This window comes from Thunnus maccoyii, chromosome 9 (genome assembly GCF_910596095.1).
Source record: "Thunnus maccoyii chromosome 9, fThuMac1.1, whole genome shotgun sequence".
Lineage (NCBI taxonomy): Eukaryota > Metazoa > Chordata > Actinopteri > Scombriformes > Scombridae > Thunnus > Thunnus maccoyii.
In genome coordinates this window covers 29,855,676-29,916,623 of record NC_056541.1, presented here as the reverse complement: position 1 = coordinate 29,916,623, position 60,948 = coordinate 29,855,676, and the positions used below count along the sequence as shown (strand labels likewise).

The 60,948-nt window shown below is 39.7% G+C and overlaps 6 protein-coding genes and 1 non-coding gene across 11 annotated transcripts; 4 read left to right on the top strand and 3 right to left on the bottom strand.

Moving 5' to 3' along the window:
* Positions 1-2,111: 2,111 nt before the first annotated feature.
* On the bottom strand, positions 2,112-3,573 carry LOC121904217 (immediate early response 3-interacting protein 1). The gene is made up of 3 exons (XM_042421850.1): positions 3,412-3,573; positions 2,830-2,931; positions 2,112-2,489 (listed from the first exon to the last, which is right to left on the bottom strand). The coding sequence occupies exons 1-3, from the start codon at positions 3,500-3,502 to the stop codon at positions 2,434-2,436; spliced, it is 249 nt and encodes an 82-aa protein (XP_042277784.1). The 5' UTR covers positions 3,503-3,573; the 3' UTR covers positions 2,112-2,433.
* Positions 3,574-4,771: 1,198 nt separating this feature from the next.
* LOC121903535 (mothers against decapentaplegic homolog 2) lies at positions 4,772-16,886 on the bottom strand. Its single transcript, XM_042420673.1, has 11 exons — positions 16,692-16,886; positions 15,267-15,731; positions 11,704-11,793; positions 11,283-11,476; positions 10,178-10,312; positions 9,750-9,824; positions 9,010-9,063; positions 8,620-8,832; positions 8,285-8,422; positions 7,690-7,834; positions 4,772-7,064 (listed from the first exon to the last, which is right to left on the bottom strand). The coding sequence occupies exons 2-11, from the start codon at positions 15,500-15,502 to the stop codon at positions 6,941-6,943; spliced, it is 1,404 nt and encodes a 467-aa protein (XP_042276607.1). The 5' UTR covers positions 15,503-15,731; positions 16,692-16,886; the 3' UTR covers positions 4,772-6,940.
* A 437-nt stretch (positions 16,887-17,323) lies between these two features.
* lrp13 (low-density lipoprotein receptor related-protein 13) lies at positions 17,324-30,339 on the top strand. 3 transcript variants are annotated; one of them, XM_042420670.1, is made up of 21 exons: positions 17,324-17,434; positions 17,641-17,796; positions 19,922-20,137; positions 20,241-20,447; positions 21,063-21,278; positions 21,407-21,636; positions 22,143-22,272; positions 22,532-22,722; positions 23,034-23,220; positions 23,647-23,859; positions 24,082-24,265; positions 24,386-24,587; positions 24,994-25,158; positions 25,537-25,737; positions 26,582-27,131; positions 27,375-27,494; positions 27,759-27,866; positions 28,020-28,253; positions 28,375-28,753; positions 30,064-30,172; positions 30,272-30,339. In XM_042420670.1, exons 1-21 carry the CDS (start codon positions 17,377-17,379, stop codon positions 30,293-30,295), a joined length of 4,080 nt encoding a protein of 1,359 aa, XP_042276604.1. In that variant the 5' UTR covers positions 17,324-17,376; the 3' UTR covers positions 30,296-30,339. The 3 variants fall into 3 exon arrangements, with proteins under 3 accessions (XP_042276604.1, XP_042276605.1, XP_042276606.1); XM_042420671.1 differs by having other exon boundaries at positions 19,891-20,137; XM_042420672.1 differs by lacking the exon at positions 28,020-28,253.
* Positions 30,340-32,237: 1,898 nt separating this feature from the next.
* Positions 32,238-33,701, top strand: LOC121904656 (cell surface glycoprotein 1-like). Its single transcript, XM_042422495.1, has 3 exons — positions 32,238-32,357; positions 32,565-32,647; positions 32,747-33,701. The coding sequence occupies exons 2-3, from the start codon at positions 32,585-32,587 to the stop codon at positions 33,398-33,400; spliced, it is 717 nt and encodes a 238-aa protein (XP_042278429.1). The 5' UTR covers positions 32,238-32,357; positions 32,565-32,584; the 3' UTR covers positions 33,401-33,701.
* A 1,176-nt stretch (positions 33,702-34,877) lies between these two features.
* On the bottom strand, positions 34,878-39,593 carry rchy1 (ring finger and CHY zinc finger domain containing 1). Its single transcript, XM_042422494.1, has 11 exons — positions 39,462-39,593; positions 39,167-39,364; positions 37,875-37,994; positions 37,659-37,774; positions 36,959-37,037; positions 36,793-36,837; positions 36,609-36,667; positions 36,231-36,260; positions 35,928-36,048; positions 35,579-35,748; positions 34,878-35,293 (listed from the first exon to the last, which is right to left on the bottom strand). Exons 1-11 carry the CDS (start codon positions 39,567-39,569, stop codon positions 35,233-35,235), a joined length of 1,107 nt encoding a protein of 368 aa, XP_042278428.1. The 5' UTR covers positions 39,570-39,593; the 3' UTR covers positions 34,878-35,232.
* Positions 39,594-44,392: 4,799 nt separating this feature from the next.
* On the top strand, positions 44,393-44,463 carry trnag-ccc. The gene has a single exon. It is a non-coding gene; the product is annotated as a tRNA-Gly (tRNA).
* A 340-nt stretch (positions 44,464-44,803) lies between these two features.
* Positions 44,804-55,189, top strand: LOC121904139 (nucleolysin TIA-1-like). Of its 3 annotated transcripts, none has more exons than XM_042421692.1 (12): positions 44,804-45,060; positions 45,831-45,927; positions 46,205-46,303; positions 47,480-47,534; positions 47,853-47,940; positions 48,222-48,297; positions 48,474-48,582; positions 48,681-48,776; positions 49,609-49,693; positions 50,211-50,349; positions 52,053-52,201; positions 53,786-55,189. In XM_042421692.1, exons 1-12 carry the CDS (start codon positions 45,032-45,034, stop codon positions 53,922-53,924), a joined length of 1,161 nt encoding a protein of 386 aa, XP_042277626.1. In that variant the 5' UTR covers positions 44,804-45,031; the 3' UTR covers positions 53,925-55,189. The 3 variants fall into 3 exon arrangements, with proteins under 3 accessions (XP_042277626.1, XP_042277625.1, XP_042277627.1); XM_042421691.1 differs by having other exon boundaries at positions 44,805-45,060; positions 52,050-52,201; XM_042421693.1 differs by lacking the exon at positions 44,804-45,060 and adding an exon at positions 45,547-45,650 and having other exon boundaries at positions 52,050-52,201.
* Positions 55,190-60,948: the final 5,759 nt, after the last annotated feature.

The window sequence follows — 60,948 nt, the reverse complement described above, 5'->3', positions numbered from 1 at the left end:
ACCCCATACTTAGACAATGCTTGAGAGGAAGTAAAGCTATCAAGACACAAGAAATTTTCTGTTAGAAAAGTATGAGGTGAACCACTGGAGGGCAGTTCAAGAGATACCAACCCATGTTTTCAACCTTTGAATAATAATGCTGTGATCCATTATGTCAAACCCAGCACATCAAGCAGAACCAGCACTGAGCATTCACCTGCATCAGCCTTCATCAAGATGTCATTGACAACTCTTACAAGGCAATCTCCGTGCTGTGTTGCTGTTGGAAACCTGAAATTTCTCAAAAATATTATTACTCATCAAGACCTCCAACAATTGATTTGAGTCAATTTTATCTAGGATTTTTGATAGAAAGGGAAGCTTAAAAATTGGACGCTGGTTGCTATGGTTGGAGTGATCAGAACCAGGTTTTTTGAGAAGTAGCTGGACACTAGCGGTCTTAAAATAATCGGGAACACATCCAGAAAATAAAGAACTGTTGATGATAGAGCAGGCATGGGCTACAGTATCTAGAACCTCTAATAAAAATTTGGTAGGTATTTTGTCCAGTGGGCTTGATGATGGTGTCATATGTGCAATAGTTCCAGTTAATTATTAGATAGTTATTTCCTTAAAAACATATAAAGTATTCAGCTGAGGACAATACATGGCAGACACAGAAGTGGGGGTGTTAAATTTTGATGGAATGTCATCAATCTTGTCTATGAAAAAGGTTAAAAACCTTTGACAGTCTGCATTTGAAGTAATAGGCACACCAGGAGAACCAGTGGTCGATCAGTGGACTTAAATGGGCATCTAGGCTTGTGCTGGTTGGAAGTGATGAGCTCTGAAAAATATTTTGCTCTTGCATCTTTAATTGCACTGTTATAAGATTGTAATAAAAATTTTATAGCTCATAGTGTACCGAGAGCTTTGGTTTCTTCCACTGTCTCTCAACCTTCCTACATTCCCTTTTAATGCCACAGATTCTTTCAGTAATCCAAGATGATACAATAGATTATTTGGATTTAAATAAACATTTTAGAAGAGAAACCGTATCTTAAGCAATTGTGCACATATCATAGAAGCAGTTCACTAAGTCATTTGTGTTTGAGAGCAAATGTAAGGATTCACCAGACTTCACAAATAATGAGGAAAATTTTGAAGCACTAGTGTCATTAAAGATGCGTGAGCAAATTTCCAGCTTATGAAGATTCCTGTTCACACAGAGTTAAAAACAAGACAGAGATGATTAGAGATAAAAACATCACTTAAAACCAAAGATGATAAATCCAGATTCAAAGTAAAAACTAAGTCCAATGTATGGCCACATTTATGAGTGGGGCCTGGCACATGTTGAGTGAAATTAAAAGACTCCATAATGTTTAAAAATTCAGTAGCAAAGCCATCAGAAATATCATCAACGTGGATGTCAAAGTCACCAGCAATTGAAACTCTGTCATGATAAACTGAGGATAATAACTGACAGTGTGGGCAAAATCAGTATTGCTGGATTGTGGAGGACGATAAAGGACAAACAACAGGATCTATGCAATAAGATTTTAGGACAAGGGCCTCAAAGCTAGTGAGATTGTTGGAAGGTAACAGGCCACATTTAAAAAGATTTTTTAAATACAACACCTAGCCCACCACCCCGACCACGAGCCCTGGGAGAGCTGATAAAATCATAATCCTGGCGGGTATCATTCTAAAAACAAGCTATGCTCACCTGGTTACCAGGTCTCAGCAAGAAACATAAAGTCAAGATTTTCGGATAAAATAAAATCATTTTAAATAAATGTCTTATTTTAAAGTGGGCATATATTTAAAAGAGCTAATTTGACATCAGAAGTAATAGGCACGGCAGTTTTAGCAACTAGAGAAATAGGTTCCTCTTGGTTAGGTGAGTCTTTCTAAGTACCTGATTTTCAGGCAGGATGACCAAAATTAGGAATTTCAGGTTTCACCAGGTGAAAGTTTAAAAACTCTTTATTTTCAAGATTTTTTTTTTTTTTTTTTTTTTTACAATAAAACCACATATCCGAGAGTACATTTACATTTTCTTCAGAGTATGAATCACAAACATTTTACAGTTGCCACTCCATGACAGCAGTTATAGTTCAAGTGTAAAAACATTTGATTTGTATATTAATATTTTCATGAACAAGTAAATGAAGTGCAAACTATTCTGCATTTTATTGTACTATTCAAAAAGAACAGGGGAGTTAATCAGCTGCAGGTACTTATTTTGAATGACTTGAATGCTGTAGAGAAAAGGGCATTAAATCAAATAATATCCCATGTACTGATAAATGTGGCACATCACATGACAACATCATTCATCTTCAGGCTGACAGGAGACATTCTGTGTGTCAAAGGGGATCCTGAGGTGATGGATGGAGATGTTCTCCTGACAGCAGGCTGGTTTGTCCCATCTTCACTCACTGCTACTCTTCATCCAAACAGCAACAGCAGCACGATACAGACCGAATTCACTGCAATCAATGGCACTGCAGGGCAAGTAGACACACAGTAGACGACATGATCAGCATCAGCCATTAGACTTGTGAACAGCCACAGTACAAGAAAGGGTCAGTTTACCTCGTGTATAGACTGATAAATGCACTTTGCCTTTGTGGTGTTGGATATTGTTGGCCAGCTACAGACCGGCCTCTGCCATGAATCCTGTATTTAAACTCTTTCTAACACTGTCATATTTGTATTCTTTCTTTTTATTATGTGTGTTAATGAATTGTATTGTGTAGTATGTGTCACTCATCGTTTAAGAGTGAGTGAATGAGTGTGTGTGTGTGTGTGTGTGTGTGTGTGTGTGTGTGTGTGGACACATACCTCTCATCACTGTCCTCACAGAGCGAATAAGGTTCATCAGCTGCTCTTTGATACCTGGTTCATCACCAAACCCTCCGACACTTTGGTCCACTCCCCAGCCAACTAATGATCAGATAATGTAAATAAAAGAAACATAGATTATGCTTAGAATGAGTAGTTTTCTTTAAATTAGAAAGACACTTTTGAAATAGTCATGCTCATTTAGATTATTATTTGAAGAAACTGCAACACGTTTTCTGTCTATTTGTTGTTTTATCAGTATTTTCATTCCACAGTTTTGTACTTCAGTCTGTACTGTATCATTGTAGCGCCTCGGCTTTGCTAATAAAGTTTATTGAAGTAGGCTATTTAAACCAGTAGGCTATTAAACCAATATTCATCTGCTATATTAAAACGATACAGAAACTCTCTCTCAGCTGTCCATTGAAGGCAGGTACACCAACTTTAAGCTGCGTTACCTTTCACTGAACATTAAAATGTTTTTACATTTCCTCTGTTTGGTTGCTAGCTGGTTACCACTAGCTAATTTAATGACTAGTTGAAATGACACTTGACGGTGTATATTATTTTACAGCCACTTACTTTTACTTAGAAATCTTTCCTCGTGTAATACAGCCACCGCATTCACACACAGGATTGCCGCTTGAATGAGGGAGTACAAGGAAAAAGCCATGATGTCTCAACAAGCAGTTAGCTGTGAGTTAGCCGAAACTATTTAGGTCTGACGTAGCCTACGGTGGTGGAGGAAGGACAAACTTCATGAATGCTAAGCATGTTGATTTTTCGCGGTCGTACAGATCAGATACACATTTACCAGGGTGCATTTATCTTGAGTATGCTTAAATAAAAGTATCACCACAATGCAAAATTAGTCAAAAATTAAGTCCTGAATTAAAAGTGTATAAAGTACAATAACCATTATTATGGAAAAAGCATTATCTGTAAAATGACTTAAAGATCCCCTCTTGTTTTCATGTGCTTGGAATAATAAATGGTATAATAAAGTCCTAAAAAAAATCCAGAATCTATGAATACACAAATGCTGTTAATTTTAAGTTTAACTGTTGGACACAAGATGTCGCTTACTTCACTGTTAAGTCCAGTGTTTGTGCACTGGAGGCCTCAAGTTTCCACATCACACTGGCCCTCAATTGGCTCCAAACTAGTCATGATGTCACAAATCATGCTCACAGATACACCCCTTAACTCAGATGAGCAAGGTGAGCACAGAGAAATTTTCCCCCTTCAGCAGATGAATGTGAAAACAGCCTTTTAATGTCAGCCTCTGCACACACATCGTCCTACACAGTGAAGCTCAAACATCCAACTCTAGGAACAAGAAGAAAAACACATTTTTGACTAGAGGGGGACTTTAAAGCAGCATAAGTAAAATGATGCAAAATGATCTCATCCATAGTATTTAATTGTATTGTTGGATTATAATTGATGCAATAATGTTGGAGGCGTTTTAAATGTAGCTGGTCATGGGGAAGCTAATTTGATTAGTTATATACTGTTGGTAGTTTAATTAGTAAGAATTGCAATCTAGGAACTACAGCTGTCACATAAAGTGGAGTAAAAAGTTTTTCCTGTAAAATGTAGTGAGGTGGATATAAAGTATCATACAATAAACATACTCAAATACCTCAAATTTGTGCTGTAGTAGAGTACTTCGGTAGATGTAGTTACTTCCCACCACTGCTTAGCTACCATCAGTACCTGTGCTACTCCACAAATTAAAACATCTGTTTACAAAAGAGTTATGGTGCAAGTTCAGATAAGTTACAACAAATATACAGAAGTTCTTGTGTTTATCTGAGCAAATACTGTGCAGACTGAATCCATACAGTTTCCCTTATTTAATACAGAATTTGCTGCCAGTCTTCAGCTGTGCAAAAATGATCCACATCATCTACAATCAAAAAACACATCCCAGACAGAATCATGAGAATAAAAATCTTTATTAGTGTTTTATGAAGTCTGCATAATATGCCACACGCCTGAGAAGCTTATGGTCAGAAAAAAAAAAAAAAAAAGAACTGCTCTATCAATACCGCCCTCTACTGGTAAAACAACTGCGACATCTACTGTACTGACTGCTTTGCAAAAAGATTACTGTTAAATACACACATACTGTACTACTGTTATGTATATGTACGTCTGGTCCACGTCAGTTTTTGTAATGTATTTTTTCACATTCATATGTTGTAGGCCAAAGATAAAAACAATGTAACACTGGACCCTAACACATGGTTCATTTCCCCAAATCCAAACTTGACTAGGTGCACTTAAAGTACAATCACTAGTGCCAAAAGGTAAACACATTTACACCAAAAAGAAGGGAAATTCTGCCATTATTGTCATTATGTGGCTGTCACAGCATCAGCCACATAATGACAATAATGGCAGAGTTTAAGATAAAAAGTCTTGTTGTACATACTGTATTTTATAGACAGAACAAATACAATACACACATTAACACAGAATGTCCCAGTGTGCAGGCACATTTGCGCTTCTTTCCTCATGGAAGAACACTGGTCTCCTCCCATGTTTCTGTAACATTTGCAAAGCCAATTATATCTGGTTGACCTTAACCCGCTTGACTAAGCACCAAAAGGCTACAAGAGGTCATGTGGTTTATTCAAAAAAAGTGAAGAGATGAATGAACGGCCATTGCCAAGTTTTACATGCCTCTGGAATCATTAAAACCTTTACAAGAAAGTAGATTTGGGGTTTTAGGCAAATCAGTTATTTTGTGTACTTTAAATGCACCAGATTTCTTTGGAAAAACAATGAATAGAAACAGGCTACACATCATGTGGGGCAGTGATTTCTTTTTTTTACTTTTTTTTTCCTTTTTTTTTTTAAACCAAGACAAAGAGCTGCAATTGGAAATGAATTTCAACTGAACCTTTTGGGTAAAACGAAGGAATGATCCATGCCCTCCATGTCACTTTAGAAACAGCTGTGGTCTTGAAAATATTACTTTAATAAAAAGTGAACGACAGAAAATTTTAAGTATATTTATATATAAAAATACATGAGAATACAAAAAAGTAGCAAAACAATGGGGATATAGGCTAAAAACAGAATGAATTCATTGATACCTTCAATTTCTCCTGGTGAGACTTTTTAATGCTTCGCCTTGGAGAGCCCCAGGACTCCCAGTGTCGTGTCAAAGAGAGAAAAAAAGCTTTTGCTAACAGCTGATATTCTCTGGTCCCTGCCCAGTGCACCCTGCAAAAAGCCTGGCCAATGTCTCATTAGCTTCTGTACCAGGCTGTTCAGTGGGGATGCAAATCAACTAAACCCAGGACACTAAGAGTGCCATATAATGACAAAGAAATAAACTACAGCCTGACTTGAGTTTGCAGTTTGTTTAGGGATTTACTTTTTTTAAACTAACATTCCTATTTGTCCGTTAAGAAGTATGTCTTACAACGACACACATCAAGAGTTATAAAAGGGCCGTTCTGGCAAACAGTGAAGTCAATTCAATCAAATTTCATAAACACATTGTGGCGTTTCCCTCAGAAGAGAACGGCCACCAAGGCCATCATTTCTTCACTAAGCCAACTCCCCCTGACAAAAAGATGGGGCCAAGTTTCCCAGAGAAAAGTAAACTTAGGTTCAGAACAATGGTTGGGGTGGGCTGGAACAAAAATCATTTTAGCATTCAAGCTCGTGTTACTCATACAAGCAATCTTCAATACTGAGAAACTATTCACAGATATTTTTGGTATTTCCCCTACTTCCTGGACTAAAAACCAATATACATTTTATTTGTACCACAAATAGATCTAATATTAAGGATTTGGGGAAAAGCAATTTAACAAGGTGCATGACATAGATGGGTAACAAAGTGCCAATTTTTTTTTTTTACTGAAAAGTCTGTATGTGTGTGTTGTGAGTGCAACAGTGTAGGTGCATTTGTGTGAGTGTGTGTGTAAAGTTAAAAGAGGGATGTGGAACTGGGCCACAAATACTATGAAGAATGTTACAGAAAACTCATTCTGTGGGGTTTCCATTTTTTTCATGAAAGGACTTACAAGTTTAGAATTTAATGATCTTTGTAATGGGCTGCGTTTTTTGGGGGCGTTTCCTTAGCTGTTTAGGACATACTGGAGCAGCGTGCAGACGGGGAACCCATCTGGGTCAGAACCTTGTCCAGCCACTGCAGGGGACCGTTCAAATGCAGCTCGATCCAGCATGGAGTGCTTGTGACAGTCTGCCGCCTGTGAAACCAAAGACATACATTTTAATGTCTGAGCTGTGCTGACGCAGCCTTTTCACTCCTAACCACATGTGACTTGAGATATTTAATGCTGTGTTTTAGTATGAACAGTATGTATTACTGTTTCCAAGAAGAGGATGTTGTGGTTAATAGGTCTCCACTTGAAATGTATTGTGAAGGAAATGTGTGTGAAAACAAGTCTGACTCCCCTTCCCAAATGACAAGAAACATTCCTGGGTTGGATTTAACTATCTGAGTCAAGTGTGATGATGTCCTACATTGTCATTAATGACATAAGCTTCATGCTCCAAATGATAAAATAAATAAAACAAGTAAAAACTTAACAATGCAGCTACTGAGGAAGCATTGACCTAATTCATTCATTAAAATTTCATTTCTCAATATATCCTTTCTTTAGTGGTAATAAAGCCATTATATGACCAGTAAGTCCAGTCAAAAATCTTTAACTAAAAGTTTTCACATTAAACAATTATTTGGTGTATATTTGGTTAAAAATAGTCATAACTACAATGAAATTTTCCACGTTTGAAAATCTTTTTTTTCATTTCAACGTGCTACATATCCATTCATTTTTAAACAAGGCCAGTTTTGGTGGCAGTGCTCACCTGTACTCGGCTCCCCAGCCTTTGACAAAGCTCATGCGGATGGTGCACATCCTTGTGAGCTGGTAGACGGCCTCGAAGCCCTGGTTCACTGACTGAGCAAGCAGGGCTGCAAATTCCTGGTTGTTGAAGATTTTTAGATTACAACCTGAGGGGACAAAGACGTACGCCGGGCAGCAGTTAATGTGGGTTGTCCCAGTGGCTCATAGGGACCAAAAACAGAAAAAAATCTTTGGGCCGTAACACACCAAGGTGGCATTTGGCCTTTGTGTGCCAGTGACCAACTATTGTCCACTGATTTTGTGGCATATTCATCATTATTGCATCTAGTCTTAATTGGTTTGAACTGATCACAAAGACGCCAACTACAAGCTTTCCTGAGATATCTTTCAAGCATAATGGATGTAGATAATTGATACTGAAGCTACATTTTTGAGGTGTTTCAGGGTACATCTGCTGAGTGTGCACAGCCTCGTTCAGCACTGTTTTGATTTACCTGGAAAGAGCTACTAATAGTTCTTAAGGTCAACAGACAATTTTTTTTAAAATCCAGCTAATTCCACTGATTGCTACACATGTGACAACTTCAGCTCTTTACCTGGAGGAATTTTACACACTGTTGCTGGATGCCAGCCATACCGCTGATTGCAGTTTGGACTCTGGACAAAGATGGCGCTATCACTTAGGCACTCAGCAAATACTTCCCCTCCAATGTAGTAGAGTCTAACTCCTCTTCCTGTAAACACAGAGACATACACACATCAGAATCCATTTGCTCATCAAGTACAATAAACCTTTGTCTTAAAACAAGATTTGAGAGTATGCATGTCTATACTGGTGAAATTGTTTTGAAAGCTAATGCAAACTGGAGGAGGCTAACAGGTGGGTTACTGACAATTTATTACTGTGAAGCTACATGAAGCTGTGCCATACCTATGTGCCTCCGGGTCATCTCCACAGTGGCATTCCTGTTGACATTAGACAGCAGGCCCAGGCAGAAACGTTCAGAGTTTGATGGGTCTGTGAATCCGTCCACTGTCAGTGAGGGCTGAGAGGCATGGAACGTCTCCCCCACACGTTGGTTGAGCTCGTAGTAGGCTATTGAGCACCAAAAGGCCGGCTCTGAGTAAGTCACCGGCTGCAGGTCTACGGTAGAGGAAAGGCCAGTGAGATTCACCTCAAATACCCTCAATTTGATAAAACACTGTTTACATTCTGATAAAAAGATCTTACTAGGTGACAGACTATGATGTACTAATTGTCGTTTGCTCTGCCTGGCATCAGTGTTTATATCGTTTCAGTTGGGGAAGATTTGCATCTTACCCATGCTGTGATTGACAGGAGACAGAGTGCTGGGGGAAAGCTCTGCTGGAGAACCTGGCAAAGCAAACAGGAAGTCAACAATCTGACTGAGTGCACAAGAGGTCATAACATAGGTAAAAGGTGGATCAGATCAAAGATTCATGATGAAGCTGGTGACTGACTTGCAATGGAATGCTAAAATGCTACTGTAAACAGACTTGTTTACATCAGGATGATTACCAAAGGTGCTGTTTCCATGACACTAGCCTTGTCTCCACTTCCCAAATATTTGTTTGTTGAGATTATACAGTTTCAGTATATCTTAATTGATTGCATAATGAACTAAATAAATGATGCACAGACAATATTCAGCATGTTGCTGCTGTTATCATTACTCTTTACGGCACATCAAAAATGCAAACACACTTGGATCTACAAGCTGCTATGTTGTGATCCAAAGGATGTGCCATGCTTTAAAAGTATAACTTTTACTCAAATGTATTTTACAGTCAAAAACTCAAGATGCCACCAGCTTTGAATGGAATAATAGGTAGCATTGCAACGCTCTCAAACTATTTGGTATTGTCATGAATCTTTGATATAAGATTGGCTTTTAATAACTGTGTTGCCTAATGTTTATTTAACTATTTGGTGGGGAAAAAAACCAACAGATCTATTCCATGTAAACAAACATTTTGACCTGGCTGGAGTGGAGATGCAGACAGACGAGGGATGTAGGAGGGGGTGCTAGTCTAGTGTACCTGTGTCCATACTTTGATTCATCTGTTGATCGCTGGCCTCCCCATCCTCACTGATGTAGCCTGGCGGAGGTGTTTCTGTTCAAATGATACAGGGAGAAAAAAAAAAAAAAAAATTTGGTGTTATCATAATTTAATACAGCTGTTCAACCGACTGAACACAGATAAACATACTTTTACTAATATCACCATTTCTCTCCTGAAGTGATGTAAATAGTAGAAGCAGACGAAATTCACAGCTTTTACTTGTATTTCAAAAATAATGCACCTCATACTAACCCCAGAATAAAGAGAATCACTTTACATAAACAAACTAGAGATACTAAATAATATAGTGCATACTTCACTTTCAGACTTCTTTCAGCACATCTTGTAACCAGCAGTGCATTGTCAAATATAATCACTCCCATCCAGTGCAAAGATAAACTAACCTGGTATATAGTTGTTTGGAGGTTCAATTCCTGCAGGAAAGTTTGTGTTCTCAGGTATGGAATGAGTGTAGTCATCCAGAGGTGGCAGCTCTGTCAGGATTTCTGAGTGTCTTGGCACAAGAACAGGAGGCAGCACTACATTGTTGGGTAAAAGAGTCAAAAGATCAGTGGAGATGAATTAGACTCATATCAGCTGTATACTTTTCCAAAATGATTGTCAATTATTTTAGTTAACAAGTTCTTTGAAAGAAATTTTACTTTTTTTACATTTGCAACAGCAAAGATGGAATACTCGAACTTCCCATTGAAACATAAACTGAAATCTTAAACTGATTGATGGCTTTTTAAGGCAGGATGAAGCAGGTTCTATTGCAGAAACTGAAACTCTCATGACAACAGTTTGATATTTTGAAAAATATGCTTCTTCACTTTGTTGCTGAGAGTTAGATGAGAAGATTGACACACTCTCATGTCTGTACAATAAACATGAAGTTACAACCAGCAGCCAGTTGGCTAAGCAGAAAGACTGTAAACAGCTAGCCTGGCTCTGTCCACAGGTAACAAAATCCACCTAACAGCACCTCTACAGTTCACTAATTAACATGTTTTATCTCCTTTGTTTAATCTCTTCAAAAACTGGGGTGTTTTCTGGAATTTTGTTACCCATTTTGCCAGTCTTTATGCTACACTTAACGAACCAGCTGCTGTCTGTAGCTTCAAAATAAGTGTACAGACATGACCTTGTATTGATTGCATTTCCCAAAGTGTCGAACTATTCTTTCAGTTGACAAAAAGGAGGAAGTCTCAAAATAAAATTTTTTTTAAAAAAGTGTGCAACAGAGACTAGCCCATTTTTCAGATAATGGGCCAAAACTGTCTCAGTTTGCATCACACTAATGCTGTGGTCACTGTTAACTTAAAGAAAACGCTACAAAGTCAAATAACAAATATATTTAAAATATTACTGCTCAGCATTCAGTTAAACTTTACTGATCTCAGTGGGTGCCAACAGATTTAAGAGGAAACAATCATGCAGAAAACATTGAAATATGAGGACATGTCTATGTTTGAAGTGATAAACATCCACAGGACAGAATCATCTCACCTGGGGTCTCCACCCTCTGGTAGTGGTAGGGGTTGATGCAGACCTCATCCTTCTTGAGGTGGAAGGCATACTCACAGGCCTCGATGGCGCGCAGCTCGTGGTGGCTGTGAAGGTCCGGCCATCGCCACAAACGGCAGTAGATAACATGGGGAAGCCCCTTCCTGTGGGAGACCTGCAGGCGGCCATCCAGGGATCTGATTGGACAGCAAACAGGAGATGGAGGTGAGACAGGTAGGAGATACACAGGGGAGGGAGATGACATATAATATGGCCAGGTAAGGGAGGGAAATGGAAATGGATTGGATTGAGTGGCGAGAACGAAACAAAGATGTTCTCAATGTCCGTCACCTCAAACATTGTAATGACAACTCTCCCACATCAAAGTTGTATGCAACACCATACAATAGTTGAGGATAGTCACCTGGTTTGGTCAGGGTAGCTGTATAGGCCTGATGTATCCCACTGTTCTATCGTATTTGGTGTACTCAGTCCCCATATTTCAGAGCAATTGCTGTGCACAGAGAAAACAACAAAACAAAAACAAAAAACAAATGATAAACATGGGACATGGCTCATTGAGAATTATCAGTATGGGTAATGTGAACATTAAAAGGCCTCTTTTATTGGAGTCTTGTGGCAAAACAAAGACATCAAATTAGGGATGCAAATTTTAAGCAGTTTCTTTAATTGACAGTCAGCCGTGTTACCAATCGATTATCGGTTAATCATTAACAATTTCTGAAATATGCTGGACGCTTTTCCATTATAAAACCATATTAAACACTAACTAGACCTATGTTCCACACAAAATCATGAGGCTACATTAGTAATTAATTCAAATAACAGATGAAAACCAAGTTACTTGAATGATAAATTAAATAACAAAATAATGACTTTAAGGTATAATGTTGAAGATTTTCATTTAAATAAATGTCTGTTAAGTCACTATCCATCGCTGAATGAGATGACACAATGGTGACTGAGCCTATGATCTGCTGATGAACGCTCTTGTATTTTTAGTATTATGATTATTACGAACCGGGTGTCGATGGTGACTTTCCTGCCATGCATTCAAATCACAGGCGGCGCAGATAGTGACGCGTTTTCCATCACTCAGTGGTTGATCCACCAGAGAGGGTAGGCAGACCTAACACAACAGACTCGCTTTTTGATATGCTTGCGCTAGCGTGACATCACACAGCGACAGGGGGCGGAGCTGTAGCGAGGTTACATCGCCGTCTATGTCTCTCTCCTCTGCTCGCCTCTGTCTATCTCTGTGTCGTGGATGTATAAATAGCTGCAGGTCTGAGCTTTGGCTGAGGGGTCAGTGCAGTCGTCTGTGGTCTGGGAGACTGGGGTTAGAGACTTGGTGTGGGAAACCTACTTCGCAAAATAGTTTATTGAAGAACTCTTATTTTAACACTTTAATATCCTAAAATTAAAAGTGTAATAAATACAAAAAACAGATTGTTACGCCTATTTGCGCTTATTCAAATACAAATAACTTTGCTGCCTCAACAAATACAGATACAAATACAAATACCAGGCTCTCTGCACATCCCTGACAGCGACACTGTTTGGATCTCTGGGAGTGAGGTCAAGTGAGGTCTAAAAACACACCTACAATTAAAGCTGGATGCCATATGGTGCCGCCAGAGTAAACAAAACTAAGATCTTCGAGATTGCCACTTTAATTTAAAATAATGGAGCTGCCACTCTGGTCTGTTGCTGTCTATTCAACAACTGGCCAGAAAAACACAGCAAATGGTTGCACAAGTTCCAGCTTCATTAGAGAACATAATTAGATCAGACTAGATGTGTTTACATTTAATCAACATTGCTGCAACCCTCAATAGTAAATACCCCCTTAGGTTATCGTATAAATGTAAAAACAGGTAACCCCAAGACAGACTTCAGTCTGACTGGTTTAATATAAAATAATCTGCATACCTGATCTACATGATGGAGTGATGTGTGTTCACTGCAGCTAACATTAGTCCAGCTGCTAGTAACAGCATAGACGCACAAATACTGTCACTCCAACTTTATCAGTCCATTTATTGCCACCACTAAAATGCATTTATACTCAGACCAGGGGAATGTCACTCATATAGTTGATTACTTTTGTGTTGATTTTATTGGAAAAGTGTAATTAGAGTCCTGCTTATCCTGGATGTTAGCATCGTAGCGCTGCTTACTGTTGTCTGACACTCAGCTCTCAGCCTGCATTAGTCGAGCAGCTGCTTCTGTTCAAGATGCTAGTTTAGCGTTAGCATGAGCCTCAGATAGCTCAACTGGACATCCACCAGCCAACAACTCTGTGAAATTTTCAGAACTTTATGCTTCAAAGTTCATCAACACGACACAGTGAGCAGAGCGAGGCATGCTGCAACTTTTTTCTTCCTTGAATGGCAGGGAGGTGCATTTGTTTTACAATTAGTGTGGCCCTTACAGCCAACTAATTAAAGCGTAAGAAGCTCCACCTAGTGGCGCAACCGTGTACAACAGCAAATCTACACATTTTGACTGTTATACCGCATGTCCCCCATCTTCTGCATTATTGGTTGTTATATTTTTAATTGGTTAAATTATTAATGGCAATTAATCGATAATCGAGTAATCATTGACATCCCTACATCAAATTCCTTTTCAGTGTGGAAATGAAAGATGACAACTTCAAATAAGAGAAGCCTTTCTTGACAGAATTAAGGAAAGAAACATAACATGAAATCTGCTAACACACAATGAGACTGCTGGTGAGACAAAGAGCATTCTTCGACAGTGTGGCATTGTATCAAACACTGGAAAAAAAACTTTCTCACTACAGTCATTTATGTCAGAAGTTATCTGGAGACATTCAAACAAACACTGAAGACACACAATGGCACAACAGAGGGGAAAACAGGGGACCTTGGGGAAAAAAATCTTTTTCAGACATTCTCAAAACATTCACAAGAAAATGGCCAAAAAAATAAGACATCAAAACATGGAATGAGAAAGAATGAGAGTCTTGCTTCTGAATAACAGGACAATAACACAATTCTACATGTTAAATACTACAAAAACACAACAACATGTACTAGATTTAATTACTTTAGTGGGATCTCAACTACCAAAATTGCAATACTCTGCTTCATGATAGGACAGGAAACCAACTTTTGTCCACCAGCCATAGTAGCACCTAGAGCCTAAAATCCATGGCTATTTTCACTATTTTCAGGAAACAAGGTGTTAAGAGTAGAATCAACCCAGATGATGAATGGGCAATAGCCGAAGTGGCGAGCAGGTTAAACAAGCTCCCCATTCACAATCAAAATGTAATAACATATGTATGGCTGGTGGCAATGCCCCAATCTGGCATTATTTTGTGTTTGTAACTCACTCTTTCTCATGTAGATATCCTCTACAAGAAATAAAGTCATTCACATCAAGCCAGCCACTGTATCTCTACAAACATAACAGTGCAGCCTAGAACAATTCTCAGGCGATAACAACCAACTTGCTATCTGTAGACACACAAACATCTTACGTAGTACTTGGCGGCACATCAGTGAGGAATGAATCTGTTAACACAGTGTTCCCACTGAACATGAGTCTGGCCATCAAGGCTGGCTGGCTGATAAAGAGAACATCTTCTCTCACCCCTTTTAACGACTCCCTCCCATGAAAGTAATAGTAACCACCCAACTGTTAGTACAGTTGTAAACAAATAGTGATTTTCTTCATTTTGTACTCAATTTGAATGGCTTGATTTTATGCTTTAATATTTTTCATCCCCTACACATGCCATTTCACATTTTGCCAATTATGGCCAGAAATTATAAAAACTGAATTAAGAGAAGTTCAAGATCAGCATCTACTAAGCAACGAAGGTTTCATGGTTTTATGTTAGGCAGTGAACTAAACACACAGAAATAAGTGCAAACAGCAGCAAGCTTTTCTTTGACCCATGGTTAAACACAAATTAAGTATTAGACGGTATACCTGGGGATGGTGACACACTTGGTGTTGCAGTTCTGTGTGGTAATAGCTTTCTCCAGCTCATCTAGCTGGCCTGTCTTCTTCAGCTTCTTCACTAAGCTCTTCACAGCCTTCTCGCACCATTTCTCCTCTTGCCCGTTCTGCTCTCCACCACCCGCACCACCTGGTCCGCTGGTTGACTTCTTCCAGCCCAGCAGCCTCTTCACCACAGGCGGGGTGAACGGCAAGATGGAGGACATCTTGGTTGGTCAAGCCGGGAGTCTCCAGAGGACTCAACACAAGCTCTCTCTCTCTCTCTCCCTCTCTCTTTCTCTCTCTCTCCCTCTCTCTCTCACACACACACACACAGGCAGAGGGGACCAGGAGGCTACAGTTTGGGCCCTTGCTCTGATGGGGGCCCCGCTACTGACCAATGAGTCACAGGGTGGACGCCAGTGCTAGCAGGATATATTCAAAAGAGATGGAGACCTTAGGAGAAAGTCACACACAAAGTATTTCATTACAAACAAACATATAGTGGAGAATAACAGTATCTAAAAGCATCATCAATACAATAAAAAAGGCAGGTGTTGAAAATGAATAAAATAATAAGATTGCTTTGTCAGTAGCACTGCTAACGTTACATACAGTAAGTGCCTCTTGTATGAAGTTAAGCATTAGGTGAGTTGACCAAGCAGAAATGTCCACTTGTCACAAACACTGCTAGCAGGCTTGCAAAAACTTATAAAGTTAACAGACGGGGTGTGCCTCATACTGTCGACTCCCACACACGCAATCACGACAAGCTATGGATGAATATATCATCAATAACACGGGCATTGTGAGCGCTACCAAACGGATTTGAACAAGGGGAGTTATTTTGTGACAGGCCTGCTACCTGGTGGGGGGCCCTCAAATCACAACAGTCAATTCACCAACGTTAGCAATGAGAGTGAAACAACAAAAGACTGAAATAGTCTCAACTAAAACCGAAAAGCAATAAACTATAGTTAACGTAACTAAGCAGATATGAAGGGATTCGTGTCTCTCATCTGGCTAGGTGAGCTAACGTTAGCATAACTACGCTAGCTGGCAGCTTGTTATCAGAAATCCTTTTGTTGTGATCCGTGAAAAAAAGCTCCTGTGCAACAGTCCAGCCGCGCTACTTTGCTACCAAACGGCAGCTTGTCAAATAGATAAATACAAGCTGCGAACCCTCACGTAACATAAAACGCCGCTATAGGTATTTAAGCAGGATCATAACGTTTTATTTCAACGTAACATTGGCCATTAAATGAATGTGACTTTTACTAATATAGAGACTACGGCACCAAAATGAGTTAGCATCTGGGACGAACTCTTCCAAACTGAGCTAACGGAGCTACATCTCTCACACTAAACAACATGCTTCAAAGTCGACAAAACAGCTCAAAGCAGTGCAATACTTACCCCAGTTTTTCACTCCAAAGCTCCGCTTTTTTAGGAAAAGCCTTGTAAACGCCCTGTTGGCATAAAAATGCCTGAACTATGTTGAACTGCTGCTGATTTTTGACCAGGCTTGTAGGCTCTTCTCAAGTTGCTACTAGTGCTAGTTACTGGAGGCTAGTTAGCCAGGGTAGGTAGACCGGAACAACATAACAAACATGATTGTTACGTAGGAGCGCTTTATCCCTCCTATCCAAAAAAACGATTGGAGGATTATAAAAAGACGTACTCTGAATACTGGCTGGTGTCCTTGACAATCCTTATTGTTTATTTGAAAGCATGAGTTTATAATCATTTGGTTTGGAAGCAAAAGCAGTTTTCATTTTTGACAGGACATTAAGTCTTCATTTACAGTTTCTGAATTTCCGACAACAAAACAAAGCAAAAAATGAATGTCAATAGCTATTTATTATTTGAGGTAGTCCAGTATGAGTTTTAATGTTTTTACTTCCATTTATGTATGACATATCAACAACTAAATGTTCAACATAATATATAATTGTCACATAATAATATATGCCAAGAGGACATAGCTCCTCCCCTCACTCAGGTGTTCCAATTAGGTTGTATTGAGCTCACCTGGTGCCATTATAAAACGCAACATTAGTGCAATTGGCAGCATTTGGTCCGTTTTATTTTATCTGTGGCCATGGTTGTATGTTTTTTTCTTTGTGCAGCGTTATTGCAGTTGTCAGGGTCCTTTCGAGGTGAGACAGGTTTACCAAAACTATTTTTACCCCTTCTACAAAAATATAATTATTAGACCTTTTATATCGTTGATGTTTTCCTAGTAAAGAATATATATAAAGAATATATATATATATATATATATATATATATATATATATATATATATATAATTACAGTAACAGCGAGTGAATTTTGTCCCATTCTTGTAACTTGATACAAACAGATGTTTCAGCTGGAAGCAGTCCTTTAAAGTGCGGCCTGGGCTCTAAACAGTGCAAGGATGGCTCAGAGTGTGTGCTTTACAGCCATGTGTGTGACGGGGAGCGTGACTGCAGGGACGGATCAGATGAAGAGGACTGTGCAACAGAATGCAATGAAGGTACTGGACTGACTCCACTGATAATACATTGTAAAGTCAAATACTATTTAGGGCCTGAGCCCAAAGGGCGAAGACCCTATTGTATTTCGTATGTTTCTTTCTTTCTTCTTCTTCTTCTTATTCTTCTTCTTCTTCTTCATTCTTTATTAATCCGCCACTTCAACTCTAAATTTGACCCCCTAAACATGCTCAAAAACTCACCAAATTTGGCACGCACCTCAGGTCTGGTGAAAAAATTTGATAAAATGTAAAAATTAACCCCCAAAGTGCCAAAATGTGCTCGAGAGCGCCACCTATATATCTAAAATGGCCGCTACGGCCCGTAGGAATGTCGTAGAGAGATCGAACCAAAACTCAATTATTCATCTCATCAAGACCTACAAATCATACGCTGACACCCCTAACCTAAATCCAACGGGAAGTCCGCAGTTCACCCATGAAAGTATGACTTTGTGCCAATTTTGGACCTTGAGTAAACGCCATCTCCTCCTAGGGCGTTAATGTAATGTACAATGTAAACCAATGGGGAGGCAAACTCTGGGCATGGACTTTGTGCCAAACTGGGGCGTCTGACGTTTAAACTATAAATCCGACCACTCAAACCTGTATCAATGGATTCGCGACGGAAATTCCTACAATAATGTGTTTTTTTTTTTTGTTTTTTTTTTTTAATGTAAGATTTGGCCAAAGTGATGGGATTTATGAGGATTTTTCACAAGAGTACTCTGAAATCCTTCTCTCCAGCTGAGAGGGAGGGAGGGAGAGAGAGAGAATGAGAGGGGGGGTCAGACCTGTCAGCCCAGGTCTGAAAACATCTACATGCCTGTGACAGAAGCCCTTGGACTGCGCCACACTCCAGTTACTTAGTGTTTCTACACATCTGACAGCAGTGTTCAATCCTTACTTTTTTTCAAGGAGTACATGTGCTCCTAAATGAAAATTGGATCACAATTATTTAACACGATCACTTTTTGACTGTCATTTTTGCCAATTGCCGATGTTGATATATGCACATATTTTTTCCACTTGGCTTAGGAGACTATTACACATGCAGTCATATATTGTACTAATGATCAAAAGAGACTATAGCCTATATGAGGGAAGAACTTTAATGCTGAGCTACTGAACTCCAGTCTTCCTAAGTTCTTCCTTCATATATTGTCTTTCTTGATCATAGTGTAATCTATGCTTGCATGCATAATAGCCTCCTCAGCCAGCTGGTTAAAAATATGTGCATATATCGGCAATCGGCCACAATGAGTTGGAAATATCAGCATATCGGATATCAGCAAAAATCCAATGTCGTGCATCCCTAGTTAAGTCTTTACATTCCTAAAAATAGACTTGATGAAAATTAGGAAATTAATTTATTTTACACACACACTCATCAAGGGTTTTCAATTTACTAATTGAAATTCAAGTGAATGGGCACAAAACTTGCATGATTTTTATGACACAGGTGTGAGCAAGGCAGCCATGTCTCACCCTGCAGAAAATTCTCATCCTCACACTGAGATTTGATGTTTCGCCATGACAGAGGAGGTTGCTATAACTTTTTTGTAAATGCTCCAGTCTGCACCAAACTTAACATGTTTGATAAGACTCCCGGCCTGAACATGTGTACATGACAATATTCCATCAGTGATGCAAACTGGCTGAATAGCACCCCCTACGAAATTTCAGTAAAGCAGCCCCAACAGCGGGCAAAATAGTGGACAAAGGAAGTGATGTTTATCTCCTTCTTGCACTGTCTGAAAACAGCCCGGGTCTGAAGACCTCTACATGCCCATCACAGAAGCCCTTCAATTGTGCCGGGGCCCAATGTGTGCAAGGGCACAAAGGCCCGTTCAACGCTTTAATTGCCATTGCTTTCTATGGTTGTTTTGACCTACTCTGTCTGATATACTGTTTACCACATATACTGTTTAAGAACCCCCCCCCCCCCCCCCCCCCAAAAAAAATGTTAAGTTTCCTGTCCTGCAAAAAAATCCTGTCATATTAAATTGAGCAAAATATCACATTACCTCATTAAGTCACTGCATGTTTCAGTGTTCTCTTTGGCATCTAAACTAACACAGGGCTTGTAATAAATAGTTGGGTCAAAAACTTGCCTGCATTCAAATAGACCAGTTCCAGTGTGCCCATGGGAAGAAGTGTATAGACACGGACCAGGTGTGTGATGGTGTACCTCAGTGTCAGGACCGTTCTGATGAACTGCAGTGCATGAAGCAAACTGAGGGCTGTGTTCACCACTGTGACAACAAGAGTCGCTGCTTGCCTGCAAACTTCCTCTGTGATGGAGAGAGGGATTGTTTAGACGGCACAGATGAGGCAAACTGTGGTAGGTAATAATGACTGAAGAGCATTGATCTTTTTACAAGAAATAATCATATCTGTTTTGAGGACTACAGCCATGAATTGTAATGTTTACCCATCTGAATCAGAGGACCAAGAGGAAGACAAATATGAAAAGGAAGAAGGGACCAGTGCAACCTCTAAGCCTCCTGTACCTACACCCATCAAGTGTCCTTTGGGCTCCAAACCCTGCAAAGACGAAGCAGAGTGTGTCCTCTACAACCATGTCTGTGATGGAGAGGCAGACTGCAGAGATGGCTCAGATGAAGAGGAATGCTTATCAGTTTGTGAACCAGGTAATCTGGTGTGTTTTGTTTTGTGTGCTTATCTGCTGTGTATGGGTTAAAATGTCTTTACTGCCCTCTAGTGAGCACAATAATCCAAGTGTATGAAAAGGAATTTGCTTCAAGTAAAAGTAACTGTGCTGACCAGATTCTTTTTTTTTTTTAATCTTTGGCAAAGTAGAAACAGAACATGTGTACAAACATACAGGTAACAAGAGGTTCAGTATTGCAGGATTTCAGTATAACAGGTCCAAAATTATGATATCATATAAATAGTGAAATAGACAAACAATAAAAAACTCAGTAAGAAAAGACAGAAGCACATATGAAGGGAGGGGGGGGGGGGAATCAAACAAAGCATAATGCATGTTTTGAAGCTCTGAATCCAGCAGTTTTATGGATCTTACTGGATGCAAATGAGGAATATTTTTGCTTGCGTAAGAAAGGTTTGGTTTTTTGCCATCAAAACAAAGAAATCAACCATATATCCAAGTGTTTAATACTGTGTCAAAACTTATTTATTTATGGAGAACTGTTGGATCCACTAAAACTGGGTAAACTCTACACAATTTGAAGTCCAATCATAACCTTAGTCTTGTCAGCATCCTGATGTCATGTCCTCTGCAGACCAGTTCCAGTGTGCTCATGGAAAGAAGTGTATAGAGCAGAGCCAGGTGTGTGATGGCGTGCCTCAGTGTCAGGACCGCTCGGATGAAATGGGATGTGCTAAGCACATGGAGGGCTGTGCTCACCAATGTGATGACAAGACCCGCTGCATTCCTAACAACTTCCTTTGTGACGGGGAGAGGGACTGTTTGGACGGCAGCGACGAAGCAAACTGTGGTATGTTGTCATACCTGTACTAGAAAATGGGAATCATGCTACTTGGATTATTTGGCCTGTTTTTTTTTAAAAAAAAATCTTACAAGTCTCCTATATATGATATGTGTGCCCCCCACCAACCTCTTCAGCTGAAGAGGACTGCAGTGACAATGAGTTTAAGTGCACCAGTGGCCAGTGTGTGTCCACTACAATGCGCTGTGACGGCCACCCGGACTGCCGGGATCGCTCAGATGAGGAGAGCTGCACCAAAGCACCAGTGTGCACCACCAAGCACCGCTGTCCCCATAGCAAGGAGTGCCTGGTGCAGGAGTGGATCTGTGATGGAGACGAGGACTGCAAAGATGGCACAGATGAGAAGGTGGGTGTCTGAGGCAATACCACACAAGAGAAGACTTTTTTTTTTTTTTTTTTTTTTTTTTTTTTAAAAAAGGTGAAGTTTTGAGTACTAAGCTTATAGAAGTAAAAATGCAACCCAAAAAAGTCAAGTTTTCTGGGTTGGATGTAGCATCTTGTTTACTTATTTTAACTAATGTGTTTTGGGTGGGAACAATTTAAAGTACATGATGATCTTTGAGATAAAAAAAGAGGAATGTTTATGCAGTGGTACATCTTGAATTTTTCTCATTATTCTTTGCTACATGAAGGTCAAAGGTCAGTCAGTACAGAGCAGTACTGATGGAGCAGCTGGGTTTTCTGCATGTAGCTTTAGCTTAATGGTACTTGATGCCATAGCCAGGTCCTCCAATGGACTACACATTCAACATCCAATTGCCTCATCAATTTTTAAAAATGTTCATGAAAAGTTATAAATTGTGAAATGCAACTTTGGATGATGGATGAATAATCCATTGGTTCTTTGTGCAGGACTGTCCTGTGGCTCCTCTGAACTGTGGCATATTCCAGTGGTCATGTAAATCCAAGACCGAGTGTATTCCCACAGCCTGGAGGTGTGATGGCATGAAGGACTGTGAGGATGGCAGTGACGAGACTGAATGTGAGTAGTTTGGTGAAAGAAATTAAACAAAACTCAAAATGGACATTGGCACAAATAAGGGAAAGGCATTTTTTAATATGACTGAATACCGGATCCATTCTGAACTTCAAAATGCAAAAAGTGATGTTTTACCCCTCATTGCTCTTGGTTTCACCCTGAAAGCATTTACACTGAAGGGTTTTCCTTTTTGTAAAACTGTAGCTGAATACTTGCTAAATTTGTATTAAACATGTAAATGGTGTGTGTGTCTGCATACCAGGTGGGGTGGTGAAATGCCTCCCTCACCAGTTCCAGTGTGGCAGTCAGGAGTGCCTGGATCCAGTCCTGTTGTGCAACGGCATTACCAACTGCGCTGATGGCTCAGATGAGGGAGGGAGCTGCCAGATAAACTGCTCAGAAGCAGATAACAGACGCTGCTCCCAGAGCTGCCACAGCACGCCACAGGGAACGGTGAGGATCCTGCATCTCCACAAGTTTGTGTGGTAGAGATTAATTTGGTGGGTGGCAGCAGGCTTATGTTGAAAGTTTGGAAAATCTGATTTTGGTCTGAGTTTTTTTGTTTTTTAAATGGGAAGGTAAAAAATGCAAATTAAACAGCTCCCGAGGGACCATTCTGAATAAACAATCCCTCTTTCAAAAACTAAGTCTGTACATTGAGTATCATGTGGTTTTTTTATATAATATCATAATATCTGACCTTCTGATCAGTACGTAATGAAGATGTTGCAGCTCCGGACTTGTATTTGTTGCTTGTTGTGTAGCGTTGTCGCTGTGCAGCGGGGTTCAGGCTCATGGAAGACGAGCTGACCTGTGCCGATATCGATGAGTGTGAAGGCCAGAGCTCAAGTGTGTGCAGTCAGCTGTGCATTAACACTCCTGGCTCCTACCAGTGTGACTGCCACCCAGGGTACATAAAGGAGGCAGGAGGACACCACTGCAAGATCACTGGTAAAGTCCTTTAGCAGAGAATATCTTATAGTTTGTGTTTTGGAGGGGAAGCATTTGTAGAAACGAGTATGACGGCAAATATTGCAACTCAAGGGAATATTTCAAGCATTTTTTGAAAGGGGCTTATTTGCTGTCTTGTCTACAGTTAAGTGGTATCAGTCTTCTCATTTATGTCTATATGGTAAATAAGAAGCTACAACCAGCAGTAGGTTAGCTTAGCATAAAGACAGGGAACAGATTTTTGTCACAATGTCATATGATTTATAACAATTTGGCTCCATGGTTCAATAAGATGTGACTTCTGCTGTCAGTGAGATGATCCTTATTTGAACCACTTTAACAAACTTTTCATGATTTAAGAATGCACACTGAATGGGATTAGTGAAGTATCACAATTATGATGATTCTGCTTTCATCATACCATAGGTGAACCCTTCCTGTTGTCGTCAGTGCAAACAGACCTCTTTCTGTTTGGCCTGCGCAGCGGCAGCCTGGATGTGTTGTCCTCTTCTGCCAAGAAGGCAGTCCTCTCTCTGGACTATGACTGGAGGGATCAGAGAGTCTTCTGGGTCTGTCTGGACACTGAGAGCATCAGGTGGTCCTCGCTGGACCAGAAGACCACAGAAATTCTGATTAGAGGTTGGTGCAACATGACTGGCATATTGGAGTCATTGGTTTAATATTAATTAATGTAGATGTTAGTGAAATGTAGGTATTCGCGGTCTTGCATGAGGATAGCTCTTCATAACACGTTGCTATTAACTGACATGATGATGGCTGTTGCAAGGATCAAACCTGTGACCTGCAGCTGAGGTAAAGTCTGTAACCACTAGTGAACCCTGCCACCCTCTGTTTCCACAGGTGTCCGGGCTGATTCTGTTGCGGTGGACTGGCTTGGGAGGAATCTGTACTGGATCGATGGAGTGAACAGTCAGATAGTTGCCGTCCGACTGGCCACAGCCATTAAGAAGTTACTGGACCACAGTGTCATCCTGGATGAAGACCTGGATCAGCCCCGCTCCCTGGCACTGATACCACAAAAGGGGTCAATATGAACTTATTTGCTCTTTAAAAAAAAAAAAAAAAAAAAAAACATTCCACAATATTTATAAAAACCTTAAGACCAGTATTAACTTTTTTTTTTTTTTTTTTTTTCCTCTACCAGGCTAATGTTCTGGACTGAAATTGGTAATGTAGTGAAGATTGAGCGGGCTGGGATGGACGGGTCAGAGAGGAGGGCAGTGGTGTACTCAAGTTTGGGCTGGCCAGGTGGTGTGGCTGTGGACACCATCTCTGACAGGGTCTACTGGACAGATGAAATGCTGAGATCAATAGGATCTGCAACGCTCGATGGAGATGACATTCAGGTAAAACATTTCAGAAGGAGAACATCAATATATTGTCTTTTTTTTTTTTTTTTTTTTGCTTAATATGCACCCATTGCAAAGCTTGTTACAGAACATTTTGGAACTTCAAATTTTAAACACTACAACACGCACTACATTTGTTCAGAAAAAGGTTGTCTTGTTCTCTTTACAACTAGAGGTACCCCAAAAGTGGCACTTCATGGGAGTTTTTTTTGTTTTGTGTTTTTTTTTTTTTTGTTTGTTTTTTTTTTCCCCCCAAAATGGCTGCAGTATAGTCAGATGATGTCATGTTTGTGTAAAAACAGCAAGACACTGAAATCTAACAAACTAAGTCAAGTTAATGAAGTCAGATGCACAAATTGTAAAAATGTACAAGTAAACTGCTTCTGTTCTGTTTATATTTAAGATCCTACAGATGAAAGAGACCACCAACCCTTTCTCCCTGGCAGTGTTCAATGACATGCTCTACTGGTCCGATACCAAGAACCGAGTGGTGCAGGTTGCCCATAAAATCACTGGCAAAAACCACCAAGTTCTCCTGAAGAGGCTGAGACAACCTTTTGCCATAAAGGCAAGTAAAATATTCATAATTAAGGATGTTTAGACACAGTTGGAAATGGGGCTGATTATTGTATAATCAATGAGATACTGAAACTAAATTTGGAGCACATTGTGTGTGTGTGTGTGTGTGTGTGTGTGTGTAGTATGCAAAGTAGCTTGCTGAAGAGCCTAAATACAGCTATAACCTTGTACATTTGAGATGTACAAGGTTGCTGTATTTACAATTTTTGGGTTATTATCAAATTCCAGTGTTGTAGGTCAACTAAAACTGCAGTATTGGTGTAATAAATATAAATATAGCACTTTGTACATGTATCATTTCTTTCAGGTCAATAGGATTTTATCTGCATTAATTTTTAAAAATTCATAACTTTCTTATTCCCTACAGATCATCCACCCAATGCTCCAGATGGGCACTGAGAGTCCCTGCAAGAAGATCAACTGTTCCCACATGTGTGTGTTGGCCCCGGGACCCAGGGCTGTGTGCAAATGTCCCTCTGGTCTTTTACTGGCTGAGGATGGCCTGACCTGTTCCAGCTTGGTCAATTCGGCATTCCTGCTGATGCTGTCTCCCTCCACTGTCACCCAGGTTTTGTTTATAATGCATAGTTTCACTCAGTCTAATGTGCTTTAATAGGATATACTTTTAAAATAATAGTTCAACATTGTGGGGAATGTGATTATTTTTTTTATTTCTGCTGAGATTTGGGTGAGAAGATTAGTATCACATGTTTGTATGATAAATATGAAGTTGTAGCCAGCAGCCAGTTAGCTCAGCTTAGCATACAGACTGGAAACGGGGGGAAAATGGCTAGCTTGCTCTGACCAAAGGAAACGATCCACTGACAACCACCTCTAAAGCTCACTGATTAACATGTTTCATGTTTGTTTGTTTTTAATTCATACAAAAACTTAGTGTAAAAACAACAATTTGACTGTTTCCAGGCCAACACACTGGTACTGTTACCTTTTTACACTTCAGCTTTTGTATTGAAGATTTAACAAGATTTAATGTTAACTGGTGAGCTTTTGAGGTGCTAAACGATTTTTTTTTTTCTTTTTTGCACCTTTTTAGATAGAGCCAGGCTAGCTGTTTTCTCCAGTTTCCAGTCATTATGCTAAGCTAACCATCTGCTGGCTCTTGTGTCATTTACTGTACTGGTATCCAACACTCTAATCCAACTTCCTGCAAGAAAGTGAATAATCATATTTCCCAAAATGTTGAACTAATATGCAGTTACATGAAAGTGAAAGTATCAAATTACTCTAAATTTCTGTTGTAACTGTTCTAATATCTGCTGCGTAACATGATCATAAAATAACACAACAATATTGTACTTCTGCTAACATGACTTTCATTTTTATCAGAGTATGACAATGTTCGGATTTATTTATCAGATAATTTTATATTTAATCTCCAATTATCTCTGCAGATCTACCTGCAGTCCAGACACACAGCAGCTGGGCTGAAGGTCTGGCCTGAACACCTGGCCCTGCAGGTGCCCATTGTCAATAAGGCAGCCATCATGGACTACAGCCTACGTGACCACACCCTGTTCTTGACAGATGATGGCTCAACTTCACTCCGCTCCTTCAAACTGAAGGACTCAGTCTTGGCCTCTCAGGGCCAGCTTTTCAAACTCCTGGGCGACACCATCACTGCCATGGCCCTGGACTGGGTAACGCTCAACATCTACTGGAGCAGCACCAAACAGCCCCGCCTGCAGGTCACCTCCATCACAAGAGCACATACCGCTGTCCTACTAAAGGAAGGTATCGGTAGAGTGGAGTCCATCGCCCTCCACCCTCCCAGTGGGAGAGTGTGTTTTACCAACCTGGGTCTGCAGGGTACAGGTACCGTGGCTACTGTAGAGTGTGCCAACATGGATGGTGCTGAGCGCCATGTGGTGTGGAAGGATGCTGTCCAGCCCACATCTCTAGTTTTCTCCAGTAACGGGGCTACTATCTACTGGGCTGACACTAGTAAGAATTTTTAAATTTTTGTTTGTAGTTGTGGGAAATTCTTGTCACAAGTGTTTTCATGTTCAAGTCAAATGCTGTTCACACATTTTCTTACAAGACTATCATTGTTTTGAAGATTCAGTCTGTAAAAAAATTCCCTTTAGTGAGTTCACCATTAGTCAGTTGGTCAAAAAGTACTTCAGATGTGAAATGAAGTTGTAATTTGTTGAAATAAGCAGTGACATTGAATGGATTCTTTCCCAGGTTTAGGTGTCATTGGTTCCGTACAGCTTGATGGATCTGGATACAAAGAGTTGAAGGTTGGCGATGGCCTGGCTGCTTTGGCTCTGAGTGATGACATGCTGCTCTGGATGACCGTCAGTGGTAATGCCTTATACAGTTGTGTACTGTACGTAAACACCCAATGGCATGTTATGTGTACCAACTACCTGGAGAGGTACTTGGTAGACAACATTCAATCTCACTCTGAATGCCCGAATAAGAAACTGTTTAATATTTGAGCCTGACATGCAATCATCCTGTGTGATAGAGTATTGTCTCTAAAAGGACAAGCTATGAATTGCCACTTGCAAACATCTGAATGTTGTCTGTAGATTTCTTTTTTTCTGTTTTGTTTTTTTCTTTCAGATAAGACTAGGCTGTGGTACAGAGATGAGCAGCAGCAGAACAGGTTGTGGTATGAGGTTGGCACAGAGGTGGTCGGCTTGAAGGCAGTCAGCAAGCCTAGCCAGACCGGTATGCAAGAAAACCACACAAGGACACCTGGGTTTTTTTTTTTTTTTTTTTTTGGGGGTGTCATTATAGCCTCTTTAGAGTTTACCTATTGACAACAGTTTTAGATGGTGTTAATGTCATATAGTGCCACAAACAATCCCCTTATTTTGGCAGGTTCTAACCAGTGTACAGAAAACAATGGCAACTGCCAGCACTTTTGCCTTGCCACACCAGCAGGCCGGACATGCAAGTGTGCCCATGACAACATCCTTGTGAACGGCACCCACTGTGGTCCAGAGCAGAGCTGCCCAGCTGGTAGCAGGCTGTGTCTGGATCACCTCTCATGCCAGCCCGTTGAGAAATTCTGTAACGGGCATGTAGACTGTTCTGACCACTCAGACGAGAACTGTGAGTCATTGTACCTCCATTTAAAAAAAAAAAAAAAAAAAAAAAGAGAGTACAATTCATTTGATTAGAAATGGAAAATCATTTCCGGTTTGTCTGAAACTCTCTAGTGTCTCCTTCACAGGTATTAATCTGAAGCTGTGGTCAGGAGTCAAGGTCCCTGCTCCCACCCAGTCCCACAGCTCCTCTTCTCCTCCCTCTCCCCCTCCTTTGTCAGAAGGCACTGACCTCAACGTCTCCCTGAACACCAGCAGTCAGCTCTTGAACCTGGACACCCAGAAGTGCAGCCAGAGACGCTGCAGTGGCAATGGGCGCTGTGTGGAGATCAATGGGAACACGGCGTGCGTGTGTTCACTGGGCCACAGCGGTGATTCCTGTCAGGACCATCTCCTCAAGACCATGCAGGGTCCCATTGTCTATGGCGCTGCTGGCCTCTGTGCAGGAGTGGTGGTCATTGCTGTGATAGCAGTGGTGGTTAAGAGGAAGAAGAATGCCAACACAAGGTCTTTCTGATTACTGATTCATGACAAACCCTCCTGACACAAACATGAACATTTTACATTTCCTTACAAGACATAAAAACTTCTTTTTTTTTTTTAAAACAAGACTGCATCTGCAGCCATGCTAGCAGCTCTGAGGCTGTACTTGGCCTGACAGGGCCACAGTGGTGCTGTGAGCTAAATGCTAACATGCTGACGTTTAGAGGTATGTTTACCATGTTCACCCTCTTAGCATTCTAACACTGGCTAATTGGCACATAGTTTTGCAGGTATTTCGTCATAAACAAAACCATCATCCAGCTGTACTTTGTGTTTAGTGCTAACTAGCAAATGTTGGCAAGCTAACAAGCTGAATTAAAATGGTGAACAAAGTAAAAATCAGCATGTGAGCGCTGCTATTCTAACATTTAGCTCAAAGTACCACTGTGCCCAAGTATCCTCATAGAGCCACTAGCATGACAGTAGACTAGTCTTGTCCTACTGTTACTGTATCTCATGTGCTGTGGCCTTGGTGCAGTGGTGGAATATACATACAAAATTACACTTACTCAAGTACTATAGTTACTGTACTACATATTTGTACTCAACATTTCTGAAGGATATATTATACATTTATTTTCACCGTAGTTAACAGTTAGCCACTTTGCAAATGAACATAAAAACATGTAATATCCTTATATAATGCATTGCTATAGATAATACGCCAACAGAATATATGTTGGAAAAATTAACTCCACCTCAACCAGCCACAGTATTAAAAGTTGCTTACATGTTAACGCATCAATAATCCAGTCATAAATAAAGGTGAAAGGGACCATTCTACATAATGACTGGCTAATTGGCACATAGTTTTGAAGGTATTTTGTCATAAACCCAAATATCTGACAAATTAAAATCCTGGCCTGATGGACTTAGAGGAAAAATTAAGCAATTACCAAAGTTATTACAATTGATCCTGACAGGGAAAATAAGATTAAAGGTAAAGGATCACCAAAGTCTGTAGGCTTCACCCTCTGGGGACATGAATGTCTGTACAAAATTTAATGGCATCCATCCAATAGTTGAGAGATTTGGTCATTGCCATCCCGAGAGCTTTGCCACTAGCATGGCTAAAATATCAAAGATGCACAGACATCATTAAATGTCCATTAGCTACAGTGTCAAGATAGACCAACCAATCTTAGGAAGACTGATGTAAACATTGTGCATATCTAAATTTGATGTTTTGTGGGAAGAATGTTAAGTGTTTGCCACAAGTAGCAATATCTGACTGTGTTGGCACAGGATGACATTTCTGTATTTCCTTCCTGCAGGAGAACTAGCCCAGCAGCAGTGAAGGAAACGAGTATGACTGACCTGGAAAACAAAGCTGAGACCGCCCCCAGTACGCAGACTTCCCCAGCAGACACAGACAAGCCAGAGGTGGACCTCCCTGAAAACTCTAAACTAGCAGTTGTCTAATTGTGCTTGTGGGATGACAAGTCTGACTCTTTTTTTTTTTTTTTTTTTTTTTCTTTGCAGGAAGCGGTATCTTCTGTGGACTGATTTATGGGCATGCAATATTTTAAATAAATGGTCTGCATTTTGTACTTTTTCCTGTGAAGTTATTTTAGCATTTGTTTACTGTCACACCAGATGGTTATGCCACTGGCTTGAACATTATTCACTGATCAAAAAAGAATTTTCACACAATGGTGGGGCAGTGCCATGAGGTCAATGGGTAACATCAGAGAGGCTGGTGACCACCAGGTAGACCCTCATTTGTTTGGATAATGACAAAGGACATGGATCTAGCATTGGAGGCAAACAAACGTCTCTCTAACCTTGGTGTTCAAAGATTCTTCATACAAAACACTGTTCCTAATGCAACCACATGTCCCCCACAACTTACATGTTAAGTGTCACAAAGGACCAAATATCAGTTCCTTCTTACACATAGCTTTTGCCAAAGCCATGCTGCTAATAAGACACACAGGCCTTATTAGCAGCATGGCTTTGGCAAAGGCTATGTCTCTGTCCACCACTTTGGTCCGTACTGAAACATCTCAAGTATTGGATGAATTTTCACAAAACTCCGTACAAACATTCATGGTCCCCTCAGATGAACTGACTTGTCATTATGCTCAATCAAGCCAAAATTTAAATTTATTTAATATTTTGGTTTATAACCAAATACCCTTAAAACTGATGACATTCCCATCATCCAGCTGTACTTTGAGTTTAGTGCTAACTAGCAAATGTTGGCAAGCTAACAAGCTGAATTAAAATGGTGAACAAAGTAAAAATCAGCATGTGAGCGCTGCTATTCTAACATTTAGCTCAAAGTACCACTGTGCCCAAGTATCCTCATAGAGCCACTAGCATGGCAGTAGACTAGTCTTGTCTTTCTGTTACTATATCTGATGTGCTGTGGCCTTGGTGGAGTGGTGGAATATACATACAAAATTATACTTACTCAAGTACTATAGTTACTGTACTACATATTTGTACTCAACATTTCTGGAGGATATATTATACATTTATTTTCACTATAGTTAACAGCTAGCTACTTTGCAAATGAACATAAAAACATGTAATATCCTTATTTAATGCATTGCTATAGATAATGTGCCAACAGAATATATGTTGGAAAAATTAACTCCACCGCAACCAGCCACAGTATTAAAAGTTGCTTACATGTTAACGCATCAATAATCCAGTCATGAATAAAGGTGAAAGGGACCATTCTACATAATGAGTACTTTTGTTCTTGTTTAAGCACATTTTGCTGGTTATACTGTGCTTTTACTTAAGTAAAAGTTTTAATGCAGGACTAACAGAATTAGTACTTTTACTTGAATAATAAGTTAAATATTAAACAGAAAATCTGAGTATTTATTCCACCGCTGCTTTGGTTCTCACATTTCTGATTTGTACAGTAAAGTTGGTGAATTTACTGTTGCTGTCATTGTAAACTATGAGAGTAAATGTGGATATGGGACATGTAACTGGTGTGTATTCAGGACAGTATGTTTTAGTGGAAGCAAATCATTACATTTTTAAGTACAAAATGTATGAACTCAGCACATATGTCATATTTAACTGCTGGAAATGAAACAATGGCATTAGTGGATACTGTGGCAGATTTAAATATATTGAAGAAAAATCTAAATTGTTTTTTCCCTGTAGGGCAGCTCTCTTTGTTGCCAGTGCAGTGATGCATGCTAAGACATGACCAAGGAGTTGTGATTTAGTGTCTCAACCACATTCTTCCTATTGTTTACATCAAAACCACAAAAAACATGTTTATGTTGTTTATGAATAGGAACTTCTGGTTTGCTTATTCTCTTATTGTTTTATTGTTTTAGCACTCTCTAATTTTACTGTGTCTGGGGTTAAGTTTTAATTGTTAGTGATTCACAGCTTGAGTGTCTATTTTATATTGTATTGCTATGAACATAAACCGGATGATGAATTACTGCCATATTCTACCCACACAGATCAAAAGCCATATAAGAAGATGTCTAACTCGGCTTCTCTGCAGCTTTTGTCGGAGTTGAGACGTTTCAGAATTAGTCTGGCAGATCTCTATGGTGTGGAGGAAGAAGTGGATACTCAAACTATTACAGTAAGTTTTAAAGCTGGAATACTGTATCATTTAAAAATAATATAGCTTGAATATTCTACTATCTTCAGTAGTGCTTAACAGTGTATTTAGTTTTCATGACAAACTTATAATGTAAGATGTACATATGTTTAATGAACTGATGCTTCATTCTAGTATAAAAAACAATTTCAATTAACCAATATGGTGTTTATAATTTATTTGTTTCAGCAAATACAGGAAAGACAGCAATGGCTATTCTAAGGGCTACACTTTGTGCTGTCCTCATGGTGACTGTAGCAATGTCTAAACCAGTAAGTAGCTCTACTGTTCTGCAACTAACTTATTCCAATTGTAAAGCAGACTAAGAGGACTTGTTTCAATGCTTATAACATTCCCTGTTACAACACTAGGTCTGTCTAAATGAGAGTGAGGATTCATCCATGCTATCAGAGTCCAGTGAGTCCAGTTCATCAGAGGAGACTGTGACTCATGCTAAACCTTCACAGGAACCCCTGCAACCAGCATTGAAAGAGACAGATATGTCTAATTCTATGGAGGAGACCGACCCAACGGATACCCCTGCTCTACTCCCCTCTGCAGACTCAGAACCTTCTCCAACCATGCTCGATACTTCAGCCCTGCCAGACCCTGAAGACCCACAAACCTCCACTGACATTGACGCTTTACAGCTCATGCCAGATGACCCTTCACACACCGCCCTGTGTGTAGACATTGCTCAGGATATGCCTGCAGTTAACGCTGACACTGTATGTGTTGAAGACACTGAGGGCTCACTACACCCAGGCCTTGCAGAAACTGACACTGTTATAGATATTGGTGGCACAAATCAACCACAAGTCACCTCCACCACATACCAAAGAATCCCCCAGGGAGCCACTCCACCCTTTCCTCCACACATCAAACCAACACGTCCACCATCCTCTCCAGCCCCTCCCATGCCAATCCCCATCGGAACCACCCAAGACTTGACCAGTGTTCCTGTTTGTTTCAATTGCCAGTTCCTGACCCCTGAGTTAGATCCACCTAGAGGAGATAGCATTTGACCCTAATAGCAAAAAACTGAACAGAAATTAAACAAATGTTATCCACTAATATCTTTTACACGATTTTAGTGTTTTATTCTTTTGTTTTCACACATTCTTAGTGGTTGGGAATCATTTCAATTTTGGTCTAATGTTGGAATACTTAGTCCTCTTAAGGTGCTTATTAGTTTGATTTTGCACTAATGTATCAAATGAATTGACACCTTAACTAACAACACTTCAAATGTATTCATATTAGCAGTTGAAAATGAAAATGTGATTAAACATTCATATCTTCAAATCATGAATGAGGATTGAATGAACTGAATAGTTCACAAGACAAGATAATACAAAATTGTTTAGTAAAATTATGTTTTTTATTGCCACCATTGTAAAAGTAGCCAAACATTACACCTGCGAGTACAGTAACAAAGATGTAAAAAAAACACGATTCTGGAGCTTTTTAAGCATTTGTTACAGCAGCTCAACAGAAACTACGGTAGGTACAGCATGTTGTAACTGTATAATTTTAGGACTAAATGAGGAGGTAATACTCAATGTGGTTCTTGTGTAGCAGTTATAGTTAATGTTATAATGTTAAATCAGTTTGTTAAAATAGGCTAAGAACACATTCCCAATGCAAAATGTTAGACCAAACTGTCATCTCCTTAACTGGCTTTAGAAGATAAGCTGGTCAACGGCCCAGTCAGCAGCTTTTCCACCATATAAATTACAGGTGCATTCATATACTGTACATAACAGGATTATTTGACTTCTCAGTGAAAAATAATTATTTTGAATATTTCTCAGCTTGTCATAATGTGACAGGTTTAAAAGACAAAAATTTAAAGACCTGCAAGGTCTGATCTTGTGCTTTGAATTTTGAGGGAGGGGCCCTTTTGTTTCCATTTAGATAATTACTTGTGCCTTTAGACACAAATTTGACATAAAATGAGACAGAAATTTTACAAATGTCATCACTTGTAGCATACATTTCTGATCAAAGATTATCAACTTAAAATATGAGAAATCAAATTGAGAAAAATGCTATGTTTAATTTTTTGAAACAATGGTGCTAGTGGTGTAAATGTACTGAGGATAGTTCACATGTGGACTAGCAACATCTGCACCTTTTGCAGTTTGTTTTTACACAAATGCCATGTGAATTTTTGTTGTTGTTTTCTTTCAATTACTCCATGTGTGCCTCCCACTTTTACTTATCCTACATTCCTACTGACCTGTTCACTTGGTCTTTAAGAAACATTTTCTGTATTATTTACTTATTACTGTATTTATTTCAATGTACAGTTCTGTTTCTGCAGTTATCACCAAAACACTGCCTTGTGCCTCTAGGATGTCATTTACAGTTCATGTACAGACTTTCTGCATTGTTAACATGGTCTTCTCTTTTGGCTGAGGTCTTAATTTTCATTTGTGTCCTACACATTTTTTCAAAACTGATGCTGTGTCAAAGGTAGATAAAGTATAAGTAGACACCTTTATTCACACAATCTTTTATTGAGAACTTTTAAGTAGGACATATGGCACGACCCCCTGAACTCAACAGAAAGTAGTCACAGCCTCAAAACACCAGCAGCTGAAGTAGTTACCCTGCTCATTTCTTCATCATGGTGGCACGAGGAAGCTCAGTGGTTAGACTGTCACTCCTCAGAAAAACTGTCCTGGGTTTGAATCAGACACTTGGCCGGGGCATAAAGTGTGGAGTCTGCAAGTTCTCCCAGCATCTGCAGGGGGTCTTCCCACAACCCCAAGACATGCATGTCAGATAGACATGACTCTAAATTGCCTGTAGGTGTATGAGTGTTAAGTCCTGTGATAGAGTGACAACATGTCTATGATGTACTCTGCATCTCGCCCAGTGGATGCTGCGAGAGGCTCCAGCCCCCTCCAGCCCTGTAGAGTACAAGCAGGTACAGAAAATAGATTGATTTTTTGTAACGTGTACAATCTAGGAATACTGGCTCATACTGTTACAGTCAGTGTACCCTACTACAACTAAGTGCACCAGCCAAATATCTAAAATAATAGATGTCAACGTCATGTACTGGTAATGTTGTATGTCGTGTGTTCTATGTTATTAATACTGTAGCACTTTGAGTTTCACTATGAATGAAAAGTGTGGTACAAATTAAATGTATTATTTATCATTATGTGGCAGGTTGCTCTTGCTGCTCTGACTCTGTGTCTGTTTCTGCCTCATTCTCATTGTCCAGCTCTGTCTGCTGTTGTGGAGGCGGTTGGATGAGTCCTCCATCCTGTGCTGTGTTGTAGGAGCCGCAGCCACTGCACTTCATCCCCAGGACATGGAAAGGCACTGTGCAGTGAGCTTGGCAGTCATTACATATAATCTATAACCAGGCAAAACAAAAGTAATGGATTACAAATAAAGACAACTAATGGGACAATTACTCATAACAGTCATTGAGGTCAATTTTTAATTAACTGTACTACTCGATCACTGGTTAAACCTTACTTTTTAAATTATTCTTAATTACTTGTGAATTTTGTTGCATTACTGAGGTCTTACTTTGACAGTAGCACCCTGGTATTCAGTGGGCATCGGTGACTGGGCGATCTCTTTGTCTATCTCATCCCAGTGGTCCTCCATCTGCCAGGCAGAATGCATACAAAGAGGGCAGCGATACGCACTACAACAAATAAGGAGACAGTACAGTACATTCAGTGGAGGGACTCATCTATGCAGGACTGAATTGTTTCAACAATGAATGAAATCTTTATGTCAAACAAAAATCAAAAACACTGTCCTAGAACAAGACTTTCTTTTACTCGACTAAACAATTACCAAGCAAAAAAAACTCATTGGACATACCCAGTTCTGATCATGTCATCAAAGCAGGTCCTGCAGAAAATGTGAACAAACAGAATCATTGGTACCTTTATACCGTAACAGTGCTTGAACGATGATAACTAACAAAAGGTAAACTAGTAAAATATGTAACAATCATGTAGGGCTTAAAAACATCACGTTGATGTATTTGCCTCTATCAAGAATCTTTTCAACTGTCCTCTCTTCATGGTTCTAATAACCAATTTTACACAGGATACCGAGTAATCAATCTGTTTTTAGTATAATTACAATAAGTATAATTAAAGTTGGGATAGATACAAATCTTGCACAGTAGCAAAATAAGCCCAATTAAATTCCCCAACCACACATTGATGGTGTGTAGACAATAATGAGTCATACTTATGTAGAAGATGGCCGCATGGAAGAACATGTGCTCCAATTCTAGAAGTGTGAATGTCCTGTAATTACAAAAAAATCATGTCAAATTTGAAAGACAGTAAATAATAACTTTAAAGTCCAACATCCCCCTCCATCCCATGCCTTTTTTATATCCATATACCATGCATTTTATATCTTTCATTACCTCCATACACACTGGGCAGTTCTGCCTTGAAACATTTTCAACACACTGAAAGATAGAAAAAAAAAAAAAAAGTTAAACAGAAGCAGTGATGATACTGATATTCGCTCATCATAAAATGATACATACGATTTGGGTGAGTGAGAAACAGCTATGAGTTAATGATCACCTTGTGGTTTCCCCGCAGATCCTGCGCTAAACACAGATTGCACTTCTCACAGTGGAAATACTTCTCCCTGGGCCCAATCCTGTAAGGGTCAGGATGGAGGGTTACAGATACAGATGACAAACAACTCATGCATGATTAAAATATAAAATTACAGTATGTTAGGAGGACAACACACCAATACTCGTGTGAGTGAGTTTGATGCACTGAAGCAAAACATAACAAAACAAACAAACAAAAAAACACTCATGAACATCATTTTTTTTTGCGTATCTAAGTATTTAAATGATAAAAGAGAAATGAGGAGGAATATGACAATTGTGAAGACATCAAAAGGGACTTTTGATACCATTTCACTATTACAAAATTAAAATAAAAAGTCATCGGTGGAATATCACAGATACAGTACATTGTAAAATTGTTCCCCAGTTTTTTTGCATCGGCACTGGCACTGACGTATAAACATACATGTAGTATAAAAATGCTAAAAAATAATATTGAGACCTTAAAAACAACACATACATCTACTTTAGTCTTTGATACTTAAATTTTGCTCACTGTTGCAAGTAAATGACATTTTTAAAGTAAATTTAAAATATCTTTATCATTGTTAGTATCTTATGTACTAAGGTCATATAGTAATTAAACAGACGTTTGTTTATTTAAGAGGTATCTAAAATATGTAAACGTTGTTCTTACTCACCTGCATATTCCACAGGGTTGACAGTGATACTGTTTCTTATCCTTGTCAAACAAGTGGCAAATATCACAGTAATACTCCCCAAACTGCATGTGGCACTCTTGGCAAGTCTGCTGTGCCTAGAAGAGTGAGAGCCAACATTAGAACAGTTTCTTTTTCCTCATTATTGGTTAACAAGACACGCACAAAAACAATGCACAGTGGCTCCTCTAGAGTTACCTGTTGTACTGTCTCACACGAAGAGCACTGCACCTCTCTGACTTTGAATCGATCCATCTGGTGGTTCTCCTCTGCATCATGGCACAGCCGACACACGTACAGTTTACCACAACAAGGTGCCTGCAGCACACAGAAACATGTGATTACACAGGACACTTGGAGGTGGGTGGTTAAACTTACATCACAGGTTATGGTAAGAATCTTAAAACAACAGTCAGGTGTCCATACGAACAGTAAGAGAGGTTTTCCTCACTGTAATCATTCCTCCTGTTCATACTGACTATTAAAAATCCCCTTCAAATGTGTTTTCAATGTAAGTGATGGGGCAAAAATCCACAGTGTGTCCACACAGTCATTTTGTGCAAAAATGCATTTAAAAGGTGATTTGAAGCTTATATGAGGCTTCAGCAATCTGAGTTAGTCATATCAAGTGAATATCTGCCACATTTACAGTCTTTTTAGCATCAAATTCTCTCTTTGTGTTTCCTCGGACAGTGTTTCCCTGTTTAGCTGTGGTGGAAGTATAGTAACAAAAAGAGAGACTTTGGCACTAAAAAGACTATAATGTTGAAAGATATCTACTTGATTTGACTCATTTGAATAAATTAAGCTTCATATTAGCTTCAGATAAAGTTTTAAATACATTACTGCACAGGAGGAGGACTGTGGATTTTGTCCCCCATAACTTACATTGTAAGTGCATTATGAAGGGATCTAATAACCAGTATGAACAGGAAGAATGATTACATCAAGAAAAACCTGTTTCAATGTTCATTTGGCATCCTGACTGTTGTTTTAAGACAGACTTGAAAAACTGTGAACCTGTCATTTAAGGGAGCTTCATTACTAAGTTGCAAATTCCTTGCTTTAGCAAACGTCGAGGTTTACAGAACAGTAAAATGAACGTTTCAGTCCACTAATGCAGCATTAAGACAGATCCGGCATGTATGACTGACACGTCGATGATGAACCTCAATCAACAGAAAGATGAGCTCATATGATATACCATGAGCTCGTCACGCCGCTAAGTTATCACGTAAGATACATAGACAAGGCATGGCAAATTTATTTATATAGCACCTTATATATACGACATATATGAAACTGACTGTGTATAACAGTATTGCTGCAGATACTTACTAGCGTTAGCTGGGTTAAGTAACGTTAGCTGTGAGACGTTCTCATAGCTGTATTATAGCGTTATAGCTACTTAAAGTGCGACATATTCAGTACTTACATACCTCCGTGTATTAGTAAGGCAAATAAAAATTACGTTTACAAAGTTAACTCACTTTCAATAAGCAGCTGCGCGTGTAGTGTTCACAACCAGCAGGTGAAGCCATTTTTTCTTTCCTCCCTTTCTTCTTCTTCTTCGTCGTCTCCGTCTTCTTCTTCCTTGCGTTTATTGGCGGATTGCAATACCAATTTATAGGTGCATACCGCCACCGACTGTACCGGCGTATGTAGAACGGGATCCAGTTTACAATAGCCTACTCAAAACAACAACAACAAAAAGAAACAAAACTATATTCTGTTAAGCAATCCAATTACTAAGAGTTCTACTGCTCCTCTCTGAACTTCCCTCACCTTATAACCACTTGTTCCTAGTATCCCCTCCAAATCCCATCCTTGTTTAGCCTCTCTCACCCTTTGTTGTAACATAACTCTTTCTTCATTATATTTGACACAGTGCATTAATACGTGTTCAGCCTTCCTTCCTGTCTACTTCTCGTCTTCTTCTTCTTCTTTGGGTTTTAACGGCAGCCTGCATCCTTGGTGTTGCGTTACTCTCCTCCCTTATTTCTCTCAATACCCACTCTGTTTTGTATTGCATGTAGTTCTCTTCCTCTTATGCTGTTGCCACTCTTTGTTTTTCTTTCTTCCATGCAATACCCTTTCCCTCTGATTTTGACAGTTTAATTGGGGTGTCTATGCTTTCTTTCTTTCTTTTTTTTTTTTTTTTTACAGCTTGTTTGGCTAGTTTGTCCACTCTGTTATTACCCATAATGCCCATGTGCACAGGAACCCAACTGAACCACAGCGCCTTGTTTAATTACTCATGAGTGTATTTCCATTATTTCAAACTGTAGGTCTTGGCGATTACTGGATGTATCGAGCTTTAGGCTGTTCAGAAGATGCTGAGTCACTACAGATCAGAGCTCTGTTGGGTTTGGCTTGTTCAACCCACTCTAAAGTCATCCAAGTGGCGTACAACTCAATCGTGTACATCTTCTTGTCTTGTTGTTCTGTCAGAGTTGAGGCTTATTGCTGTGCTCCTCATTTTGGGGATATAAATAATTGCGTCCAATGGAAAACTCCAAACAATACATGCAGAGCAGAATTAGGATGATACCCACTAATTATTAAAACTCAAAAGAGAGCATTTCAATTTTAAAATGGCCTGAAAGAAAGTGACCCTGACACACTCCATAACAAAGCCCTCACCTACAGAGAGACCCTTGAGAGAAGCCCCCTCAGTCAGCTGGTTCTGGGACTCTGTTCATAACATAAGCAGAGCCCCCAAACAAAAACCCCATTAAAGTAAATCAAATTATAAGAAAACAAAAAGAAAAATATTTGACACATTGGAAATAATCAACCAAAAACCAAAGCAAGCTGGAATGCTATTTGGCCCTAAACAGAGAATAGTCAGTGGCAGATTACCTGACCACTGTGACTGATCCTACTAAACTAAGGAAATTCTTGACCATGTACAGACAGGGTTCCAATATCTTCTTAAACATCCAATTCAAGGACTTTTCAAAGACTTTCCAGGCCCTATTCCCTCAAATTCAAGGACCCAACATAGCATAGTTTGAGACACAGATCAAGGTTTATTACTGTTACAACACAGAATTTTTTATGAGAACTCCAATAAGAACACAGCAAAACATTTTTCTATTCTTGCACAAAATATATAAATTCAAGTACTTTCAGTGACCCATGTCTATTTATGTCTACTTTCAAGAATTTCAAGGACCCGTGGGAACCCAGACAGTCTCAGTGAGCATATCCTCGCCATGGAAAGAGGCCGCCACAGGCAGACATGGCTCCCCAGAGCAGACAGACTGTGCACCCACTGCACACAGCAGGAGGTGGAAACTCAACTGCACTTTTTAGCCACCTGCCTGCCAACTGTACCAAGACATTAGAGACATAAACTACAGACAGATTACAACCACCCAAAAAGACTTTGAAAACATAGCTAAAAAAAAAAAGTTTCCATATCTGTGGGCGAAATACAGCAATGTGCAAATAGAAGCAAGATTTGTGAGCTGTTGTGACCAGAAAAGGGCATCAAATGGAATAAAACTACCATGAAGACTGTCAATCAGCTGTGTATTCCTGCACTGACCATTTGCACTGTGTTGATCTCTGTACATAGATCTCTGTACTTACTGTACATACATACAGACCAAATATCTTTAAATACATCCATTAAAAATAAAAAATAAAAAATTGTTGCAGTGTTTATATAGTTCACGCTTATGCGTATCTGTATTTTTCTATTTAAGTTATCTTTACTTATCTGTATATATAAATTTCTAACAGCAAAATCACAGTTCTTCCGTTTATGTACATTTTTTCTTGTTTTTATTTCACACTTGCTCTGGCAGTGTAAACATCTGTTTCCCATGCTAATAAAATCCCTTTTTAATTGAATTGGTTCAATATAGCTTATCTTTAGCTCAATATAGTACCTCCTTCAACATTTGCTAAAAGCATTTGCAAAAAATCTTACTTTCATTATATATATATCATTATATATTAAAATAAAAATAAACTGGCTATGACAAGCAGGATAATATGACAGAATATCAGATACAACAGTGGCACAAATCCATTCCTCTTTCTCTGTCTGCAACAGTAATTTTAAATACAAATGTTTCATGTTTTGAAATTAGATAAAATAAAGTATTCCTTGAGAAGCTCTTTAAAGACATTTTATAAAACATAGAATCCCTTCCTGAATCACATTAAAGAAGAAGAAAGAAGAAGATTCAACTGCCCGCTGTCCCATAGTCTCAAAGTCCTACCCACTCAATTTAAAAACCACCATACTTCATTCCTCCTGATTTTCACGCGTCTCATATGATATCGCCTTGGGTGAATTCAGGTATAGTGGAACTACAGGTAAATTGGGACACTGTAAGAAAACAGCATTGTACTTCTGCCCTGAAAAGTGTAAGTCAAAGCAATTGGTGCTGAGACCTTGCTGTAGAAGCACATGACCAGTCAAGTTGACCCCGAAACACAAGAGGTATGAGAGATGACATGTGTTTCAGCTTGATTTTAATATAAAGGTGTAAAGAATATGAACAAAAGTTTAATCCAAATGTTGTTTCATATGTTTAGTGTGCAAGTAGTGGCATTACAAGGAATTTAGTCATATCAAGCAGCAATGTTTGTGCCTGCTGATGCAGGTGTAGCCTACAGAACTATTGATCACTTTGTTCAATCCATGGTTTAACCCCTATCCATGATGAATTTAAGGCCTATTGCAGAATAGAACGGCAGCCAGGAAACAGGCAGCCAGATCAAGGGTGAGAGTGCAAGGGGGAGTGTAAAAACATGGAGAAATTGTAGGGAAGAAGAGGTACAACAAGTGGAATGAGGACAAAATGAAGGGAGCTATTGATGAATATAGACAAATGGCGAAGGCAGGTAGCAGACCCCTACATTTTCTGGCCAGGTCATGGAGTATTCCCAAGTCCACCCTCCAAAGATGAGTGAAAAGTCTCATACAGGGACACAAACATGTGGCAGGAAGGAAGACCATCATCTCAGCACAGGATGAGGCCAACCTGGCTGAGTTCATTGCAAGTCTAGCAAAGTGAAGATTTCTGATGAGGAAGATGGAAGTTCAGAAGCTAGCATTTCAATTAGCAAAAGTCAATGGCCTGAAATGCTTCTCTGGGAGCAAGGGACTAGCAGGGATTCATGCAGAGACACCCAAGTCTCGACATGAGGAAGCCAGAAGCCCTCTCCACATCCTGGGCTGCTTCTTCAATCCAACTGTTATGGGGCAGTGGTTCAGGTCCTATGAGGATATCATCTCTGAGCGTGGCATCCAAGATGTACTGAGCCATTTGTGGAACTGTGACGAGACAGGGTTGCAGGATCATTTTGTGTGTGTGAGAGTGGTGTCACCAGTGGGATCTTCCTGCTTTGAGGTCAACACGAATGAGACAGAAGAGACCACCACCCTACTTGCAGGTCTCAACAGGGTGGGGGAATACGGCCCACTCACGAGTGGTGCTATGGGGCTCCCGACAACATGCTGGTCAAAGCAATGGAGACCAGGTGGATCAATGCAGATGTGTTTCCTACTAAAATAAAATATGACCCCTTCCCACATGTTCTTCTCCTGGATGGGCACAGCCCCCATGTGTTTAATTTGGAACCCTTGGAACTAATGAGAAACCATAATGCACATTTAATTTGCTTTCCTGCACACCCCACCCACATTCTACAGCCAGCAGACAGGGCCTTTTTCAGGAGTCTAAAGTACAACCAGAACCTGGAGGCCTGTATCTTCACCAGGGTGAATGATGGGCAGAAGCTGTAGAAGCCTTTGTTTCTTAGAGTGTTTTCAAAAGCATGGAAAAGTGCAGCAACAGCTTGGGAAGCCCAGGCAGGGTTTAGGGACAGTGGGATCTACCCTCTGGACCCAACTTGCGTTGACAGGTCTCTGTTTTCTCCAAGCCTGACTACTGAGGAGTGGATGTTCTCCATGGATGTCGTCCATTGGACTGCAAAAAAAAGTTTACATGTCATGTCAACAAAATGTTGATGACATTGATGAATACACTGTTGTGTGTTTTGTAATGTTTTGATGATTTTTGACAAATGAATGAGTTGATGAACAGATATGAATATGTTTCAAAATATGTAAATGAATTAATGGCCAGGTTGATGAATAGACTAGATGAATGCACCGTTTCAAAAAAGAAATTGATGATTGGTTGATGACATTGATGAATTGATACATTGATGGATTTAAGTACTGAGTAGAATTACAAGTGTCCCAATATAGCTGAATTCACCCTACTTGTCTTTTGTTGTTGTTGTTGTTTATTTTGATTTTGTACTTTTCTTTTCTTGGGGTATAATTTATTTTTTTATTCTTTATTGTATATTGTCATCTTTTTTTTTACTGTTTTGTGTGTGTTTTTTCTGCCATTATATCTGTCTCTGTACAGAGAATGTGACCCTGAACTTGTTGTACTTTTGCATCAGATTTTATTAAAATCCTAATAAACAAAGCATTAAAAAAACAAATATGTTACACATTCAGATGAAACTCGAATTGTCAAGCTTTATAACAGTATCATCATTTATTGCTCTGTATTTAACATGTGCACCAAATGGACTCGGTGACCTTTTGGTGCACAGCATTCAAAATATTGTCTTTTCTATTTTCTTCTCTTTGTTTTGCTATTTCTACTGTCGTATTCCCGGTGTTGTCGGGATGTGGTGGAACTTGATAACCCATCTTCCCACTTCCCTTAGAATGGGCGCCGCTGGTGTAGTGGTATCATGCAAGATTCCCATTCTTGCGACCCGGGTTCGATTCCCGGGCGGCGCACGTGTTTTTTACTCGGTTACATTTAAGGAAAAACTAGTAAAATGTCACAATGTAGCATCTCATAGTTGGGGAAACTGTAGCAAATCACTCTGAATTTCTAAATAACCGCGCTGTGTGATATAATCTAGTATCTCTAGCTGCGCTTCCCAGATGTGTGCAGCTGTTATTTCCTCTAACGTTGCCTGATTGAGCTACAATCACGATAAGGTTAATGAGAAATTTTCTGCACCATTATACAAAGCTTCCAGTGAGTCGGTGTGTTTTCAGATTATGCATACACAGATGTGGAGGCACATCTCTGTGTGAGTGGGAGAAAGAGCGCTTGATTTTTGGCTTCATTTCAGCGCGCAGGTTGACGCTGCTGACGCCGCTCCTCCGCCATCTTCAACTTCCTATTGTTTGCATCAGACTGAGGCTGTCTGCGGTGTGTGTGAGCGCAGAGTCGGCCACAGATTTATCCTGTAATAGTAGATATAACCTTTACGTTCGCCGTCGTTCGAGCTCAGCCACAAACCATTTGTATGTCATTGAATTAAGGACCTCTCAGGACGCGACCACTAAAACCTTGATGATGGAGGACGATCAACCCAGAACCTTGTGAGTAGCAGCGGGGTCCCCGTGTATGTCCTGGAGTGCGAAAGGGCTCCGTCTAACTGCAGCGCGTCCGAAATGTTTCCACGTTGTTGTTTCAGTTAAAAAACTATAAAACCTTGTAATATAGACACACATGGCCACTGTATTCTACATTATATTTTCATGTCGACACTAGCGACATTTCAAAATGCAGCAAAACTACACAGCATGCTTTGATATGGACGTGAAGTTGTGTGTTTTAACCGTATAAATAGACGGTAACTAGTCTGAAAATGAAACTGAATGGCTCGCTAATGCTAGCGTTCGTTAGCTTCCGATGCTAATCAGCCACTTGTTCTAAAATGCTCATACATTTACGCTGGGGTGATAGCTATACTCGGAAAAACAATCGTGTTTTAATATCATTGAACAGTCCTTAATTATAGCACCGCGGATGGGATGTAATTTTATAAAGCACCGTCAGCAGCCAGCTCACTTAGCATGAGGCCCGTTTGTACCGGCTAGCGTTATCTTTAGCTAGCTGGCAGACAAGCCACGTCAACGCTCAGAGAGACGGCCCGGGACTACTCCACGAAGGGGGTGACCCCAGTCCAGTTGCGTGTGTGAAATGAACATTATCCACATTAGTATTTAGTCCACTAATGGTGTTGTTTTTGTGTTTAATACAATGGGTTGTTGTGGGTTGTAGCTAGCCCTGTTAACTAGCCTTTGTTTGCATGCTACTTCCTGTTTGACAAAGACTCAATTCCCCCCATCTCTCTTCTTGTCTGCAGGTATGTGGGGAATCTGTCCAGGGATGTTACAGAACCCCTCATTCTGCAGGTCTTCACACAGATAGGACCCTGCAAGAGCTGTAAAATGATAGTTGATGTGAGTATCACCCCCCCCCCCCCCCCCCCCCACCTCATGGTATATAGTCTTTTGACTGTACGAAGTAACAGTCAACAGTGGCTTGACGGTTTGTGGTGCAGCTTATTATCCGTTTGATGGTCTCAATCTACAGATATACGTTTTTGCTTTTCCTCTCCCAGTCTGTTATGTCAGGCCTAACACTCCTAAACTACTGTAGGTGGCTTTTGTCATCTGCAGTGAGTAAATTGATATCTGTGCTGTAGACTTAATGTCAGTCTTGTTTTCCCATTGACAGACAGCTGGAAATGATCCGTACTGCTTTGTGGAGTTCTATGACCACAGGCATGCTGCTGCCTCATTGGCAGCTATGAATGGAAGGAAAATAATGGGTAAGGTAAGCTATCGTATCTACAGGGTGAGTGGGGATGGGTGGGCTTCGGGTGTGGGGAATATAGGTTGTGTGCCTTTCCAAAAGAAAAAAAAGTGGACTGTTAACATGCACATTCTGGTAATCAGATAGGGCATCCTAACCAACAAGTGGCAGCTGAAGTAACCAGGGTCCAAACCATATCTTGAGCACAACTACTACCAAAAAGTAATCGCTCTGTTGTTGAAACCAATTCTATTGCTGCCTTCCAAACATATTAATCTTGAAATATTGGAAGCTGTGATAATGACCTGAATGTATTAAGCAATGTGAGATTTGGGCTTTGAGAAGATGTATATGAAAAGAACATAATTCAGGTGTCCATTGAACAGACTAATGCTTTACTGTAAATAAAATCCTCAAGATAGATGTAAGAAAAGGTTGCAAAACAACAAGTCTGAGAGGAGCTGATAAAGCCTGGTTATCAAGAACAGTGGAGCAGACCATTAACAACTTAATCTGCAACATTTAAGAGACCACAGGGCCTTATAAAAGAATATTAAAGTGGTGCTGGACGGTGTAATAATGAGTTGAGTGTCTGGATTCAGTGCTAAGACAAAAACACAGCTGCCCACGACTGTGGTGTTTCGCTCAACAACCACCATGTTTAAGGTGACGTGTGAGTTGTTGGTAACTACCAGACAGGATCTTTGGAACATTCGCTAATAAATGTCTTTGTTTTTATTGGCCTACACACTATTGGAAGAGTTTACATTGCACCCTCCTCGTGCAATGATTCATTCATGCCCCTTTCATGGTTACTGTATTCTCTTTGGTTTTTGCAAAGTAATTCCCTTGTCCACAACAATTTGTTGTAGACATAATCTTCAGATCATAGGGTGATGAATGTATTTTAGGCATATCCTAGAACCTAGAAGTAAAAATATCGTAAGGTAACTGAGATCTTTAAATTCAATAGAAGATATATTTGCTTATATTATGCTAATTGACAAACTCAGGACAGAAGTGAGGGAAAAGGCACCATAGCACAATAAATTTAAAGTCTACTTAAATGTTGATTTGATCATTTTTCAGTACCTTTCAGTCAGCCTTTAAAACATACACGATTTTAGTCCCAGGATTTATTGTAAATGATGTAAACATACCCCACCTGGCCTGTTCTTTCTCTGCCCCTCTCTGCAGGAAGTCAAAGTCAACTGGGCCACAACGCCAACCAGCCAAAAAAAAGACACAAGTAGTAAGTACAAGGGTTTCTCAGTGGGGATATACTGTATACTGTATCACATTGTTACACTGGAAAAATCTGATTTATTAGTACAGAAACGTTGCACATTACAGGAAAACATGGTGTTTGTTTACATTGCATGTCTGGAATCTGGTTTTGCCAAGTCGACACTCCTTTTGTTCTTCCCCTATTAACAAACTGATAAAAATCTGCATATCCAAGTAGAAACTCACAGTCTTGGAAAAAATCAAAGTTTTTAATGTAGTGTGTATTATAACATATGTCATGTCTAAAATGTGTTTTTAAATTGTTTTTATTTTTATTTAACAGATCACTTTCATGTGTTCGTTGGAGACCTCAGCCCAGAAATAACTACAGAAGACGTCAAAGCTGCCTTCGGTCCATTTGGCAGGATATCGTAAGTATCAAGCTAATTGACAAACATGATTAAATCAAGGATAGATGGAAGAAAATGATGCTGGGCTGTGGTAACGAGAAATATTATTATTCACTGTACTGCGTCATACCGATAAAACCTGTTGAGAAAAAAAACAATGGAAGAAACCTTGGGAAGTTACATTCATAGAGGGATCGCTCCAGGACATGGGATTTATGGTTTCAATTAGAGATTTCATGGAGAAACTTAAAGTGATGCATTCATGTTGTTTCTGATGTTATGCCATTGGTGTTTGTCCACAGAGATGCCCGTGTTGTGAAAGATATGGCTACAGGGAAATCTAAAGGCTATGGCTTTGTGTCTTTCTTCAACAAATGGGTAAGTAGACAAGAAACCTGACTTGCCAAATTATTGTTCTTGGTGCAACATCACATTAATACTGATGTTAATGGCGGGATTTTCATTTCCATTAAACATGCACCCTGGAAAAAAAAAGATTCAAACAGTGTTAGACTGCAGCTCAATGGAATAACCAGATTCTCTCTTGTTTGCAGGATGCAGAGAACGCTATTCAGCAGATGGGTGGTCAGTGGTTAGGGGGCAGACAGATCCGAACTAATTGGGCCACAAGAAAGCCCCCCGCCCCAAAGACCACCTATGAAAGTGCGTTATCACAAATAAGCACATTATTTGCTTGCTTCCACAGGATGTTGGATTCATGTGTTAACAGTAGTATTGTGTCTGTCTTTTTTTCCCGGCAGATAACTCCAAGCACCTATCCTTTGATGAAGTAGTGAGTCAGTCCAGCCCCAGTAACTGCACCGTGTACTGTGGTGGAGTCAGCACAGGACTGACAGGTCAGAATACCATGGGCATTATTAATGATGCTGACACTAGTAGTGCTAAGTACATTCAGCAAACAGCTCAAAGACTTATGATAAATAAAATGGCAAATAAGCCAAAGAGCACGACTTTCAAGGATAAATCTGTCGTTATTATATATTTATCATAAATTCCCTCAAAGAGGCCAAAACCAAGAATGAATTGATTGTACCAACAAGTATTGTTTGTATCAACGTAGGTTAAACCTCTGTGCCACATAACTCAAATGATGTCCAAAAACAACTAAAAACACATACTGTTGGATTGGGTAATTTATATACCATCATTAAAATGAACACAACCAATGTATTTCATTACTTTCAGCTTGTCAAACTAACAAAGCAGTGTAAAAACAGAAGAGCATGTTCAGTGATGTCCTTGACACAGAGGTACTCCATATTCATATTCATCACATGAAGGAATATGTTTCCCAATGCAATAGTTTGGCTCTTGGCATTTTTTTAAATAGTTTGTGGATGACAATGAAGGTCTATGGAATGGAGGCTATATCAATACTTGGTAGCAGAATTAATTCATTTGGGATTAGGGTCTTTTCAGGGGGGTTATTGTTTCTAAAGGAAAGATCAAGTAACGCCTGCATTATCTATAAGTCATTAAAAATGTTAATTTAGTTTATTCTGCTTAGAGATGTGGCCCTGTGGTTTAAACATACGACTGACAGAGAGCCGTACCAGAGGATGTTAGTATGTAATGTCTCTCGTGCAGCAAGTGTTTTTTTTTTTTTTTCATGACACATCAGCCCACATAGAAATGATATCTGATGTTCCCTTTCTGTTTGATTTTCAGAGCAACTGATGAGACAGACCTTCTCTCCTTTTGGACAAATTATGGAAATCAGAGTTTTCCCTGACAAAGGCTATTCATTTGTGAGGTATATGGAAGTTTCATATTTATGTTCCTTTTATTCTTTTTTTTTTTTTTCTTTTAAGCAAGGTCAAAGTATGCTGGAGTAGTTGCCAGTGACTTAGCCATATAATCAAGGACTGACACCTGGAGTGCAGGGAAATGTAGTTCACTGCAAGGTAGGAGAGAAAACCTACAGTACTCTGGACACTGAGGACCTGGACTGAGAACCACTGATAACAAATGTTTTAAGTGATACGAGCAGCATGGATTATATTCACATGCAAGATTTTGGTCTCCTTTGTATTCTTGTGGCAGGAATAATCTTAAAGGTTAATGCAAAGTTTCCTCTATCCTATGAAAGTATCAACTTAAATTGATCTCTATGTTTCTTCAGTGAACAAGTAACACATCAAAAGACCATTCTTCCTCTTCTCACAGTTTTTTAATAGAACGCATCTCCAGCAGTGGTCAGGTCACCATTGCAGAGTAAATATACATGGAATGAGGTTCAGCATTTCCTTACTGTCTCTGTTTTTGTCCAGGTTTAACTCCCATGAGTCAGCAGCCCATGCCATTGTGTCGGTGAATGGCACCGCATTAGAGGGCCACATAGTCAAATGCTACTGGGGTAAAGAGACCCCGGACATGATGAACCCAATGCAGCAGATGCCAATGCCCCAGGTAAGGAAATCATGTACTGTGAATGCTGTATATAGAAATAAAACTGAAGAAAACATAAGATGACATCTGACACTACAGTCTGTAGAACTTGAACATTAGTAGATTTAAAACGCAAACCAAGAAATGGTTCAGTTTATTTTAATGGGACATCAATAAGGAAGAGAATACTTGTATGTAATGGGATCGTTATAGAGACAGCGCAGTGGTTGGAATTGTGATACAAACACTGAAGTGCAATCAAGGCAACACAACAATTTTGATTTATAAATAAGAGAGATGCACCGATCAATTGGCCACCTATTGAAAACAGCCAGTTTTCAGCTGATCAGCCATGTTGGGTGACTGGCCCCGATCAGTCTCATATATCCGATTTTTTTTTTTTTTTTGCTGGTCAAATTCACACATGTGCTGCACAATGGTTCATGTCATGCACACAGCGGCACAGACCAACATTACAGCCACACACACGCATTAAAACTAAATGATATGAATTGCTGCAGAGACTCGCCGTCGACTGGAAACGTTTATAGCACGTCTGCTGTAGTTTTTAACTTGTTTAAATATTAATTTACCCATTTTATTTACTGGCAACATGTCGCACACCGTCACCAGGACCACCAATAGGCAGAGCTCAGATGACGGCCTGAACATGGCCTACACCCGGACCATCCTGGGTCTGCTCAGGACCCATAATTATTTAATTGACACTGACATGAATCCTGCTGTGTGTTTCAATCTGTAGAAATTTTTCTAATAATATTCAATTTTTTAATTATTTAATTAATTTAATTAAATATTAATCTAGATATGATGACCAAATAAGTAGAACCGAGAGGAAAAAACTGTACACCTGTTGAGTGCTACAAACACTATTAAAGTGACATGAGATTTGATATTTGCTTGCTTGTGCTTTTTGATTACACTAAAAAGACATAATGTTTAGGAAATTACTGAACATTATGGGTGAAAAACAGGGTGGGAAAGTACCCACCGGGGTTTATCTGCACCACTGACAAATATTTTATCAGTATTTTACTTTGAGTTGACTTTAATGAACTTAGAAGTTCATCATGTAGTTAGAAAATGTTTTATATGAACAATGTTTGTTTATGCTGTCAATCATAGTTCTTACAAAGAAAGAAAATGGGAATTGGCAGGTCAGACTAAAAAAAACCAAAACAGAAATTGGAATTGGCCAAGAAAATTGCAATCGGTGCATCTCTAATAAATAAACAAGACCATGTCATTTTTTATTTTACTCTGTGTCTTATGACAAAAACAGTCAACCAACAGAAATTCTAAGAGAACTTCAGAACTTCTCTCTATTTCTATTGTGGTTTTATAGCTATGCTCCCCCCAATGACACACACTTTTGTCCTGGCTGAAGTGGTGTTTTTTTAAAAACACATCATCGCATCACGTGGTGGGCTGATGTTTGTCCAGTCAGTTATTCATGTAGAAGTTGTGCAACTTCTCAGCAGGAAAACACAGTCATGAAATTTCCTGGTAAAGTTATGATTGACCCTGAATGGTACTGAAAAAATAATATTCTGTACAGTGTTCTGTCTGAAATATTAATACCAGTGTATTAGTTGATGATTAAAATCAGACACTAGTGAAACCTTTAGTGAGCAATGTATTTTTGGTGGGTTGATCTGATGCCTGAAACCATACTTAAACCATTCTTTGTTGCCCTACAGCAGAACAAGATGGGCTTCCCTGCAGCCCAGCCCTATGGCCAGTGGGGCCAGTGGTACGGCAACGGGCCTCAAATCGGCCAGTATGTCCCGAATGGGTGGCAGGTCCCCACCTACGGCGTCTATGGCCAGGCCTGGAACCAGCAGGGCTTCAAGTAAGTAGCACGGTGTGCACAGGGCTCCCCTTCACCGCCTCCTCCTACTCCAGCACCACCAGAGTCCCCCATCAAGACCGGGGCAGCAAGAGCCAGCTCTGGCCACAGGAGGGAGCCATGACCTCCCTCCCCCCAACCCCACCACCTCCCTTTTTCCCCTCACCTTGCTCATCTTGAGAAGATTGAGGGCAAAAACAGCACACACATACACACCAAACAATCTGAACTTTAATTTTGTTGTTGATCATGTTTCAGTGTGCACAGCACATTCTGATAATTGAAGGGTTTTGTTCCAAAATGGCATCTCTGATCTGTTTTTGTCACATGAATTCTAGCTCATAATAGTTCAAAACTGTCAGCCGTTCCAAAAATAATTGTTATAAAACTGCCTTAAACTAGCAAAAAGCTTACTTTTGAATTTCAATGGACTTGCAGATTAATTATTACATATAAAGTCTAAAAGCCCAGATCTCAGCTTCTCACTCACTGTCCTCACTCAGAGGTAGTTTGTTGATGAAGAATGCATTTCCCTTTTGTCCCACTGTGTGTAAGGACTGTGTTCTTTAAGTTGTTTTTGTATGTCAACATTCATGTGATAGCTTTTTACATTATTTTCATTTTGGTTTCAATGATCTATTTTTACAAGGACCTGAAGATTTGATCTGTATATGAATGTCAGTCGGACATGTTAAATATCATTTGTAGGTTGTTATCCAATTTTGTTTTTATTTAGACAGCCTATGTGTAGTGGCGTTTTGTGCACCCAAGAAAAATAAAGGAAAGGCCATATGTTGTTGACCGTCTAACATTCTTGGTGAACAGCTGTATAAATAGGCTGAAGGTGTGAGGTAGATGTAACTGAAAGCAGTGATGGTGTGTTTGATTGTCAAATGTACAGTAAATGCACAATTCTTAAGACAGAGGCCAGGCCTCTCTTGACTTGAAATTTGAAGATAAACTTACCTGTATAAGCTGTCAATCTCCACACTGAACTTAGAATTTTCTTTTACTACGTGAATGATAAAGGCCTTAACATACATCATGTGAATTAGGTTACTTCTTTGCTATACTTTGTGGCCAAATGTAGAAATGTTGGAAGAGAAGTGAAGATAATCCACTCTGTTCTTTACAGTGCGGCTTATCTCTGTAGGCTTGCTACAGTTGGGGGTGGGGTTAGAAAGGAATATTTAGCTTGCTGCGCTTAGCCTGTATGCTCTTTGTCTGCTTGTCCACCCATGTTTAATCAAATTACACTTACCTTTGGCCCCCTCCCGAGATCCCTCCACTTTCTGTTTTTTTCCCTTGTTTTTTGCTAGCTTGATTTTTGCCCAGCCTGCCTTACCCTCACAACTTCTGATAACTTGCCTTCTTGTTCTCATTCTAGCCTGTCCAGATTCTAGTAGCTCTAATATATACCGTCCCTTTGGCTCCCTTTCGCCTTGTCTCTTCTAACCTGCTGGCATTTTGTCTTTCTGTCTCTCTCTCCCTCTCCCTCTCTCTCTGTCTCTCTCTCTCTCTCTCTCTGTCTGTCTCTCTCTCCCCCTCTCTCTCTCCCTCTCTCTCTCTTTACCTTGTTTTTTGCAGTCACTTACCGGCCAGTGCTGGGTGGACTGGCATGAGCGCCATCAGTAACGGTGGGGTTATGGAGCCTACACAGGGATTGAATGGGAGTATGCTAGCCAACCAGCCCGGTATGGGAGCCGCAGGATACCCCACACACTGATAAGGGGGCAGGGTGGGAGATTTGTCAACCATCAGCCTCTTATTGGCTGTAAGGTGCCCCGCGGGGCTGTGTAACACCGCCTCCACTTGTGGCAGGACTAAGACTTTTACTGGGATGTGGAACCTAATGGGAAGGTTGTCTATAGGAGATGTAAATGGGATTTCATTGGGGGGGGTTGAGGTAACGGGAGCCAGGGAGGAGCGATTTGACCCACACAGGTATTTACACCCTTTGTGGTAGCCAAGACTGGCCATGAACCAGGGCTCTTACCATTTTTAAGTTAACTGTAAATGAGTATAAAACTGTAAAGGAGAAACTTTTGGATTTTTTTTTTTGTCAGGTTTTACAAATTGCTTCCATTTTCACATCTTTCCTCTCCGAAAGACACTGAGAGGTTTGTCATTTTTTTTAAAGAAACTGTTAAAGTCTGAGTCGTGCTAAGTTATGAACCTTAGATATTATTTGAGGAATGGAAATCTGTTTAATTTGTTCTCATTCTCTCTTGGATTAAAATCAATTGCAGGGATTGTTGCCACTGCTGTTTCTCTGTAAGGGCAGATAAATATTGCACAGTTTTTCCTCTCTTGTACTGGGACAAATTTGACAACCAAGAGTGTTTCCTTTTTTTTTTTTTTTTTTTTTTTTTTTTTTTGGCATTCCATTTCTCCTTCATATCTTTCGGACAACCTGCAAATCTTTTCGCCACGTGTAAATAACCATTCATTCATTTGAAACGATGTAAGTAAAATGCTACTGTTAACTGTGGGTGCTTGCTTTCTTTTTTGTTTTGATAACTCAACAGTTAACTCCAACATTGTACGTAGCAGAGTGGCACTATTTAATGTGACACTGGCACAGTGCAACACACATGATTCTTCCATGCAGGGATAAGACAGCATTGCCATGCAGTGCATACTTAAAATTTAACACACTTCAAATGTTAAAGGGTGAACATGTTTGACACTTCTGATGTTTTTTAAATATCTATTGAAACGCCAGTATTTTATATCAAACATCTGAGTGGATTCAACCTTTACACTTGCTCTTTTTGCCAGAGAAATGGGGAGGCCTACAATGTAACTGTTGCCTTATAGAGCTGGTTTCTTTTAGCTGACAAGATACTCTTTTTAATTAGGCAGTGCCTACAGACATTTTCAGACCCTTTTGTTTAGAAAGGTGTTAGCCCTGAGAACTGATGACTCTGCTACTGTAATCAATGTTTTCTTGCTTTGTCCAATTAAAATGCTAATGCACATAAACCACAATATGTGTTGGTTTTCATTTTTATTATGGATGGGTTATTCTGCAGAGCCTCGATGGAGTTTTTACTCAAAAACTACATTTTATTGTAAGACTTATTTTTTACTTTTGAGAGCGGTAGGGTAAGTACATCACGTGCAGCCGTCTCGAAAGTTGATTGTGGTTGTACAAGTTCTGAAGCCACCTGACCTGTTCACTGTTACTCAAGCTGTAGCGGCTTTATTTTATAAGACCGGCTTTCATCTTACGAGTAGCCTTCTTACTCTGTCAATGTGCACTTCAACATTAGAGATAATTTACAAAGTGTAGAAATCTGTGGATGTTTTACATGCTGATTAACTGTTTCACTACTAGTGTTACTTGCACAGACATATTTGTTATGAAGAAAAGCCTCAAGCATATGGCCTATAGCTGGGCCATATTGTGTAGATATTGTCCTTCCTATTTATTGTTGGCTGGAAGATCTTGTATATGTTAAAGACACAAAGATATTATCAGACTGAGGTGGAAAGTTTTCATTTGGTGGCAGAACATTAAAGCTAGGGTAGGTGATGTATTTAGAAGCATTTTTTGTTACATTTGTTGAAATTCTCTGTACATCCTGACAGCAAACAATAAATCAAATGCTCTGATAATAAAAAGAAAAAAAGTTTGGTATCTCTGGCTGGGGCAGGCCTGTAATAAGTCCGTCCAATCAGTTTATTCGGGCAGGTGGAGCCACCTACCTGTCCATCTATGCGCCCTGTCCGAGCACTTACTGTGCATGACACAAAGTTTGGAGACCAGTGAGCACCAGGATACCGACCAATGGGAAGTGACGGGACTGCATGAATTTCAGAAGGGGAGAGAAAAAACATGGAATATCAACAGAAAGCAGAATGAAAATGATCATTGGAGTATTGCCTGTATTACAGGTGAATCTGAACAGCACATAATCTTATCAACAACACTGGAGCAAAAGACTCACTGAACTCAGCTGCCAGAAGATATCAATGTACTGAAACAGTAGTCTGTGAGTAGTTCAAACAAGTAAGAGGCGGTCCTGTTCACCGTTTCCTGTTTACTAAAGGTTGTTGTGCCTTGAGAGGAAGTTGTGTGTGTGTGTGAGTGAGAGTGCACAGTAGTAGACACTGCTATGTTGTGTATGGAAGAGGCGGGGCGGGGGACACTGCCTACTCCAGCTTTAACAGAGGAAAGAGGAACAGTATGACTGACAAAAGAGAAAGTGAGAAATGGCATGAAGAGGAACTTCAAGACAGTATGTTGTGACAAAAAATGAATGTTAGAACTTGTAAGTGCTTCCACTGACATAAAGAGACAGGCCTACACAGCCCGCTGCAGGATTTTACCAATAACATTAATGATGGCTGCATGCAAATGTGTCGGTACATCATGGCAGTGAGCCAGCATTGCACAATACCAGGAACCTGAAACTGCAGCACCTGAATGGAATGCAGATGTAATTGTTGATATTAATTACACCTGTGCTTTTCCTGCTATGACATGTCAAATTTCTTGAAAATGGTCTTTTATAAATGGTGGTTGTATTTTAAGCAGTTTAATACCTCAGATTTGGTCTAAAATGGTTAAAGGGAAAGTTATGAACATTTCAAAAGAAAAACATGCGCTGTATGAATGTTGGAATATAAAATGCAAACCTGACTGAATGTATTAATATTTATTGGTTGTGGCTACTAATTATGAGGTAATGAAATTTAAGCAGCATTATTTAGCAAGTCAACTGATAAAGAATTACAGAAAGTTCACATTTATACTATTTTATTTGTTTGTTTATTTTGTTTTTCAACTGTTGCCTGAAATTTGGAGCTCAGGCTAATACAAGCAAGGTGTCAAAGGATTATTCATCACCGGCACCAAATTATGGAAACCCCCCCAATCCCAATCTATTAAAACCTCCTTATCTAATTTTTGAGGGAAAAATGGAGCAATATCTTTTGCTATCTTCATAGTATTACAATTACTTCTGCTTGATCTTCACACAAGCATTCATTACATTCATATCTGTACTCCCTTAATCTTTTGCCATACTTCACTGATACAGTAGAGTGGTTTGTATCCCTGTGGTTACACTCTTCACAGGTCATCATGAATCATGAATCAGTGGAATCATCATGACATTTTTAATCTTATAAAAAGGTTCAAAACTACTTTTAAGTTTATTCCACTGGTCAACACATGCATGTGAACAGTGAGGTCACTCATGTGCCAGACCACCGGTTTGTCCAGCTAGTATCATGTACTATATGAGAGCATCCAGACAACCATCCACCTTAATATAAATTGTGACAAAAGGTAACAAGGGTTTCAGTTTTTCCTTTTTTTTGTTGGTCTTTTAGGTTTAACTTAACCACTTCCTTGTAATATTGGTATACACACTGGTGATAAGATGCAGTGCAGTGATGGCGGGCTTGTGCAGTAGATGGCGCCCTCAGTCCATGTTTCCTGCATGGTGAAGTGGAGCAGGTGGCAGACTTTGCTGTAATTTTGCATAGTGTCCCTCAGCCCTTCAGCCAGAATGTCAGGATGTTAAATGACTGATCAGGTATGTTTTTGAGCACACAGTACTGTGTATGTGTGAACAAATGTCATACATGGCAATTTTTTTATTTTGTGGGTCTTCTCAGTGTGAATTGACACACTTTTGCCGCCTTTTCCTTATTTCTTTCAGTCTTTCAGAAATATACAACAAACACTGTGTATACTGTGTGTGTTACAGCCAGGCAGACTGCCTGGCTGCAATAATAGGCAGCAAGAGCTGAGAGGCTGATAAATGGTTTGTCTCTTCACAGCTGCTCAGCCAGGACCCGACTGAGCTTAATGGACGGGGGGAGAGAGAGAGAGAGAGAGAGATAGATAGATAGAGAGAGATAGAGAGAGAGAGAGAGAGAGATGTCAGGAGATGAGTTAGTGAGCAGATTATAGCTGAAATCAATCAAAACAGCCATGCTAGCTTTCTCTGTTTGTCTGTCCTGCTTCGTTTCTCTCATCTTTTATACTTCCGTTAAAGTTACGTCTTTCCTCTGAATGATATTCTTGTCATGGTTAAAAGTCCACGCTTGCACAGATAATATAAGCTCAGATAAACACTGAGGAAGAGTTACATTGCCAATCTTACAAATTATGCCAACTAGTCAACTACTGTTTATTAAGGGGTCATTCCCACTCTGACAGAAGTGAGGTGTAAAATGTGGATCAGTTTTTACAAAAAGTAGGTTTGTAATAATTTTTCAAATGATAATTGTTAGCTGATCAATGCTGAATTACTCAATTCATTTTGTCTGTTTCTTATTTTCTTTTTTAAAAAAAAAATCAGTTCATGATCTTTGTATTGTTGTTTTATTTGGGAGGAGGTCCACCATATCAACCTACGGCTTCTTGACATCTCCTGGCACATCTGTTTAACAATGGTTACCTATCTCTAAGATGTTAATAAATCAATAAATAAAATAAGAATGGAAGACAAAATTTTCTGTGCAATGTGCTAGTTTTAATACTTTTCACTATATACCGGAAATTATTGCGGTTCCACTGTCACGCCAGTTATTTAAGTCTATTCCTGATAGGTGGTGATTTATGGTATTTTCTTTTTCCTGTTCCTTTCCTTTCATGCTTCCATTGTTTATCCAGCCCAGTGACCTTATCTTTTTGTTTAATCTGGTTTAAACGCCGTAATTAAATGTAAATAAATGAATCTGCCTGATTGAATAGATTGAATACTTCTTCAGTGTGGGAAAACATCTAACACTTCTCCCATATGTCTACTTGCACTGTGACTTTCAATGGTGTCAGTTATAGTAATGATGGATGTCAGTCCACAAGAGTTTTCAGGCCCTGTTCAGCTTGAGATGCACACACGATCAGTTTCAGCTGTAAGACATAAGCTTATCTGGTGTGTTTTTAAAGTGAGACGATATAACTTTGCAAGAGGAAATAACTCCTCTTATGAATGAAAAATTGAATTCACAAGCAATAAAACACACCCTCGGATCTAGTCAGTACACTCTACTACAGTCTTACAGTCTTACAGCTGAAATACACCAGGCACGAACGTGACGCATCACGTAGGTGGGGCGGAGCGGGGTTTTCTACCACAGAAACAGATTGGAAATGTAATAGTAACAATGATTGAAATTAGTTATTTGAAGGTATATAAACTGCTTTGGTCACGCTATGTTTTAAACAGACCAGTCCAGTTATGTGCTGTTGTTAATAAGCACACTGTCTGCACAATTTTGAGAGATGGGGGAACACATCTGCAGTAAGTGATAGGCCCATGCATTGGCCCCGTCACCCCGTGGTTCTGGATCGTGGGAAACTGCTGGATCACGGTGTGTGTGTGTATTTCAGGTGGCTGACTGAGTACTGTATAAAGTGTGCTGAAGCAGAAACAAAAGAGCTGAGGAATATGTTGAGGGCTTGAGGGACACGAGGTGCCCTGTGAATTGTTTGAGTGAACAGCGTCTGTGTGTGTTTGTCTGTGTTCCCATGCAAGTGACAGCTTGCGGCAGTGGCTGACAGCAAATAAACATGTTCCAGTAATTAACCTTGACAGGCCCAATGTGGTGCCAACAGCAGACACCTGCTAATGACACAATTAATCCATAATTAAGGCATTCTGTCACACCACACTCGCACACATGCACAGTCACTGAACATTGTGTGTGTATGTTGGAGAGTTTGGTGCACATCTGTGCAGGCAAATACAGTGCACACTAAAAAAACATAAAAGTCATATTGATGATAATACTTTGCTTTAAAGGCTTACAGACAAAGCTTAAGCTGCTCTCACAAAATATAACTTGAGCGACATAAAGCAAAATCCACAGCAATAAAAAGTATAGCAATGTAATGGACAACTACTGTTTAAATACCTGTTAACTAATATGGACAGCAGGCAAACAAATATGTATTCTTTTAAGAAGGTACTTCTACTAAATGCAGGTTTTTTGCTGAATCTGTTTTAACTGTAAGATGTTAAACACCACATTATGGTTTGTCAAAAAATGCCCCAACTCACTGTTGGAAACAGGAAGCGAACAGTGGTCTCCTGCAGCTAAGTCCACTTTTTGCCACTTTTTCCCTTTTTTGCCATCTAACTATCTAGAGACATCCACCCAAGAGCCCCCTCCTAAGAAGGAAGTCACCTTATATAGATGTCATCTGAACTGTGTCACTTCTCCGGGTAGTAATTACTACGGCTGCTAGATGGCGTCTGTCAATCAAACGTGACTATAGGTTGATTTTGGCGACTGACTTTACGACCTATAGGGTCATTTTTCTTGGGAGGACAGGCTCCTCTGTATTACAGCGTGGATTGACACCAGCTTTTGCACTACAAGCTGGCAGCAGAGAGATATGAAGGTTTTCGTTATGAGCCAGGGACATGTATAACTGAACTGAACTGGGTGATGTACATCTGGCTTAAAGAGAGCTTAAGTTCTAGTTTTTCACTGAGAGGACAATTGAGCTGATGTTTACACTTGTTGAGGTCAACAGTGTAAGTTCCCTCGTATCCCCATTGTGCTGCATGATTTGCACATAAAAGTGCAACCTTTTAAGCCTTTTTAAGATGCTTGTATTTTGCAAGAATGAGTTTTGATTGTATTCTCTGTTTTGTGGTTCATTTAATCAGCTGCTAGGAAATTTCTTTGCATTTTCTTTGAAATTGTATGCTGCTTTCTGTTTTTTTTTTAATTAAAAGATAAGGCTAGCATTATTCTACATTTTTCTTATTGTCAGTGAA

Bases quoted from the DNA above. Each gene is read 5' to 3' on its own strand.
- LOC121903535 (XM_042420673.1), bottom strand. From the start codon at position 15,502: ATGTCCTCCATCTTGCCGTTCACCCCGCCTGTGGTGAAGAGGCTGCTG. The intron at 8,833-9,009 runs GTAAGATGCAAA...CCTCTACCGTAG, and splicing joins TCCTGTCAATCACAGCATGG to ACCTGCAGCCGGTGACTTAC. The intron at 7,065-7,689 runs GTGAGCACTGCC...TTGGTTTCACAG, and splicing joins GGCTGGGGAGCCGAGTACAG to GCGGCAGACTGTCACAAGCA.
- LOC121904217 (XM_042421850.1), bottom strand. From the start codon at position 3,502: ATGGCTTTTTCCTTGTACTCCCTCATTCAAGCGGCAATCCTGTGTGTG. The intron at 2,932-3,411 runs GTAAGTGGCTGT...TCTGATCATTAG, and splicing joins GGAAAGATTTCTAAGTAAAA to TTGGCTGGGGAGTGGACCAA. The intron at 2,490-2,829 runs GTATGTGTCCAC...CTTGCCCTGCAG, and splicing joins TGTGAGGACAGTGATGAGAG to TGCCATTGATTGCAGTGAAT.
- lrp13 (XM_042420670.1), top strand. From the start codon at position 17,377: ATGGTTGTATGTTTTTTTCTTTGTGCAGCGTTATTGCAGTTGTCAGGG. The intron at 22,723-23,033 runs GTGAGGATCCTG...CTTGTTGTGTAG, and splicing joins ACAGCACGCCACAGGGAACG to CGTTGTCGCTGTGCAGCGGG. The intron at 27,495-27,758 runs GTAATGCCTTAT...TTTTTCTTTCAG, and splicing joins GCTCTGGATGACCGTCAGTG to ATAAGACTAGGCTGTGGTAC.
- rchy1 (XM_042422494.1), bottom strand. From the start codon at position 39,569: ATGCACTGTGTCAAATATAATGAAGAAAGAGTTATGTTACAACAAAGG. The intron at 37,775-37,874 runs GTAACTCTAGAG...TCACTCTTCTAG, and splicing joins CGTGTGAGACAGTACAACAG to GCACAGCAGACTTGCCAAGA. The intron at 36,838-36,958 runs GTGATCATTAAC...TCTATCTTTCAG, and splicing joins ATCTGCGGGGAAACCACAAG to TGTGTTGAAAATGTTTCAAG.
- LOC121904139 (XM_042421691.1), top strand. From the start codon at position 45,032: ATGATGGAGGACGATCAACCCAGAACCTT. The intron at 45,061-45,830 runs GTGAGTAGCAGC...TCTTGTCTGCAG, and splicing joins GACGATCAACCCAGAACCTT to GTATGTGGGGAATCTGTCCA. The intron at 52,202-53,785 runs GTAAGTAGCACG...TGTTTTTTGCAG, and splicing joins TGGAACCAGCAGGGCTTCAA to TCACTTACCGGCCAGTGCTG.
- LOC121904656 (XM_042422495.1), top strand. From the start codon at position 32,585: ATGGCTATTCTAAGGGCTACACTTTGTGCTGTCCTCATGGTGACTGTA. The intron at 32,648-32,746 runs GTAAGTAGCTCT...TTACAACACTAG, and splicing joins CTGTAGCAATGTCTAAACCA to GTCTGTCTAAATGAGAGTGA.